The following is a 72,089-nucleotide window of genomic DNA, read 5'->3' on the forward strand; positions in this document are numbered from 1 at the left end:
GGGACATTTCTTTTTCTGGGGATGTCACCTGGTTGTACCACTCTTTTTCTTCTTGGAACGTCTTTGTGGGCAGACTTTTTTCTTAGAGATAACTGATGAGACATTTGAATCCCATTTAAGTGGGAACGAATTCTGACACCGCCTATAGAGCCAGTACCTCGAGGTTTCAAAATGATTTGAGTATAAATTTTGAGATCTGCGAGTTGCGACAAAGCCACTTTATGTTCGTCAAAAAGGCGTTTGACTTGAGGAAGGGTATGAATGATGCATGGGAGTAGTTGAGGTGCTGTGACCGTAACCCATCGTAAAACTTATTTAAGGCTGTCTTCCAAGACACCCGCATGCACTTGTGGGATTTTCTTCCCGACCGATTTCGTACTGGGTTAGTTGCAAAGAAAATTTGGAGTATTTTTCCTTGAATCAAGGGATGGGGGTGAATACCTGAAACAATAACCCCCATCCGTTGATTCAAGGACGGATATTCCAATTTTTCTTTGTAACGAACCCCTGTGTTCCGTAGGACACGAATCAGCTTGGCTGGAAGATAGGCCTGAAAGGAACTCATGATGACGATGGTTAGACAGACAACACGTGTCAGAGGTTCTAATAGTTTTTTGTTAAGTCCACGGGGACGTGTAAACGACTGGCCATCCGTCTTGGCACTAGTCGTGAAACAAATGGTATGAAAATGCAAATAATCGAGTGTGGTAGGTTTTAAATTGTCGACTAGATACGCATAAGATATCTGAGTGCATCGCTTACGCATAAGTCAGCCAAGGAGATCCTAAATGTTTGGCTAACACTTGCACTTGAGATCTATTTCTCGAACTTTTTAATAAAAACAATGTAATGAGAATTGAAACTGATGGTGCGATGTGCTTTACTTTGTTGAAATAAATTTTGGGTAATGTAACTGATACTGACAGTGCGATGATACTCTTTGCCCTCAAACCAATGTTTAATTTCTTCTTCGACTTCTCCTAGCATGTCGTCCAAGATGACTAGATGTGTTTGATCTTCGCTAGGAATGCCTTCCAAAGACACTGGAATCTCCATAACTTTATTAAAGGAGACTGTGAGCCTATTGCCACTCTTTGTAACACCACATGATGCGTTGGGGTGGACGATCAATCAAATGGGTTTTGTGCTCGGTAAAGCGTTTGACAAATTCGGTTTTGCCTGAACCATTTGGTCTAGCAATAAACATGTTAAAGGGATGGCGAAGATACTGTGCATTTCATCTTGGACGATCTGACCATTCGTCAATGACTTTGAAAAGGGAGAGATAGAGGTAGAAAATGTAGCCATAGTGTAGGTGTTTAGAAATATGGAAATATCATAGACAAGACACCTAATTTGATACTTTTCAGGACACGTTTATTCAGCTGAAACTTGGTGTGAATTACAAAAAACACATAAGAGGCAAATGGTTAAGTACGTGGCTACCATAAACAAGTCAATGTACAATATTCTCGATTCAAGTGTGGTACCCTAAAATTTCCAGGGACATGATAACATGGTTTTTTTTTAGTCTCTACAATGTTGACAGTCGCTAACATTTCCTCCTAGAATGGCTTTCATTCGTGTCAATGTCGACAACTGTACTACTGTACTGAACATGGTTTTCCTTTGCGTTTGATTTTTCTGTCACTGTGGCTAACATGGGTTTAGATGTCACATTTTTTTACTTGACGTTTTAAGTCCACTTTTTTTCTGGAATCAATTACAAATGGCTTTGGCATAGACAACAACTTCTTGCGTCCAAGCATCGAAACCACACTTTTCCAGTCACACACATCTTCGTAAGCGTCCCAAGCTGATAAAGCGTCACTAATCTTTTCTTCACACAGAGTTTGTTTGAGAAGAGTCGGTATGAAAGCGCAACGCTTTACACACAGTGAGTCTCTCGTGCACATTTAAAGAAACAGCCATGATGTCTCCAAATAGCGCACAATGAATCTGCTGGCAATCTAAATTCCCAAAAGAAGTCACTAGCACGTACACCAAATAGCGTCCCAAATTCATTGGAAACAGTTCTTGTAAAAGCTTTTGGTACTTTTATAAGGTCTGGATATTGTTTTAGACTTTCTTTCAAGGAAAATGTTGTCTCACTACTGGTAAAAGTCGTGGCACCTCAGCAAGCTTTTATACCCTTGTCTATATTTGTGACTGACCTAGTATTCTCCAAGAATCAGTCTTCATTTACTTTGGAAAATAATTTTACAAAGAAATGGTTGAATGAGTTTGCGTTTGCGATTTACTTATAATTTGACAAACTCTTTGTAAATCCGTACTCTCATCTCCAGAGGTTGAATCTGAATATGTTTTCCTAAACTAGTCATTCACGGCAATGTCTGTCTTGTAGAGGCAATTGGTGTACTTCAGTGTTGAACTGAAATGTTTTAGTCACCAACGCACACACAACACGTTATAGTGCGGAGGCCAGTCAATCGTGGTGCAGGTAAGCCATGAAGCGAAATAGCGCAACTGAAGTGCTTTACTTATCTCCATCTCCCAAGCAGATAAACTGGATAATCCTCCCAGGTATCTAGACCAATTTCCTTAAAACGTTTGGAGTCGGTCGACTTTCCGAGTTTGCAGTAACCAGACAGAGCCACGGGCAATGTGAATTCTTCTTTGACGGGTGCATGCCATTGAGGTGGTGGTGACGTTCCTAGTTGTTTGCACAACCATGGATGAGATCATTAGAGTCGTAGACGAACGGTTAAACGTTGACCTCAAAAACAATTTTTGAGTCATATCACTACGATATCTGCAGTGTGGCAGTTTATAGTGATGTGTAGCACTGGGGTATCATGCTACAGACATGTAGCATGATGTCCCACCCAGTCACATAATCCTGACACAGGCCGACCAGTCATAACACTATCCTTTTAATGATGTGCGCCAAGCGAGGTAGCTGTTAGTACCATTTGATAAGTCTTTGGCATGACTCGGCCGGGTTTGAAACCGTGACCTCCCGCATCCGAGGCGGATGCTCTAACCATTAGGCCACCGGAGCAGTCCAGTAAAGAGGCAAGGTGTACATTAATGAATGGCAACGCTTTCGCATCCGCAGGGTTTTATACGCACATCTTCACTTTCTACAGCAGTCATAGTGGTAGTAGGAGAGAAGTTCTCGTGTTGTGCTGAATCGATGATGTCGCAGACATTACCCCCAGAGGAGCGACTTCATGTCACTGCACAAGGGCCCTTGTGTGCACAACAGCCAACGGATTGTCCACCTTCATGCTTGGCTCATCACAAATGATATCATCACAAGGACAAATTTTCAGACAAGTTGCCAAGTGCATCATTCAGTCCAGGGGATGATCTTTTTCAGAAGTCTATTCTGTAGCAATCTTTGTTTTTGTTCTATATGGAATATCAACTTCAACTGCATTACCTTGAACCAAAAAGCGTAAAATGGCAATATAACAATAATCCTGATATTAAGGAGAATCAGAGTGAGAGTCTTGCGCTGTAAAGGGGAATCAGATTGAGGGCTGCACTGTCAGATTAGATGGCTGTAAACTGACTGGGGTGATTTTCAGCATGCAGCTCATTATGCATGCATATCTGTGTGGCACATGTATCATGCATGCATAATATCAGCATGGCACATGTATTATGCATGCATATTATCATGGTGACACATAAATCATGCATATCAGCATGGTAAATGTACCATGCATACATAATATCAGTATGGCACATGTATCATGCATGGATAATATCAGCATGACACATAAGCAGATGCACCCTTCTTAAAATTAACTTTACTATTGTCAAAACAAAGTGTAAAGCATGCACTGTCACCATCCTGGTGTTTCTGTCAGTTGATTTATGACTAACCTAAAACCTGATCTTCATTAAAATGTGTATTATAGACACAGTCGACAACTAGAACAATCACATTATGATAATGCATGTCTGCAATGTTTGGCAAGTGATAATTGTTTTAGATCAATACATCACTGAGTATAATTAGCACCTCATTCAGACCACTATACAGGGATTATCCATGAATTTAAACATGTAAGGAATATGCGGAAGACATTCTAGATGGCTGTTTGTGGTAAGACAGTCATTCAAAACAGTGATGAGCCACCAAACGAACACACTAGATATATTAGAGTAATATTGATTATTGGGGAAATACAGCTTTTAACTGCATTATCAATATTTAGCTGCTAATGACGTGCTTAGTGTTTGTTCTTTTAATGCAGATTACGGTAGTATTTCTTGATTAGTATTTTGTTTGCTTAGTTATTTACCACATAGTATTTGTTGATTCGATGCTAGCTAGAGCAAACAGAGAAATCTAATTTAAAATAAATATCACATATAAATGTAAGTAGTTAGTCAATATTTTAGACTTCATTGTGATTTGTTTGTGTTATAATATATCGAAATCTTCCAAATTGGTGATGGCTCCTGCATGTCAGTTGGGAACAGGCTTTGTTGCATCATATGTCTTGCACTGTTTGTTCACACTGACCCAGCTCAGACTCGATGTACTGAATCAAGATAAATCAGAGCTCATTCTCTCTCATTAGATTTCATTTAAAATTCAGAGTCTTTTGAGGACTCCATAAGCCATGACTTTGTCTGCCTAGCTGTGTCAGACCTGGTACCCATAGGAAGACCTTATGTACACCATTTGCAGCTTCTCCTGCTGGTGATCTGGAAACCACTTAAAGATCATCTGTCAGTGCTGGTGATCTGGAAACCACTTAAAGACCATCTATGGTAGGCATTTCAGGACCAACATACGAATACAATACAGTTGTGTTCCATAAAACAAGACTTGAGAAAAAACATTTAGAACCTCCAAAACTTAAAACAAATATCAGTAGCTACAGAGAGTTTTTATTCTGACAAAAGTGTGACAGATACTACACATGCAAAAAATATTACAAATATAACGATGCGAACATATTACTAAAATTTTATCCAATAGCACAGTAACCTGCTTAATATTATGTGGATATCAACATTGCAAGGGGATAGTTGTCTTCCACAAAATGTGAGAAAAATGGGAAATATATGTGAAGCTAATCAAGAATTTTCAATATTATGAAGAAAATGAATCTCCATGAAATGAAGAAAGAATATCCATAATGTTTGTTCCAAAACACCACATGTACTGTATTATACCCAGCAACAGAGCGATACTAATATAGGGAAATTGACTATTACTCATATGATGTAAAGCTGTATAATATACCCAAAAATAGTGTGATACCGCTAAAAAGATAACTGAACAACACATTCATACTAAAGGACAGCTGAATAGCATACCTATATTTGATGTAATATCTCAAAAGACAGTGATACCTCTACTGGGGCAAGTGAATAGAACTTAGGGCAATGTTGCTCAACAAATATTTATGTTATCTGTACTTGAAGTTCACACCAGTTGCCTAGAGCCCAATTTAAAATTTTAAAAAGTCTTGTTTTCCTCACCTAGGTTTTATGTTCTCAAGCCTGGGTGTAAATTAGATTAAGAATCAGTTTAATAATAATTTTCCTGTATTTTGTTATAGTACCTTTATATGGTTAGAGTTGTGTGTGATCAATAAAATTAATAAAAACATAAATTTACAGTGAGTTTAACCTGGTCACAATAAAATGCTGCCACAGTCAAATATACAAGAACCTGTTATCTGACTGAATTATTGCATTATTGATGTTGTTCTCCGCTGTACAATGCCTGATGATATGTTAGTACATTATGATCCAGTTTATACAGGATATGGATCGAAAGTATAAATAAAACACTTAAAATAATCCTATTTTGTATCAAGTTTAATAGTTTTAAAAATTTCACTCTTTGATCATGACTCACTGCTGCTGAAAATTCATGTGAAGTAAGGTCTTATATTTCTAATGCCACCATGCATACATATTCTATCAAATATATACATAATGAAAAATAGTCTTGCTATTAAATCTTCACTTTTACACATCAAAGTCTGGAGCAGGTTGAGTCATCTCAACTAATTATGAATGCAGTGCAATAATTTACTGAATATATAAAAATGATATATGACGGTTATGTTGAGCATGAAATTCATTTTTATGCAAACCTGCTGATTGTTCTTTGGAGGATGGTTTGATGTCTTTGCTACAGAACTGCTGAAGGCAGCACTGAAAATTGAAAATATCTTACTAAGGATGTACTCATTTTTCATCTGTAAAACCCAACCATGAAATGCCAAACATTGAATATATAAAAATGATATCTGATGGTGTGTTGAGCATGAATCATGGATTCAAGAAGAATTAAGAGATAACATCAAGGTGAGGGAAGTACATTATCAACTACTTCTCACCTGGAAAAGATGTCATGGAATGTCAAATTCTGAGATTAAGGAGGTACTTACACAGTCATGACAAAAAGGAGACTGTAGCACAATTAGAGCAGACGTTTAGTCAGTATTTTTGTTAATAGTGAAAGTAAATAAAAAAAATATTAACCATACTGCTTTACGAAAATAACCAATGCATACGTTTCACTTGACCCGATGTGGGCTTAATGTGTCCTGCAACAACGGATGACCAAAATCATGCAGGTTTAAAAACTGGATCAGCTAGAGTCAGCTGCTGTTATGCTTTACTCCAGTTGCTTTGATGCAGACTTGTGCATGGCACTTTACTCCAGTTGCTGTGATGCAGACATGTGCATGGCACTTAACTCCAGTTGCTGTGATGCAGACTTGTGCATGGCACTTTACTCCAGTTGCTGTGATGCGAAGTTGTGCATGGCACTTAACTCCAGTTGCTGTGATGCAGACTTGTGCATGGCACTTTACTCCAGTTGCTGTGATGCAGACTTGTGCATGGCACTTAACTCCAGTTGCTGTGATGCAGACTTGTGCATGGCACTTTACTCCAGTTGCTGTGATGCAGACATGTGCATGGCACTTTACTACAGTTGCTGTGATGCAGACTTGTGCATGGCACTTTACTACAGTTGCTGTGATGCAGACTTGTGCATGGCACTTTACTCCAGTTGCTGTGATGCGAAGTTGTGCATGGCACTTAACTCCAGTTGCTGTGATGCAGACTTGTGCATGGCACTTTACTCCAGTTGCTGTGATGCAGACTTGTGCATGGCACTTAACTCCAGTTGCTGTGATGCAGACATGTGCATGGCACTTTACTACAGTTGCTGTGATGCAGACTTGTGCATGGCACTTTACTACAGTTGCTGTGATGCAGACTTGTGCATGGCACTTTACTCCAGTTGCTGTGATGCGAAGTTGTGCATGGCACTTAACTCCAGTTGCTGTGATGCAGACATGTGCATGGCACTTTACTACAGTTGCTGTGATGCAGACTTGTGCATGGCACTTTACTACAGTTGCTGTGATGCAGACTTGTGCATGGCACTTTACTCCAGTTGCTGTGATGCAGACATGTGCATGGCACTTTACTACAGTTGCTGTGATGCAGACTTGTGCATGGCACTTTACTACAGTTGCTGTGATGCAGACTTGTGCATGGCACTTTACTCCAGTTGCTGTGATGCGAAGTTGTGCATGGCACTTAACTCCAGTTGCTGTGATGCAGACTTGTGCATGGCACTTTACTCCAGTTGCTGTGATGCAGACATGTGCATGGCACTTTACTACAGTTGCTGTGATGCAGACTTGTGCATGGCACTTTACTACAGTTGCTGTGATGCAGACTTGTGCATGGCACTTTACTACAGTTGCTGTGATGCAGACTTGTGCATGGCACTTTACTCCAGTTGCTGTGATGCAGACATGTGCATGGCACTTTACTACAGTTGCTGTGATGCAGACTTGTGCATGGCACTTTACTACAGTTGCTGTGATGCAGACTTGTGCATGGCACTTAACTCCAGTTGCTGTGATGCAGACTTGTGCATGGCACTTTACTCCAGTTGCTGTGATGCGAAGTTGTGCATGGCACTTAACTCCAGTTGCTGTGATGTCGACTTGTGCATGGCACTTAACTCCAGTTGCTGTGATGCAGACTTGTGCATGGCACTTTACTCCAGTTGCTGTGATGCAGACATGTGCATGGCACTTTACTACAGTTGCTGTGATGCAGACTTGTGCATGGTACTTTACTCCAGTTGCTGTGATGCAGACTTGTGCATGGCACTTTACTCCAGTTGCTTTGATGCAAACTTGTGCATGACACATTACTCCAGTTGCTGCAATGCAGACTTGTGCATGGTACTTTAGTCCAGTTGCTGGTGCTGGACCATAGAAAAGAAAACCTAACAAATCTGTTGACAGAATGGATATTTTACAAACAATAACCATTTTTTATTTGATTGCATAATTCATATAGAAGTCAGTTAAATTTCTTTTTAAATAATATTCTTTAAATAAAATGATAATCACATATCAGGACACTAAAATATTCAACTAAGATTTTCTATACCTGAAACTTTAATCAATGCTCATTGCACAACCTACCTGTTCATCCAGAAACAAATGTGTATTTATATACTCAGTACTGTCAAATAATGAGTCAGTTTGATGGCAGCAATAAGCAAATACAAGCCACTATGCTATGTCAGGTGCTTGGCATTAGGATCAAGGTAACTATAGGGTTGCAGCAAAACCTGTTATTTTCTATCAATAATGTCAGCTTATAATATTGACTCTTACTTTTTGATCAACAACAGAGATATTTATGAAACTTCACGTGCTTGACATGTATAGACAGTCTTTGACATAACATACTAAAGTGCTTTGTATAAAGGTCAAGGTCAAAACAAATTAAAAATTGTGCATTTTCCTAAATTTTATAAATCGGCCTCAGTAATCATAGAGATTTTAGGAATATTTCAATAATATCAACACTATTTTCCTGTGCTCAGCAATTTAATAAATTGACCAAGTGCATTTAATTTGTTACTATGGCTAATAAGTGATTGAGTTATAAGAATGGTCAGCCTCTCAGTGGATATCTCATGTCAGAGTACAAAAAGTTCACTGATTACAATAGTGTGTAGCATAAACGACCATGCAAATGAGTCTGGTCACATTAGGCAATGAGCAAGGAATCGACAGCATTGACTTGATAGACTTGAGCTGCAGGCAAGAAGTACCGGAAGGCACTTTTTCTCATTAGTTAATTTGGTGCAAACTTCAAATATATATATATAATTTGAAGTTTGCACCAAATTAACAATCTTTATCTCTTTATATATATATATATATATATATATATATAGAGAGAGAGAGAGGGAGAGAGAGAGAGAGATGGAATTATTTCATAGCTGAGTCTGAAGGTGATAAACTACTTTCCAATAGAAAGTAAAGCAAAATGAGCCCTTGTAATAAATTAGGCTGTAGCCAAGATGCAGGAAAATTCAGGTAGAAAAATATTTTGAGTTCCTATTCCCCCAAATAAAACTTAAGGTAATGACTGGAGACCTAAATATTGGATGAGTTGTAAATTGGTACGATTGCTGAAAGTAAGCTTGAGAAACCAACTGACCCAAAACAACTTTATGGAACTACTACCTTACATCTAAAATGGGTACAAAAACTGAGAATGAGAACATTAAGAGAAAGTGGATACTCCTGTGTAAGTTTAATTAGCATAATCATGAATGATTGTCATTTATTTTACAAAGAACTGGTATTAATTACGATACTTATGCTCGCCTACAAGACCTTCTACATTTTTATATTTTAAATTTGAATATTTTCTTTACAGTTAAAAAAATAATTAAGTACTTATCTCAGTCAGGTTGTCTCAGTCATGGTGTCTCAGTCATGGTGTCTATGTGCTAGAATCTACTTTTCAAGGGAAGAAACCCTTGCTGTCTTCTGGTGTTCCTGATGGAGTTGTTCTAAGATCAAACAACATCAACAGATATATAAAACAACACAGACCAACTTAAGGTCTCACCAGCTTTAAGAATACACCATATAAAACATTGTGAGAGACACATACACACTTATACACACACAAATTAGAGCTATTTGATATTAAGATAGAAACCATAGTTTGTTCCTCACAGCATGATGAATTTTATTCTGTCTATAGGCCTAACTCAGTAAACTTTCAGGTTAGTGGCATTCAATGTTTCTAAAATTACCGAATTAGTTTTAAACTGTGAAATTCTTTTAGATACTGTTAGCTACATTTATTTACACACTGACCTGAAAATTTACTGAGAAACAGATAGGATAAAATTTGTGATGCTGTGTGGAATAAACAATCACATAAAACACTGTCCCCAAGCCCACAGGCTATACACATCAATGACTACAAAAAATAAAATTTCCAGACTATCTCAAGAGCTTCTGCAAAATTTAAACAAATGAAACTTCATGCTCTTAGCAACCAGAGTGGTTCATTCATCAGTCCATGCACTATTCCACAATTTTTTTTATATGTAGTTTATAGCAACACATATCATATTTCCATGAAAGAAAATATTAATTTCCAAGATGAATTAGACATCCTCTATGAGGGGAACATAATATCAGATGGTTTCTAGTTTTTCATGTGTAGAACTTGTTTAATTAGTGTCAATCATTTGCCCCATTGCCCTCATTAACATATTCATATAAATTACTATATTATGAACAACAATAGCTCATGGCTCAAGGCACACATTGTTACTCGATACTTGCAACACCTAATAATTATAACATTTTTCTTTGGGTTTTTTTTCTCCCTATTCTAAGAACAGCATATATAGCTATGTGTGGCACATATAGCTAGATTCTACTTAGATAGTTATTCAGGATTTCATGAAAGATTACAAAACATAATGACCTTTATATAAAGTGAGAAGCAATAATAATACCTGATGAATAATACTGAGCTTTGAATATGTTAACTAAATTACAAAAGTGCAGGGTTATTTTGATTTAATTGGAAATATTTAGGTGAGAAAAATAATTGTATGTTGGTGTTTGTACCAAGACAAGGAAATCCCTGTCATCGGGTTACATTGTCTCCTTACTCGGCATAACCTTGTGGGGAGACAAATAATGCAACCTTTTGATTGGGATTTGCTTGTCTCAGTTTAAACCCTAACATAGTTTTTTTTTAGTCTCAGTACCTTAGTTGTTACATGCTTAGGCTCTAATAAACAGTAACAAAAGAAAGAAAGAGTGAAAACAACAAGCTTTGAAAAATTTAACAAATAATTTAGTTCCCTGGAAAAACACTGAAAAAATGAAAAAAATAAGCAAGTATTGTCAGTCTCATTGACAATTTAGAGGAGACTTACTGCAAGTTTTGAATATATATTCATTTAGAGATACACTTTTGTTGGTTTCTTTCTTAAAATGCAGCTTTCTGTTTTGTAAATAAATGAATATCAAGTTAACAGCCCCCTCCCCTAGAACAGACGCTTATAGTTTTTAGCTCACAAAACTATAAAGCCAAGTTAGCTAGTTGGTATCGCCCTTTGTCAGCCATCTATTCACTATTTATATCTTCTCAAAACATGCTTAATATAATTTGAACAAATTGAATACACAGATCCTGACATGTAGCTATTTCAAATTTATGGTTTTGATCTGCCTTCAAATACAGAAAAATTATAAAAAATATGTAATGACTTTTCAAAACCAAATTTGACTGAAGACATTCTAAACTTTTGCACAAAAGATTTTGTATAATTTTGCATGTTTGCATATTGATCTGCCATCATTTCTGGATGACAGTATGAACACAGAAAACATTTAAATGACTTTTTGTCAAAATATGCCTAGTTGGATGTTTCTACATTTGATAAAAAAAAGTATCTTTTATATGTAGTTTCCCTGCTAAAGCAAGAAAATATTTATATAATTGAAATGCATAATCGAAAAGTTTTATTATCAATATGAGGTCAAAATACGAAAATACAATGATAACATGGTGAAAATATATGAGAGTTCCTGATCAACAGGCAATGTAAGTGTTCATTTTAAAGGGTAAGTTAATAAGAAAAGATAAGTTTTATATAATTATATAAAGCAAGGGAAATTAGCTTAGATGAGAATCACAGTTCTAGTATTGATCAGAATTTTCACCCTTGGAGAAAACTAAATATAAAATATCACTGACAACATTATTTTGAATGTAGGATGCATAAATGTTAGTAAAATAAGATGTATAAATTAGAAGATGGTACAATGTAATGATTGAACAATATGCAATATAAATCTGCAGAAAAATTATAAAACAAATACTGTATATGGATTGCTGTAATAAACTATGGATTTGATGAGTTCAGAAAAAACTGGAGGGTTTGCAGTCTTGTGAATGAATTTGCTGTTTGCATTCTTTGACTTTACTCTCATGGTCCTAAATGGTTATTTTCCTACTAAAGTCCTCATGGTCCTAAATGGTTATTTTCCTACTAAAGTCCTCATGGTCCTAAATGGTTATTTTCCTACTCTAAAGTCCTCATGGTCCTAAATGGTTATTTTCCTACTAAAGTCATCATGGTCCTAAATGGTTATTTTCATACTAAAGTACCTAAAATAATTATTTTCATACTAAAGTACCTATAATAATTATTTTCATACTAAAGTACCTATAATTATTTTCATACTAAAGTACCTATAATAATTATTTTCATACTAAAGTACCTATAATAATTATTTTCATACTAAAGTTCCTAAAGTAATTATTGCTTGTATGTTACTGCATCATTATATCATATTTCATATATTCATTGTGTTAAGCCCAAAAAGCCCAAACTTAGCTTGAAATTTGTATTTTGTATTCGCAGCTTTTAATAAATGAAAACTCAGTAGGCTTTGTTTATGAAACACTTTCAGATTTGAATTACTAAGAATAAAGAAACCTATTGTCCACTGTTTTAATCACTGAGCCACCATGGCTACCCTGGGTAGAAATTACATGGTTTTTAAATATTGACCCCACTGATGAAAGGACAGACCCAGGAATCAGAATACATAAATTAGCTCACCATATAGTGCAAAGTGTATGTATAGTAGAAATTCATCATCGATCTTTAGAACCAATAACATACAGTTGAAACCAATGTTTATTTATATGGATTAATCTGCCATAGACGTATCATAGTTTGACATACCAGTAGTATAGGTATATCTAATTGCTTTATACGAATATATATTCCTTCGTAAGCGCATTTATATATCAAATTCCTGCTGTTTTCACGGATACTAACATGTAAGATTTATCCATGAATGTTACAGGCCCACATGGTTAAGTCAGTTAAAGATGGAAAATGGGAAATGGTCTGGGACAGATGGATTTACCGCAGATCAGTAAATTATGGATACTTCGTATAAAAACTTTCAGATTTTTAGACTCAAGGAGTCATCACATGTCTGCCAAATTATGCAACAGATGGAAGATATTTTGAGTAGTGGAGATTCAAATTACTCCTAAATATTGACTTTAAAATGTTTTCGAGAGCTATTGCAGCTAGCATTAAAAAAGTTATTCCGTCTATTATTAGCGATACTCAGAAAGGATTAATGAAGGATAAATTCAGTGGAGAAAATACGAATTTATTAAATGATATCATAGATCAAATAGAAAATGAAAATATATATGATTTATTTGTGTAAATAACTTTTGTAATAACTCTAATAGTAATGTTATAAACAATGGAAATATGTAATCATTGTTAGACTTGAAAGAGAAAGTCGTGAAGGAGATCCTATTGCGCTTTATTTGTTTATTTAGTTGAAATTTTAGCTGTAACTTTAAAGTAAAACGTGGATGTTCATAGACTGATTGTTGATGTCAGTAAGTAAAACGTGGATGTACATAGACTGATTGTTGATGTCAGTAAGTAAAACGTGGATGTACATAGACTGATTGTTGATGTCAGTAAGTAAAACGTGGATGTACATAGACTGATTGTTGATGTCAGTAAGTAAAACGTGGATGTACATAAACTGATCCTTGATGTCAGTAAGTAAAACGTGGATGTACATAGACTGATCCTTGACGTTAGTAAGTAAACCGTGGATTTAGATAGACTGATCCTTGATATCAGTAAGTATAAACTGGGTAAGTAAGCCGATGACTTTTATTCTTCTCGATGGATCTAAACTGTCTCTAAAAGCAACTAAGAATATCGTAAAGAAACAGAACAAGAACAAAGGCTCCTAGGATTGGAAACAAATAATCATCCAATGAAAGAGTATATTTCCATATGGCCCTTACTGGTCATCCAAATTACACTCCTTGGCATGGAGTTTTATCCACACTTTAAACAAATGGTGAAAATTAATTATGGGACGAGAGTAATGAAGACAAAAAGAACGACGGAAAGCTGGAATCAGAGATATCTTTCAGTAAGTAGTAGGTAAAGTAATTATGTAAAAGCTCTTGTTCTGCCCATATTAATTTATCTTTTTCAGCATTCACAAATCCATCAGCAAGTATTGAGACAGAACTAAATCGTACCTTATTTAAGTTTGTATGGATGGTATAGTGGAGAGAATTATCTGTGGTGTACTAGTATACTCAGAGAATGATGGAGGATTAAATCTGATACACGTTTATTCATTCGTTACGTACAATAAAATGAGACCGGTAAAATGATTACTGGAAAATAAGGATAGAGAGTGGCAAAATTTAGCTAGTCCAACTATATTCAGAGAAACAAAAGATATATGGCATTTAGGAAAATGAAATTAGAATAATTTGGTATGCTCATTAAAAACACTTTTGGGATAGATGTAAGTTTGGCAATATCGAATTGGAAGGAGGAACCACAAAGTCCAAATGAGTATTTATCCTTGCGGTTTAAAAAAAAAACAACATTTGTTCCACCTAGATTATTCTATCAATACAAATCCTGGAATGAAGCAGACATTGAAATTCATAACGGTTATTCTATGTTCACGGTAGCATAATACCGTTGAAATGATAAAACGAAAAACTGGATGCGACGAGATCTTTTTAAATACTTCTCCTTAATAACTAGAATTTCAGACTAATAGAAAGATGCAATCGAGAAACATATGGCTCATAATAAGTTTGATAATCAGGAGGATACTATAATGAACTTGCAAAAAATCCATTAAAGTTTCTTTGCAAAGGTTTTTTTTAATTATTATATAGCAACGAGGAAACATGCTGCAAAGCAAGAAACTTGGATGCAAGTATGACATAAAAATATAAGTAATGAGGAGTGTTCTAAATTGTATAGCAGGGTGAAACTTTGTAATAAGGATGCAAAGTTGAGCTCTGTTAACTCTAAATTAATTCATGTAATATTTGTCACCAATAATTGTTTTGAAACGAACTAACATATTAGCCGAAGACCAATACACTTTTTGTAGGTGTGAAAACGAGAGTACTGGACGTCTGTTCTATGATTACAATATATTTTTTATTTTTCGAAGCTTTTTTACATAAGACAGATGATCCAAACCTCTTTAATGCAATACATATTTTTCCTGCATATAGTGTCATAGTAATGTTTTTTCACTTTTAAATCAAAGACAACGAAAAAAGAATAAAAACAGACTTTTCAGATTATATCAAAGTGTTCTGGTGTTAAGAAGGCTGAATCCTCTTTCCCATTCTGTTCCTCGTCACCATCAACAGAATAATGCGTCAAGCTACAAATGATAATGCCAGAGGAATTCAGTGAATTCAGTGGACACTCTTCTCACACCTTGAAGATCTGGACGTTGCTGATGAACTGGCTGTAATTTACTCCAAGCACTATACTCTTCAATAGAAACATGACAGATTCAGCAAGTACGCTAAACAGACTGGCCTGCAACACAATACCCACCCACCCCAAAAAAAACAAAACAAGTGATGTGCATAAATGCCAAAGATACTCATCAAATAACCATTGATGGTGAGGCATTTGAGTTTGTAAAGGACTGGTAGCCTAATTAACAACGATAACGGTTACAAAAAGGACATCAAGGGCAGGCTAAATAACGCTAGCGGTGCTTTCAGCAGACTCCGTCATATATAGAAATGAAACCAACAAGTCCTCAAGACATAGATCAGACATTACAGCAGCAACGTAAAGTCGGTACTGTTGTATGGCTCCGAGTGTTGGAGAATAGTGAATACATATATGAGCAGAGTAAATTTATTTCACAATAGCAACCTCCGTAAAGTCTGGACAATATAATGTCCACAATAGATCTCCAATGTGAACCTATATGAAAAAGCGGGTTGTAACAATATTTCCCTGGAAATCGAGATGGGCAGGATCAAATGGCTTTGGCACGTAATGAGGATGCCCCAAGAACGGATACCCAAGTTAGCCCTCAGATGGACACCAGCTGGTAAGCGCAAATGCGGACTGCCAAAGATAATCTGGCGAAGGAGAGTGATGACCGAGCTGGAAGAGATGGGGCTTTCCTGGGGCGAGGCACAATCATTGCACAAAGCCGACCTTGATGGTGGAAGATAGTTGCAGCCTTATGTCCCAGATGGGATGAAGAGGACTAACTAACTAACTAACTAGTATTGTTGTTATTTATATTTTTAAAAGTATATTTCTGATACTGGATCTTGAACTAAGTTAAAGTCCGCACATATAATAGTAGATTCATTTTCATATTCATGGATAATAGCATTTATATCAATGTAAAATTCTGGACCATCATTATATTTCCCAAATACATTACTTAAACGGAAGTTCTTTTCACAAATTTGAATATTTAATGCAATAAGATAACCAACAGGATCCATTTTACATGTTTTTATGTCATACTCAAAGTTGTTTTAAAAATAGAATGCAAACTCCTCGAGAGTTTGACTTGTAAAACTTTGTAATATTACGTTAAAGTTTTGGTATCGTTGTGCTAAGCATTTTGCACGTTGTTGCCCAAATATTGTACATTTGTGTGTGTGTGTGTATATATATATATATATATATATATATATATATATATATATATATATATATATATATGAAGTGAACAACTAAACATGTTGTACAATTTGTTGATTATTTCAGATAAATATTATATTTATATTTGCATAAACGCAAAAGCCTTCCATTTATTAAGCAAATTGTTGAAATGCATAAGAACATTGCAAAATACACTGCTAAGTTAAATAAAGATGAGGACAAATTCTTGAAAAATGGGAAACATGTAACTTGTGTATTTCGTTATATTTATTTGTGTCCGATGTAATGCTAAACAGGAACCAATACTGTAACAGCACAAAGTATACGTCACCTAAACGCTGTATACTAGTGTGTCTAATGAGATTGCATGTTATACGTATGTGTGCATGCGTGCGTGTTTTATTTTCTTTTTTCGTGCATAATAATTATTGTCCCATTATTGTCTACGAACCAGAAACGTTTAATTGTAAGGTGGCTTTGGAATGGTGTTCCTGAACCCAGAGTTCAACCTTTTACGGGGCATACTAATAAAAAAAAGATGATGCAATGTATTTCATTATGTTAAGTCAAGTCTTCGTGTGATTCGAAATATCACATAAAAATACAATTTCAGCATCACCCTAGTTAATTATTCTTCCTAATATCCCTTAGAAGTAAGCCAATGTTATCAACCTTTTATGTCAAGGTCATCCATCATTTAATTCCATTTATTAATTACCTGGTCTGCCATTCTGTATTCTCATTCAAACTATATTGGCCAGAACACAGTCTATAAATATGATGCATCCCAGTCACCCACCACTTTCTTTCATTGTATCAATATCATGCAATACCCTATCCCAGTCATCCAATACTTTGTCTCAGTCTATAAATGTGACGCAATATTTTACACCAGTCACCCAGCGCCTTCAATCTACCCGCCATGTCGGCCAATTCTGCGCGTCGGGTAATTCTGCGCAACGACACGTCATTTCTGTAAACATTGGATCACGTGCTATTTTGGGTCAAAAATCCATTTTGTATCCAGAAAAAAACAAAAACAATCGTACATTAATTAAGAAAAGTGATATGCATAAAGTGTACAAGAATATCCCACATTTAGACTCGAAATGCACATAAAAATGTGATTTCTAAATGAGGAGTGGAGAGAGGTCAGGGAACCAGACTATGAACGCCTTATGACAGATCCGAAAGACGAGTGACGCGATCGTGTGTTTGTCTGTGTGTTATAAACATTCATTGTTTATATGAGTAAATAAAAACATAAATGTAATGATACAACATTGTTTCACTATCACTGAATCTTCCGCATGATGGCCTTTCCATTGATAAACGTTCAATATACTTGAAAAGCAATATCTTTGTCAGGTAAGTACATACATGTACAGTTAACAACGGTTACATTTTCGGAACTTAGCTGGAACTTGGCCAAAACTGAGTTGAGTGGGTAGGTCCGTACATAGCGTAGTTACCAAAACACTCTAAAAATAGACTTTGGTTTGGGATTTTACGAACTATTTTTAAATGGGATTCGGACCTATGGTATCTATCCCAAACCAGAACCATTACTGATCATTCATAGCAGAGACATCCTATCTAAGGCATCGTACAGACGACTGACGTTTGGAAATTACAATGATCCGCATACGAACCAAGGTACGGTAGGACTACTAACATTAGTACTAACAACCCGTGAGGGGCCCCGAGTGGCCGAGTGGTCTAAAGCGCTCTTCGTTACGGATCACTGCCATCTCACCTCTGTCTGCGGCGGTTCGAGTCTAAGATTCAGCCAATGTGGGCATGTGAGAAAGCCTGCCAGTAGCTTCTCGTGGGTCGGTGGTTCTTTCCGGGGTTTTCCGGGTTCTTCCTCCACCATTAATACTGGCCGCCATGTATAGCCTATCGTGCTGAAAAATGGCGTTAAACCCCACAACAACAACAACAACAACAACAACCCGTGAGCTACAAGTAACGTTGTTGAAAACGATATTTTACAAACCTTGTGATACATAACAGGAATCCAGACAAAACTACATGGAAAAGATGATTCCTCAATCCTATGTGCTGCTTCTACCTATTTTTTTCCCCTGGAATTTCATTTATCTTGACATTTTATTTCTTAACAGCTGATACATTTAAGGATATTGGTGCAAAATTAGTATTTTCACTCTGTACAAACATGGAGAGTTAATGGCCGATTGCGGTTGCTTATTTACTTCAAGATAATTAATTGTTGTCAATGGGAATTAATTGTAAGATGAGTTATTTTTCTTTCTATCAATCAAATAAAGATTTTTTTTTTCTCAAGCTATTTTATGAGCCGGAATTATTTCTCCAAAAATTCCGCCACTCCCACCCCAACCAACGGGATTTAAAAATCAATGGTCGGTCCCTTATCGTTTCTGGGCAACGGGTTCATGTGGCATTGTGGGTGGATTCGAAAGAAACAATGATATAAAGACAGAGTCATTCAAGCATTAAATGTATGTGATTATTTCAGATACAGGCTGAAGTAAATATTCATACCTTATCATCCTCTGCCAATATTCCGCACGTGAGGCACCTCTACCTGGATTGGTCGATTGAAAACTTGAAACATTAATGTGACCTTGCGGTGTGGTATGCGATACATCTTTTAGTCAAAAAAGTACACACGGTGTCATTTATTTACATGTCACCATTAGGCCTATACAGTTTTTATAGATACGAACCAAGGGAAACTCTAAATATAAATTTGTGACCTTGACCTTTAAGATAGCATACGAGATACGGTACACCATGCACGTCCGTTAATTTTTTTTAAGCTGTACCAATTTTGTCATCTTCAGTTTAAAAAGATTAAAAGATCAGTTCATTTTAGATGGCATAAGTCGATAAGTGTTCTCAATCCATTTCTCTGGCGAAGAAATGTCATACTGTTCTCATTTAGATTGAGCACCTGTTGTGAGAGCATACGGTGAATGATCAGGGATTATGCAGGAAATCGTCATCAAATTATCCCTTTATTTTCAAAGTGTACAGGAGAAGACGAAAATGTAGATTTTAGGGTCCAAAATAAAAGCTACAGCTTTCACAACTTCGAGATCTTTCCTGTCGCCAATCCATGTGAATAGTAGTCTGGTTCTCTGCATGGTATACCATGACGGGAACCAGACTAAATGATCTCGGTCACTTTAGTTTGTGTGTGATTTGGAGTTTTAACGTAGGTTTAACAATTTTTTAGTCATATTGCTACGATGTCTGCAGTGTGGCAGTTTATAGTGATGTTTACCGGGGGGGGGGGGGGGGGGGGGCTCATGCCGCAGACATGTAGTATGATGTCCCACCCAGCAACATTATCCTGACAACAGGCCGACCAGTCCTAACACTAACCTCTTAATGCTGAGCGCCAAGCGAGGCAGCTCTTAGTACCATGTCTGTAAGTCTTTGTTATGACTTGGCCGGGGATTGAACCCACGACCTCCCGCATCTGAAACGGACGCTCTAACCACTAGGCCACCGGAGCGGTCTCTGTCACTTTAGTAGGTGGTTTAGTAATATCTGCAATAAATACATAAATAAATTTGTTGATAGGTTATAATAGGTCATAGGAAATTTGTTGATAGGTTATAATAGGTCAGAACTATTTGTTAATCAGTAGCTGGAGGTTATATATATATATATATACATATATATATATATATATATATATATATATATATATATATATATATATATGCACACACAGACACATCATAAAAAATAATGTAAACTGGTTAAATGTGCTTGCATGACGATATTTTTAAATCGTGAAAGTAATAAAACACTTGTGAGTGTCTCTGTTTTAATACCATTGTTTTACTGAGCCATGCAATACATTAGCCTCCACTTAGCATCTGTTAGTATTGTGTTTCACAGTGCAAAAAAACAATGTAAAATGCAATGCACTCAAGAAAAGTCCATAACTGTGTAATATATAAAAAGGAGTCATTAATGATACAAAGTGTCTTGAAGTAGTTTCCTCTAACAAATGTCATGAATAGCTTGCACTTTGGGTACGGAAGACACCTATTGGTTCTGGGGGGAAAAGGTCATCGTTCAAAGTAATGGTAAGTCTGATAAGAAAATAATGGTTTTTGCACAGGAAGTTTAGCTCAGGACTGCATACCTTGACCATTGTCCAGGTCAGTAAGACCCATTGGTCAGTAATCTCCCATTGGTCAGTAATCTCCAGAGTCAGCTGTGCCATTCTCAAGTCTACATAGAGGACTAATAAGAATGAGTCAGGCATACATTGTACCATTCATGACACTCTCGCTAGGAATTTGTTTTAGGATGTTCAGTTTGATTTTGTTTTAGTTTTATTTCTTTTGTTTCAGCTTCACCCAAATGTGAGAAAGATATTTATGATTCTTGAAGTTCTACATCTGATAGCTTTCATGGTACAGGTGACGGAACAATCAGGTTGGTAATCAACAATCAGGTTGGTAATCAACATTCAGGTTGGTAATCAGCAATCAGGTTGGCAATCTTAAGCAACCAGTTTCATTTGATCATATATTAATGATAGGTATGCTTATAAGATACTAGATCTATCTAACCCAGGGGTCTCAAACACATGGCCTATGGGCTGCATGTGGCCCGCCAAGCAGTATCCTGTGGTCTGTAAAATGTTCGCATAACAAAGTGGTGCCACCCTTGGGCCATCAGAAATGCCCTCTTGCGGCCCGCAGGGTATTTGAGTTTGAGAATTCTGATCTAACATTACCCAAAAAAATAATATATTCAATATAATACCCAACTCTTCATTAAATAAATTCTGATATGAGCAAACTTCATCAGGTTAAACCTCATCATACCTGAATAGGTTGTTGTTATGGGGTTTAATGCCATTTCTCAGCTCAAGATAGTATACCTGACAATGATGTAAACATTAGAAGAGTTAGCTCCCATGATCTATTTTTCCTCCGAAAATGCATGTTATGAGAACCTAAACAATTGAGAGGTGAATGATATGCATTATTGGAGAAATGTAATAAATGAAGGTGATTGTAAAAGAAATTTGTATGGAGAAATTTTTTTTTTTATATTCATAATTGTTTATAGCAAATTACAAGCTATTTTTAGATTTTCCTAAGAGGCTTTCGGAATAGTTTATGATTTCATCAATCATTAGATTTTCAGTAATGGGACTGTAGAATGCATGTATTGAAGATTCATTCGAATTAAAATAACTGACATTAATAAACATTTCCATAATATTGTTATGTTTGAATTTTCCTAAAAAGCTTTAACATAGATGAAAACTATTGTACTACTTCTGTAATATGTTGATGTATATATGTATGGCCTTGCTGCATCTTGACAATTGTTTTTTCCTTGGTCTTAGAAAAGAGTTTGGAGTGGGTCTGATAGTAGATAGCCCCTTGGATAGCTTTTGTTGCATTTAGCTCAACGCACTCACCCTTACAGATCACTAACAACTGACCTCTGACTCCACATGTGTTCAAGTCTCTCCACCAAATATTCTGACCACCATGTATAGCCAATCATGTGCTGGAAAACCCCACAAAACCAAAACCAGACTGAAATAGCATTCCACTTCTGTATTTTCAGTTCTGTGAATAAACTTTAAACAGTATGGAAGCTAATATCAGCAACATCTGCACAGTCATATTAATTAATGTTCTTATGTTAGTAATTATTACCAGGCCAATTGTTATTTCTTTCTCTAACCCATCAAGATGCTGATTATTTTTAATTCTTTTAAATATTTTTTTTTTTAATAAAAACATAAAAATTCATTATTTCTGTGAGAAATAGTCTTTCAGACATAATTATATTTACCAGTACTGCCTACTCAAATATGCCCATGTCATATTTGTGTGTATGTGAAACTATACACACATTTATTTGTATGAGAGGTTTACCTTTTTATCTGATTGTTAATAATACTAAAATGTTTGATTCCTTTTCATTTTCAGACTGTGGGACATACAGAGCAGAAAATGGCAAGACTTGCCATATGTGTAACCCAGGCAATTACAAAATTGGTGATTGCATGGAAGATGGCATGCCAGCTAGATGTTTACCATGTCCAGATGGGACTTATCAAACAACCTGTAACCAGGCATTGTCATGTGCACTTTGTGCACCATATTGTCCCTATTATTATTCAACGAAAGTCTCGGAATGTAGCAAGACGTCAGATATCAAATGCCAGTGTAACCCAGGCTTTCACTTTGAAGGTGGTGTTGATGGGAAATGCTTCAAGCACAAACCTTGTCCCCCCAGCCAGGGAGTAAAAATGCAGGGTAATGTTTCAACCATATAATTGTTACTTGAGAAAATCTTTGAAGTCTTTTGCTCTAAATGATGTGTGCTTGAAAATTTCCCACTGCTGCTATGTGAGACTCCTGCACACAACAGACAGTTGTGTGTGTGTGTGTGTGTGTACATACTATATATATACACAGGTGACACTCATTATACACTGACACATCATGCTATCCTGACACATCACTCTATACTGACACATCATGCTATCCTGACACATCACTCTATACTGACACATCATGCTATACTGACACATCACTCTATACTGACACATCATGCTATCCTGACACATCACTCTATACTGACACATCATGCTATCCTGACACATCACTCTATACTGACACATCACTCTATACTGACACATCATGCTATACTGACACATCACTCTATACTGACACATCATGCTATACTGACACATCATGCTATCCTGACACATCACTCTATACTGACACATCACTCTATACTGACACATCATGCTATCCTGACACATCACTCTATACTGACACATCACTCTATACTGACACATCATGCTATACTGACACATTATGCTATACTGATACATCACGACTGATTCTAGTTCAGAAGCATGTGTTGTAGATGACTGATGTAATGTCTAGTACAGACCCTTGGAATCATTCAGTTCTATTTTTTTAAATTATAAATTTAGGAGATAAGCTAATTTCAAGCTTCTTTCCTGCTGTGCTTTGTGGCTATAGAGAAGAAAATTATGGCAAATACAACCAGCATCTCTATAATATCAAAATATCAGAAATTGTAATCTTCAGGAGTTATTTGTAACTCTAATGGTCATAGAATAGAAGAGCTTATGGCATGGCCTACTGTCGATCATTCTTTGCCCGTAGGTCAGTGTACACAATTATTTTTGGTTGGTAGGGCAGGTCACTCTTGAGTGGCCTTATTTTTCATTCAAATTCACAATGAATGAATCTTCCAAAAAACAGAGTCAGTTATGTTATATAAAGGAAAGAAAGTGCAGATCTTCCATTATTTTCTCTGAACATATTATATAAACTCGATTTTCAAAGTCATGGCTACTTCTGACATTAGTTACCAATGAACACCTCCCAAAAATTAATTTGACGAGGGTCAAACATTCTAATTTTGGTGAGGTTTACTAAAAGCATCATTTAAAGGTGAAAGTTGAAGAAAAAAGCCCACATCAATTTATGCAATAGTCATTTGGATTAGATGCATCAGAAATGAAAGTCTTCCCAGCATATTAGCCATGAGCCAGAACAGTTTATTGAATGGCCTGTTGGTTGTCCATGAACTGCCATCTATCCATCCATCTATTCATTGTCTTCCCATCCATTAACAAAGTTGTTATCATTACTCCTCATACACTACTGGAGGATTGCCATGAAACTTTACACAACACACACACACACACATTCATACCAGGTCTAGGTGGATATAAATGAAAATTGTGTCACCAGGAAATCTAATGTGGCTGCCACTGAAGCCATCTTGAAAATCTTATTGCTTTTGCTGAAAGATGGTCAGATCAGAATGTGATTTTCAGTAAAAGACTTTTTGTAATGTCATGTTCATCCTAAACTAAACCAGTCAAATGCTGTGTTCATGTGGCTACCATGTAAGGCAGTTTTATCACAATGGAAATTCATATGAAAATTTGTTTTGACATGTAAACTTCACTTGATGTGTATTTGGTTATGATTGAAAATGGTACCAATATAATATCCAGTATGGCCACTATGGCAGTCATTTTGAAAATTCTGTTATTGTTAAATCCAGGGGCCCAGAGTGGCCGAGTGGTCAAAAGCGCTCACTGTTATGGATCACTGCCATCTCACCTCTGTCTGCATGGGTTTGAGTCTCGGGTTTGGCCTATGTGGGTATGTGAGAAAGCTTGCCAGTAGCTTATTGTGGGTCGGTGGATCTTTCCGGGGTTTTCCCGGGTTCTTCCTCCACCATTAATACTGGCCGCCATGTATAGCCTATCTTGTGCTGAGAAATGGAGTTAAACCCCACAACAACAACAACAACATTGTTAAATCCTCTAGGATGGATGGTCATATTCAAATCTGATTTTTGGCAAAAGAATTCTATTGTACAGTTGGTCTTTAATGAAAATGGTGCTGATCTGCTGTACAATATACTGGGAGTCACCATGGCCACAGCTATCTTGGAATTCTTGCTGTTGCTACTTCTTGTAAACAGAAAGTCATATTGACATAACTTTTTAGTGTTTTGTTGGTCCTAAATGAAAGTTTTGTCAACCTTACATTCAACATGGCTGCCAGGTGGCTGTCATAAAAATATTGTTTTTGCTAAAAAAATAACAAATGGTTTCAGTAAAGAAATAAACAGTCACATACTGTATTGGACTCCTGGATATTTCTTTCAGCCGGATGATCATTAGTTCCATTTAGGGACTACATGCACTATACTGAACATTTTTATAAAATTTGACTATTGTGTTTGTGCCGGCATTGTACCGAAGTGGATTTTTATCATTTTCTTTCTGCAGTGATGCAGACCGTACTAAAGCAATACATATGACTTGTATCTCACAAAATGGAATATCCAAGGTACAGTGTGGTGTTTATATTTTTAGGTACAACAATGTAGCAGTTTTTTTAATGGTATATTGGAGATATGACGTCTGAAGTTTGTGTAAAATACACCTCTAAGAAAGGTAAAATCAGTGGTACAACCCTTGCAAAAGTTTTTATTTTCATTATATTGTCAGTGCATTGCCAGCATCTGTCAGATACAGTCATCTTCATGTCACTGTGTTGTTGGTGTATTGTAAGTTTCATACCTGCATATTGTTAGGTAAAATATTTACAGTGAATAACAACATCGAAAATAATACAGAAAGATGTATTTAGCCATTCCTTAAAATGGTCAGGTCAGTTGATTTCACTGCATGTTGTTCATTTAAAATTGTCGAGTACAAGAAAATTCAGTCTGACAGTATATACCCAGTGCATGGGAAATAATTTGTTTGTCTCAAAGGAAAAGGACAATACACTGATGACAGTCTAAACATCTAACAAGAGACTGGAATTTGTAGGTTTTCAGTCAGTTGTCTGATATTTTACTGTGTATTACCAGAATATACATTTTCTTGCCATATATGTTACAATTCTATTGTTAGCTACTGCGATTTGAAAAAAAACAAAAAAACCATAACAGCTGGTAATACATTAGTAGCATGAACTGACACTACACTGACAAGGAATGTAGCAACTAATTACACTCTGACAAAACTGTTATTTTTTTGTGTGTTGCCAGTATGTTATCAGATATTGACAACACTGACAAGAAGCCTGTCTAACAACAAAATGACAATACATTTCTAACAGTTTGAACCTTTGACAGTAGATTGAGTTTGCTAAGATTTTCAGTCTGTTGTAAGATATATTTATACCAATTTATTGTCCTAAAGACATTTCTTGCCAGTTGCTCCAAGTTCTTTTTTGCCTGTTTGTTATTAGATGTTGCAGGTCTGAAAAATGTCTAGATCTGATTTGTAACTGTACTTTAAGTTTGCTTTTCTGCTGTATGTGTATTGCCATTGTGATGCCAGAATATGAGAGCAAACTGGCACAAATGCCAAAATATATCCAGTGCCGTGGCAGCCAGTTGCCAGCTACATATTTTTAGTGCTAGTGTGTGATTTGCCATTGTATTGTCAGTTGTCATTTAATGTCTGATACCTTGTTTTGTAAGAGTTACCTCTCTTGCTGAATTTTAGGTATGTCCTCATGGGTAATGGGTTCTTCAGAGGTATGCCTCAAGTAATGTAACTCAAGTATACCTTTTGTAAGGTCTGCCTGAAGTGTATATTCTGAGGCAAACATAATATATAATATGCTGACCAGAATTTGACCAAATTTGATACAAACCTTTATGGCTTCAAGGTGATTCAGTTTTTGAGCAGACGATTTAGAACTGCCATACACTGTAGCTACCATTTCAAAAGTAGAAAACTTTTTAAAAACAGGCCTTGTTGAAATCTGCTTAACACAATTTGACCATTTGACAGGATCATTTCCATACAGAAATTATTTCAAATTTGTATGAATGGTAATAAGTCAATATTTATATGGCATCCATTGTTAAAAACACAAGACCTTTGCAGCATTTCTTATCAAAACCACTGCACAGAATTTCACCAGATTTGACAGGAATCGGCCAGACATAAAATCCTTTCAGTTGTGTACAAATGATGACAATCTACCATACAGCATTATCATCAGTACGAAGACCAAAACCTTTTAAATTATCTCTTTTCTGAAGTGGCACAGGAATTTAAAACAATGCATCCTAGTTTTAAGATCTTTACATTTTATATAAATGGTTCTACAATAGGAAACTCCCGACAACACTTTTAATAAATAATCAATAGAATTTGAAGACATTTTGACAGAAGGCCTCCCGCTAGCCCAAATTTCTTGTAATTTATACTAATGGTGCATGCTGTACACTACAATAAAGACCTTGACCTTAAATTATGTAATGACCGTTCTACCAAGGTTTCAATAAAATTACTTGTATGACCTATTTGACCTCAATATTAGGATGTACAGTATTCAGAAGCATTTCCTGTCATTCCTAACACAATCAGAATATCTCAACAATATTATGTGTAACTTCTTTTATATACAACTGTTTATCTCTGAGTACAAGCAGCTTATATACAGTAGTTTATCTCTGTACAAACAGCTTATATACAGTTGTTTATCTCTCTACAAACAGCTTATATACAGTTGTTTATCTCTCTACAAACAGCTTAGTTTAATATCTAAATCATCTATCAATTCTGGTAATTTCATTTTCATTTTTCTTACAATAGGGACTCATGAAAATGGTAATATAATATCTTTATAAATTTATTCTTTGCTTCATTTGATGGTATGCAGTATTGCATATGTAATAGTTCACATTCTAATCAAAATATATATATGTATGTAGTTAAACCTCCACTTTCAACTGCCTTCCGAATTTAACAACCGAGTCATGCATTACCCATACAAGAAACTTGTTAAGTCATATAGTGTTCATTGCATGAATATTTCTGATTTTTTTTTCCTCTTTGAGATTTAAAATAAGAATTGATGATAGACATTTTTATTGATGTTTTTTATTTGGTGTGTCAAATATTTCGGATAAAATTCATGCATGGAATGCTCAGTCCATCTCAAGAGATGATATATATTTGTTGCTTTATCTTTGACAAATAATGGAAATTTGTGCCTGCTATTTATCAGCCTCCTGTACCTCATTTTGTACAACTGCAGAACATCAAATGGATACTATAGGTTTGTTTAAGTCAAACTTTTAAAGATTTCTTTTATCATTTTTGTTTTGTTTTGTTTAGTTTACTGCAAAATATTGAATGCTTGGCAGCAACTTTTAGTTCTAATGGTCAAAGACCAGAAAAACATACAATGACGGCATTAACCTGACATCCTGTTTTTGTTGGCAAGTTTGTTACAGGTACTAATGTCATTAAGGTTGCAGTAAAACTTTGCAAACACATTCATTCCAACATCTCCTTGATCCTAAATAACCAGATGAAAATGCTTTCTATTTTGTGCTTAACAGCACAGCAACACAAGTAGGTTATTCAGTGCCAAGGTAATTGGAGTAACATGTCTTGCCCAAGGACACAACATGATCGGTGACCCAGGCTGGTCCAGTGGTAAGATTCGAACATCCACCCTTTCAGTTGTGAGTCCAGCATACAAACCATTGACCCACCATGGCTCAAAATGATAATGCTGACCCATCAAAATGATAATACTGACCCTTACTAAAGGGGCAGTAGGGCACACAGTGGGGTCAGTGAGATGGGCATTGAGAACAACAGGGTACAGGGTATCCCTCTGTTACTTTCTAGGTGTGTTACTGTATATGCATGCATACATTTACATGTAAACATTCTTGAAATATAAGTGTGTCATAATAGCAAATTATTTGCTCATTCAAACAAAAATCTCTCTTGGAGTTCAAATGTTTTCCATCTTAGACCTTAGAGGGTGAAGTAATTCCTCCCTAAATTTCTGACCTTGCTTGGACTCTATAGATATTCATGTAGTACCTAAGTATTTCTATTTTTTGGATCCCAGATTATTGGAAAAAGTGTTAAATTGCATTGCCTTTTAATCAAAACATTTCCATGTACTTTTCTAACTCATCGTGTGTTTCTACAATGACTGTACTGATGGGTTCTCATCCCCTAGCTTCAGGTGGAGGAGGGGAGACAACACTGGTATAACATTTAAACACTAAGATTTTTTAGTTTTAATGTAGAATATTTTTATCAGTTTAGAATTTATTACATCAAATTTGAATCATGATCTAATGGGAAGAATTAGATTTAACATAGTTGAATTTCTAATTATATTTTTTAATTTTTTAATTTTGACTCTACTTGTGATAGACCAGGAGAGCTTATGTGATGGTCTGTCTTTCATATTATGTGATGGCCTGTCTTTCATATTATGTGATGGTCTGTCTTTCATATTATGTGATGGTCTGTCTTTCGTATTATGTGATGGTCTATCTTTCATATTATGTGATGGTCTGTCTTTGATATTATGTGATGGTCTGTATTTCATATTATGTGATGGTCTGGTCTGTCTTTCATATTATGTGATGTTCTGTCTTTCATATTATGTGATGGTCTGTCTTTGATATTATGTGATGGTCTGTATTTCATATTATGTGATGGCCTGTCTTTCATATTATGTGATGGCCTGTCTTTCATATTATGTGATGGACTGTCTTTCATATTATGTGATGTTCTGTCTTTCATATTATGTGATGGTCTGTATTTGATATTATGTGATGGTCTGTATTTCATATTATGTGATGGCCTGTCTTTCATATTATGTGATGGTCTGTCTTTCATATTATGTGATGTTCTGTCTTTCATATTATACGATGTTCTGTCTTTCGTATTATGTGATGATCTGTCTTTCATATTATGTGATAGTCTGTCTTTCATATTATGTGACGGCCTGTCTTTCATATTATGTGATGGTCTGTCTTTCATATTATGTGATGTTCTGTCTTTCATATTATACGATGTTCTGTCTTTCGTATTATGTGATGATCTGTCTTTCATATTATGTGATAGCGTGTCTTTCATATTATGTGATGGTCTGTCTTTCATATTATGTGATGGTCTGTCTTTCATATTATGTGATGATCTGTCTTTCATATTATACGATGTCCTGTCTTTTGTATTATGTGATGATCTGTCTTTCATATTATGTGATAGACTGTCTTTCATATTATGTGATGGTCAGTCTTTCATATTATTATCTGTAGTTAGGTCTAAAACTGAAGTGTGATGTGATGTGATTTGGATTTTTAACGTAGCTTTAACAATTTTTCAGTCATATCGCTATGATGTCTGCAATGTGGCAGTTTATAGTGATGTCTAGCACTGGGGCATCATGCGCAGACATGTAGCATGATGTCCCACCCAGTCACATTATCCTGACACCGGGCCAACCAGTCCTAACACTAACCTCTTAATGCTGAGCGCCAAGCGAGGCAGCTGTTAGTACCATTTTTGTAAGTCTTTGGTATGACTTGGCAGGGGATCAAACCCACAACCTCCCGCATCCGAGGTGGACGCTCTAACCACTAGGCCACTGGAGCGGTGTATCTAAAACTGAAAGGTAATTAATAGTTTTTTATGCTGTAATAGTTACTGATAGGTTGAATTTAATGATTCATGTTTTATCTTATAGAATATTAATTCTGTAGCAGTCGTTTTATTCTAAATGAAATATCACCTTAAAGCTGCATTACCTTGCAAAAAATACAAATGTATATATGGCAATTGGACCTGAAATAAAGGGTGAATCAGGGTGAAGGCCTGCACTGTACTATAAATAAAGGGCAGTCAGTGAAGGACTGCAATATGCTAGAAATAAAGGGTGAACCAGGGTGAGGGCCTGCACTGTACCTGAAATAAAGGCCATACAGAGTGAGGGCCTTTACTGCACTAGAAATAATGAGTGAATCAGGGTGAGGGCATAGCAGTGCACTGTACCTGAAATAAAGGCAATCAGAGTGAAGGCCTGCACTGTACTAGAAATAAAGAGTGAATCAGAGTGTGGGTCTGCACTGTACCTGAAATAAAGGGCAATCAGAGTGAGGGCCTTTACTGCACTAGAAATAAAGAGTGAATCAGGGTGAGGGCCTAGCAGTGCACTGTACCTGAAATAAATGGCAATCACAGTGAAGGCCTACACTGTACTAGAAATAAAGAGTGAATCAGAGTGAGGGCCTGCACTGTACCTGAAATAAAGGGCAATCAGAGTGAGGGCCTGCACTGTACTAGAAATAAAGGGGAATCAGAGTGAGGGCCTTTACTGCACTAGAAATAAAGGGTGATTCATGGTGAGAGCCTAGCAGTGCACTGTACCTGAAATAAGGGGCAATCAGAGTGAAGGCCTGCACTGTACTAGAAATAAAGGGGAATCAGAGTGAGGGCCTGCATTGTGCCTGAAATTAAGGGGAATCAGAGTGAGGGTCTGACTGTACCTAAAATAAAAGAATAAGACTGTATCTGAAATTAAGGGGAATCAGAGTGAGGGCCTGTACTGTCAGGTAGATGGGATGCCATGTATATCGACTGGATGATTATCAATATCTTACTCATCATGCATGCATAATATCAGCATGGCACATGTATCATGCATGCATAATATCAGCATGGCACATGTATCATAAATGCAAAATATCAGCATGGCACATATAACTGAATGCACTCATCTCAAAATTAACTTTTGTTCTCAAAACAAAGTGTGGAGCATGTGCTGTCACCTTTCAAGTGGTGCTCTCGGATGATTTGTGACAGGCCCAAAAGGTTCTTCCCAGAGTTTTCCCAGTTTCTTCCTCTGCCAAACATAACAGTTGCCATGTATAGCCTGTCATGTGCTGAAAAATGGCATTAAACTCATAACAGCAAGAACATGACCTAGTTCCTGCTCTTCATCAAAATGTGTATTGTAGACACAATCAACAACTAGAACACTCACTTCATGATACTGCATGTCTACAATCTAAGGAGAGTGATAATTGTTTTCAGATCCCTGCATTACTGAGTGTAATCAACACAATTATGTAATAAGCTACAAAAATCATGCTGGCTATACTAGTGTAAAACTGATTATTTGGGTAAGTACAGCTTGTAGGCATTATAAATATTAATGGCTGCCAATGATGTGTTTGTGTGATGTAATTTTAGTAAATGTGTTTGACCATGTAATGTAGATCATGGTAGTATGTCTTGATTAGTATTTTGTATGCTTGCTTATTTAATGCAGAGTAGTATTTGTTGATTGGATTCTAGCTAGAGCAAACAGAAATCTAATTTAAAATAAATATCACATATAAATTTAAGTAGTTTAGTCAATGTTTTACTCTTCATTGTGATTTGTGTATTTATACCTAATTGCATTTGTGTTATAATATGTGTATTTATACTTAATTGCACTAGGCCAACGGAGTAGAGTGAAAGTACATACAATCATAAGAATGAAATCATGAGAACCAAAAAGCCATAAAATAATAGCCAGAAGTTTTATTTGATCATGATATTGTTGAAAAGTACAATCTAAAGTTAGAAACAGTCAAAATGTGTTATGCTAAATTACCAGAATATATTGTTCAAGGACTAGCTCTGTATTACAAAAATCATGAATTCTGCTTAGGTAATTTAGTTTTTTATAATATACATTGAAATAAGCACTTTTACCAGGTGCTATACATATAAAAAGTTAGTACAATAAATTTAAGTCATATTTATTTTCTAATATGATTCTGTCAGTTTAAATTTAAAAAAATGTGTCATATTGTTTGAAGGGACTGTAGTTACCTTTGTGTTGTGTAAAATTGTTTGATTTTAAGGGTTTCGGTGTCATCAGGCTGAAACAAACATATACTGACTGTCTTTCTTATATTTAAGCTGCATTTGTCTTTGTCTGATCATATAGATTTAAAAATTTTCTGATTTGAATTTCAGGAACCCCCATCAGTGATACAGTATGTGAACCCTGCATTCCTGGCAAGACGTTTTCCAATATCTCCACAAGCATACAACAGTGTCAGAACTGCAGTACTTGCATCGGCTTTGTGATATCAGAGTGCACAACTATTAACAACACAGTATGTGCAATCGGTAATAATGCTTATTATATATTTCATAAATAGTCCCATTTGTTTAACATGGTATGCTACAGGTCAATAAACAGCCATATTGACCAGAGTTAAGTAAAAATATTCACCATTTCATTGTATGGTAATTACGTGCCCACGTTTGGAGAACTACTTTTGTCTACATTGAAAAAAAAATAGTAATGAACAATGACTGTGTATAAAATGTTGACGTTTCCAAAGTATTGCTTGAGAGAAGTTCAAAAACGATAGATTTATTTCTTCAACCGTTTGAGGAAGAGATAAAGTGGAGGGTCAGTCTAGGTTGTGGAAATTTTCATTCAAAATCATATAAGGCACAATACCAAAGTGGCAATGAGACGCAAGAAATGTTAGTGACATACTGACACCAGTACCAGAGAATCGGCCGTATGAGACTGATGATGTTTGGTATCACTCTTTATATAATGAAAATAGCTCTCATCCAAAATGGAACTTTTTTAAAAGAAAATATCTACTGTAGTTACCACAAATTAAGTAAAGAACCTGTGAATAGGTCTACATACAAAGACATTAATATTGCAAGAATTATAGAATTACAAACAGAGAGAGAGAGAGAGAACACATCATTCTAGCATTAGATACACTGTATCAATCAGCAGGTTCAAGAACATACAGTTTCACTTGAAGAGTGCACTTTTATTCAATCTGAATAACATAATTTTATCTCATACTTGGAATCTTGTGAAACAGTCAGCAATTTCAAAGTGAATATCAATCCTTCTTTTAAGGTATTACCTTAGAGCAGTGGGACACAATAACCTCAGTGTCATTTGTGAAGGTTGCTGGTGAAATTAATGTGTGACTTTAGAGTAGAATCATGAATCACTCCATCATGACAAAATCAGTTAACCACAGTCTCCAATGCTAGAGACATGCCACCAATAAAATCCTGTGGATCACAGGAAACAAAATACTTCATCAGTCAAGGCGTACAACTTTAAACTAATAGAAGCAGAAGGAATATTCTTAAATCATGACGCACACGACTGTTCCAAATGTACCCCCCTCCCACCAAAGTACTTCTTCAGCATTATCTATAAACGATCATAGCCCACTCAGGAAGTTTTTCTGGCACATCTTGTACAATTATAGCTTCAGTTTCCATTGATATTTTGAACCATATTTTCCTCACATAAATATTTGTTTCTTATATCAATATTACATTGTTTTTCTCTGGCTAACTGTTTTTCTCTTTAGCAAGCTAAGTTTTGTTCTCAGCTGACACACGCTTTCATAGTAGTAAAATAGTGTATATTAATGTGCAGTGACAGGTTTCATTCATAAATTGAAATACAGTGTACATGTAAATTATGAAACAAAACAAAATTGTATCATTTAAGTTCTATAATTCCTTTTACATAAGAAAACAATTGATATGCTTGTTATTAAATATATAATAAAAAAAGGTTATTGACTGAGTATTGAAAAATATTGGGTCACGTTCATCTGTCATTGGATACCCTTGCAAGCTCAGCATCCTTTTCCCCATGTACTTGGGACCAATCATTTTTAATACTCAGTCAATAACCTATACTTTTTATATTGCTGTTTCCACACTGAAAACTTTGCAGAATTTACCAATCTTAACAGAACAAAAGTATTGGTAATGTTGACTGACCAGTCACATTGATATTAAGGATAATGAAAGGGCAGACAAAGCTATCCCTGTGGTTATCCATTTCTGAATGGATAATTTCATGTACTACATCAAGATGTTTTATCAAATCAGCATGTTCTTTCTATTTGGTTAAACATGAGGAATGAAAACTTCACAAACAAGCTTCATAACATCAAACCCAATACTGGAAAATGGCATCCCATGTATAGAACAAATTGCAGAGAAGAGGTTGTATTGTGCCGATTGCACACCTAGATTCATGTTCCTGACTTATGCCTTGCTCCTAAAGGGTGACCCTCCATCAGAGTGCATACCCAAACTGTGTCCACTGACAATATGGAACACGTTCATGTTGAAATCATCAATGTCCATGGGTTTAACAGTCAGCAAGAATCTGTAAGACAGCACAATGGGTAGTTAGACCCTCCTGCTGCTCTGAGACCCTTGCTTTCAGCTTCCAGCTATAAAGTCCATTCCCACACCTGGCCAGTTAAGCCCTGCCCCGCTCCCCTCCCCCAACAGCTTTGCAAAGGGGGGATTTTGTTGGCTTCATTTGGCTGCCTCTCTGAGAAAACATTAGATGCTTTAGATGCTAAGACCAGGTTGCTTGTGACAATAGCTTCACATGTAAACCTGTTCTCTGTATCCTTCAGCCTTTTGATGGAAGAGACTTTATCAGCTGCAGCTTTGGAACAGTTACTGGAAGCAGGTGCTAAGATATCAGGAGATGTATTGTCTATGGCCACAGTATTGTCATCCGAGTTGCTTCACATTCACAGAGATGTCACTTTGAAGACATCAAAAGTATTGTCAGAGAATAGCACACACCTCCTTAGGGCTGTTCCCTTGGGCACACACCTCTTTGAGACTGTTCCCATGGGCACACACCTCCTTAGGGCTGTTCCCATGGGCACACAACTCCTTAAGGCTGTTCCCATGGGCACGCACCTCCTTAAGGCTGTTCCCATGGAAGCAGAGACTTTGTTCAGAGGCCTAGCCCCTCCCATTACCTTTAAAGATGTTTTAGGACCATCAACTTATGTCTTTCACAGAAGGCAATCGCTGCATGGAACTTTTGTTTATACAACTTAATAATATTAATAATATCTTTTAGGAGTTCTACACAAAGTTTTTTTTCTTTCCATGGCATCTGGAGAACTGGTAGAAAATTATTGGCCATTTGAGTATCTTGCCATCTTGAGCCACTTATTGGTTAATTGATACACCTGTGATCTTTTCTGATTATTAGACTGAGGTGTGACAAAAGAAAATGAAAATTTTGTACAGTCTATGGAATTCCACTTTTCATAGATGATCCATGTGCATTGTTTCTAAAAATTACATACAATAAAATTGACATTTTGGTTTATTTTTATTACATGTCAATGAGTTTCAGAGCGTTGACTATGCACAAAGTCATGATAAACATGTTCCTTATTTTATTCTTGCAACATGTTTGCTAAAACAAGCAAGTTTAATAAAGCACAATTTAATACATGTGAAGTGTGGTCTTTATTACTAGGAAAATAATATCTTAGCTTGAGAAATGTATTATTCTGTGAGAAATTATCTCAAGAGACAAGACTGAGATGTTTAAAAATTTGGAGCCATTTTTCTCCACACTGAGTTATTATAAATATGAATATTTAATTTCCGTCACCATATTGCAGCTCCTGTTGACAAGGGATATGATATTGGATCTCATGCTATAGCTATTGGCCTTGGTGTGGGCATCCCAGGTTTTTTTCTCTGCATAGGATTGGTGCTATTCTGCCTTTACAGATGGAGAGCAGAAAGGTCAGCTTATGTGTCTTTTTGTTGTCTTTACTTTATACAAGTACACCACTCCCTCAATAACACGTGCACAACGGGGTCCAAAAACATAGATCACACTATAAGCAAGGGCACAAGTAATTGAGGGACCTCCATAACATGAAATGATGCCATCCTCTCTGGACATTGACAAAACCACCCAGAGGGGGACCAAATGGTCTGTTTAATGACTGAATGCTTGTTTTAGAATTGCATTGGGAATAATTCTCGACCATGGGGAAATCTCTGAGTGCCAGTTTAAGAATTACAAGTTAACTACAAACTCAGAAACTAGCTTATCTTTAATTAAACATATATGTGAACCACGATTTTATTTCATCAAGTATTCAATTTGCTTGGTTGTCTTTCTATCTTTGATCACAGTTGTGAATGATTATGCTAATTTAAGGTAGATTGATTATATTACATTCACAAAAGAACTATAAGTGTTCGATTGATCACTTGAAATAAGTTGACTGACACACTAATGAGGCATGCTAGCATTACACAGGTAGGATTTGCATGAATTTTAACTTTTCATGTATTCTGCCTGCTTTATTTGATACAAAAGATGTAATTAATGTGGTAATTCATTGCAATACAACAAATATTTGCGCAATCAGGTATCAGAGCAAGGTCGGCATTTAATTAGGTTCTCAGAGAAATGCTCATGGAGTCATGATAGATTGGCATATTTCATGTTTGAATACAACTGGGCACATGGTATTTACAATCACTACACTTAAACTGAACTAAATGTTAGAACTAATACTCAAATTTCAGTTGATAAAAAACCACTTGTTTATTTATAAAATTGCTGTCTCAAGTAGGCGTAAGTGATCATTGATCAAAATTTCATTGCATACTGTTATTTACACTGTACCAAGAATGTTGTTTGGAAAGAAATGTTAACAAAATACATGACTTTTTATTAAAAGTTGATAATTTGATAATTTTGATTCATATTTCCAGGTTATATCCACTGTTTTTGATGATAGAACGAGTGATATATCAAGGTTTCAGTTACCAGTTTTTATCACGATTTTTTCATTTTCAACAAACAGGATTCAATGTTTTGGTCCATTCTAGTAAAAAAAAAGTGATCATGACTGTCTCCAGATTATAAGCAGGTTTGCGAGTTATCAGGGCACAAGTTATCAAAGGAATGGTGTATGATCAATTATGATAATAAAAGTGCAGTTAAATTGTATGTATAGTTAATAGTTTTCAAATTTCATCCTGTTTTGTTTGTGCTCTTTTTATTGTTTTTTTTGGTTCCATTATAAAATTGAATTCTTTGATGAACATGTCATATATTTCTGATGAAAATAGCTAATTTCTAAGATAATGGACCCTGGATCATTCTGAACATTGCTTGGAATGTGAAGGATGAGGGGTTCTCTGAAAACCAGACAAATGGCATTTCATTTCAGACACAATGCACATGTTGCTGACAAGATAATGAAAGAAAGTCATCTTTTTTCTTACCACTATAAAGCCCAGTGATGCATTTGCCACATACTCTATTCAAAGAAAAAGATGTTTGGCTGGGTAGCAAATCAACTATATGCCATGAGTATTTAAAAAGCATGGGAATTTAAGCCATCCAGCTGTGTATGGTATTCAAAAGAATGTATGTCATCCATCACATGGCATGTAATGTTCAAATGAATTTCTTTCCCATGCCATCAAAGCTGTTCAGGATTCTATTGGCATATTTTTATTAAATGGATCCTGGTATTTTGACAGTCACCGGAAAGGTAGATGTTTTTTAGCTTGCTAATGGTTCTACAAGAAAATGTATTAAATGTATTAGCAGAATATCAGTTGGCAGTATTTAAGGTCACCCCAAGGTTATAAGCTTTAAATGTTGAGGCACTCCTGCTAGAGTGTTGCTCTGAATTGCTTAGTAACAATTCTAGCAATTGCTAAAGTGTATTTCAGCCATCCTGTTAATGTGTTTCTTCATACACATTTGAATGAAACAACATCCTGCTTTGACTTCCTTTTTTCAATTGTATTACAGTCTTTGCACCAAAATTTTTAAATATTACTTAAATATGGCTTTTTACAAATTATAAAGCCACTTTTAAATTCATTCAGACTGCATAATTTTGGAAAGTATATTAGATCATAAAAATGTATAAAGGTTGTATACTTTATTTGCTTGACAGTTTTATGTTTCAAAAATTAATTTAGCTTGGTTTCTTCTCTCTTTATTTCAGTTGTAGCCATTATTGTGGTACGTATGATGCATAGTATATATATATATATATATATATATATATATATATATATATATATATATATATATATATATATATTCTGACTGTATTTTGACTTGCACTGGAGTCCACATCAGCTTTTTACATAGTTTGGACTCCAATCTATCTCCTAAAATTAGCATAGATTTAACATCACACTCACTGTTGATGATGTTATTTTTCCAGATTACAAAAATTTGCATAGATTGAAATTCCACAAGATATGAAAATATGGAATAATTCTTAGCTGGATTGTAATTGTGCCTTGTAAATATTTTCATAGATTGAGGATGGGGTATGATTTGTTCCAACATAAACATTGTGAGCGTATAGTGTGCCATTCAAGCTTCTCTTGTTAGTGTCTGATAATGATCTCATGAAATTTGGATCAGAAATAGTTATGTTTGACAGTATTCAGTTTAATATAGACAGTGCAAGTATTGGACATAAACTCCTACCTGAAGAACCTGTTCAACAAGTATAAATCTCATGATGCTAGTGATAAAGATTGGCATAAACAGAAAGCTGAAATTCAGTGTGCAGATCAGTAGGCAAGAACAGAAACTTAGACAACTTGTATTGGCAGCTTCCACAACAGTGTCATGTTATTTCTTACAAAATAAGTGTCTAATCACATGATATATTCAGCTTTGTTCTTCATTTGGGCAATAAAATTATCCTTTCTGCAAAGTGAATTAGCGGCATTTTTAATTGGATTTGAAAACAAGTACAAATATTCTGTACTTGAGGAGAGCTAAGTATTTACTTTAGTGTTTGTCATTTCACAAGAAACTTATTCTCAGGTTAGTGAGCAACCTCCACTCATGTCAAGTTCTTGGCATTAGTTTTTAACTCTGTAATTAGTGTTATGTGTGGCATTTGTAATAGGTTGCCTATTCAAAATGGCACGAAAATTGTACAGTGAGAGGTTCATGAGTGGTTCATCGCTGTAAATCATCTCAGTATAACACAGACTGATATAACATAGATATGGTCATGAATCTTGTTAAAAAGCACCTCAGTTTAACATGTCACTGATAAAATGGGTACTGTCATGGATTTCACAGTAAAACAACTCATTATAAAACTCCATAGTAAAACATAGGTATAGTCAGGGATCTCACAATAAAATACCTCAATATAATACATCCCCTGATCTAACATTGGTACAGTCATGGATCTCACAATAAAATACCTCAATTTAAAACAGTCCCTAATCTAACACTGGTACAGTCATGGATCTCACAATAAAATTCCTCAATATAGCAACCCCTGATATATCACTGGTATAGTCATAGATGTTTCTTTAAAGCAACTCAACACTTTTCATGATATACCGGTGGTATGATCATCAATCTCCCTATAACAAAACTCAGTATAATGCAGACCATGATATAACACTGCTACAATAATGGATGCCATTGTACTAGTTGATTTCTATTTTTGATTTAATTTACCACAGTATAAAGCAAAGATTACTACAATATGTCATTCATTGATGGCTCTTATGAACAGAGATAGTGTATTGTACAACTTGTTGTTTGACTCATGGGTATAAAAAGGTTGTTTTTAACAGCACTCTCATCTTTTGCTTTGGCTATATCATGCTGAGGAAATGGAACTTTTGTGTCTTTTCCAAAGAAACCGTCAGTCTCCCCATAACGTATCTCAAACAGTCAGTCTCCCTATAACATATCTCAAACAGTCAGTCTCCCTATAAAATATCTCAAACAGTCTCCCTATAACATATCTCAAACAGTTAGTCTCCCTAAAACATATCTCAAACATTCAGTCTCCCTATAACATATCTCAAACATTCAGTCTCCCTATAACATATCTCAAGTCAACACAGTCCATGGTATAAGACTGGTCAAGTCATGGACCTGATTGTTCTAATTGATTTCTATTTTTGTGCGTAAGATACCACACTATGCAGAGATGCTGCCAGACCATGGCATTGTGGTTTTCTTGCAAAAATGATAGAGTCAATCACCTTGTAAAGCCCAAATGGGGGGAAGATCATGCAAGTTATCTGTGGTTCACGCAATTTCTGATACCCAATGCATGAATTTAAATTTAGTTTTCAATTTGCTTGATCAGATCATTGTCTTATTTGCCTTGTCTCTGTGTCATGTTGAAACAAAAGATAACAGATTTTTTTTAAGAATGTCATCAAGATGGTGCAAAGATTGTTAAGTACAAAATATTGGATGGTTTGCTGCTAACTGGGTATGGCACAGAAAGTGTTGATACAGAAATAACTGGCATTAAGCTCATTCAGTATGGTATAGGCCTTACAGAAAATCTTACACATCACTAAAAATATCCATGGAATGACATGTATGAATTGTGAAATGTTCCTGAAAGTGAGTTCCTGAATCTATTCATACTAGCTATAATTGCAGCAATGCTGATAGTGAAAGGGGATTTAGTTCTCAAAGCTAAATTCAACCTCAGACCTTTGAAACTCTGTCATTTGCATGAAAAGATTTCCTTTTGTTGTTTTTCTAAGACTTCTTATTACAGTGATAGAGTTTCAAAAGTTTGTGGGCTGTAAATATGACTTCTTACTACAGTGATAGAGTTTCAAAGGCTTGTGGGCTGTAAATATGACTTCTTATTACAGTGATAGAGTTTCAAAGGCTTGTGGGCTGTAAATATGACTTCTTATTACAGTGATAGAGTTTCAAAGGCTTGTGGGCTGTAAATATGACTTCTTATTACAGTGATAGAGTTTCAAAGGCTTGTGGACTGTAAATATGACTTCTTATTACAGTGATAGCATTTCAGTGGCGAAGTGTGAGCTGTAAATATGACTTCTTATTACAGTGATAGAGTTTCAAAGGCTTGTGGACTGTAAATATGACTTCTTATTACAGTGATAGAGTTTCAAAGGCTTTGGGCTGTAAAAATGACTTCTTATTACAGTGATAGCGTTTCAATGGCTTGTGGGCTGTAAATATGACTTCTTATTACAGTGATAGCGTTTCAGTGGCTTGTGGACTGTAAATATGATTTCTTATTTACACAGTGATAGAGTTTCAAAAGCTTGTGGAGTGTAAATATGACTTCTTATTACAGTGATAGAGTTTCAAAGGCTTGTGGGCTGTAAATATGACTTCTTATTACAGTGATAGCATTTCAATGGCTTGTGGGCTGTAAATATGACTTTTTATTACAGTGATAGCATTTGAATGCCTAAGTGTGGGCTGTAAATATGACTTCTTATTACAGTGATAGCATTTCAATCGCATGTGGGCTGTAAATATGACTTCTTATTACAGTGATAGCGTTTCAATGGCTAAGTGTGGGCTGTAAATATGACTTCTTACTACAGTGATAGCATTTCAGTCGCATGTGGGCTGTAAATATGACTTCTTATTACAGTGATAGCGTTTCAATGGCTAAGTGTGGGCTGTAAATATGACTTCTTATTACAGTGATAGAGTTTCAAAGGCTTGTGGGCTGTAAATATGACTTCTTATTACAGTGATAGCGTTTCAATGGCTAAGTGTGGGCTGTAAATATGACTTCTTATTGCAGTGATAGCGTTTCAATGGCTAAGTGTGGGCTGTAAATATGACTTCTTATTACAGTGATAGCGTTTCAATGGCTAAGTGTGGGCTGTAAATATGACTTCTTATTACAGTGATAGCGTTTCAATGGCTAAGTGTGGGCTGTAAATATGACTTCTTATTACAGTGATAGCGTTTCAATGGCTAAGTGTGGGCTGTAAATATGACTTCTTATTACAGTGATAGAGTTTCAGTGGCTAAGTGTGGGCTGTAAATATGACTTCTTATTACAGTGATAACGTTTCATTGGCTAAGTGTGGGCTGTAAATATGACTTCTTCTTACAGTAATAGCGTTTCAGTGGCTAAGTGTGGGCTGTAAATATGACTTCTTCTTACAGTGATAGCATTTCAGTGGCTAAGTGTGGGCTGTAAATATGACTTCTTCTTACAGTGATAGCGTTTCAGTGGCTAAGTGTGGGCTGTAAATATGACTTCTTCTTACAGTGATAGCGTTTCAGTGGCTAAGTTTGGGCTGTAAATATGACTTCTTACAGTGATAGCGTTTCAATGGCTTAGTGTGGGCTGTAAATATGACTTCTTATTACAGGGATAGCGTTTCAGTGGCTAAGTGTAGGCTGTAAAAATGACTTCTTATTACAGTGATAGCGTTTCAATGGCTTGTGGGCTGTAAATATGACTTCTTATTACAGTGATAGCGTTTCAGTGGCTTGTGGACTGTAAATATGATTTCTTATTTACACAGTGATAGAGTTTCAAAAGCTTGTGGAGTGTAAATATGACTTCTTCTTACAGTGGTAGAGTTTCAAAGGCTTGTGGGCTGTAAATATGACTTCTTATTACAGTGATAGCGTTTCAATCGCTAAGTGTGGGCTGTAAATATGACTTCTTATTGCAGTGATAGCGTTTCAATGGCTAAGTTTGGGCTGTAAATATGACTTCTTATTACAGTGATAGCATTTCATTCGCATGTGGGCTGTAAATATGACTTCTTATTACAGTGATAGCATTTCAGTGGCTAAGTGTGGGCTGTAAATATGACTTCTTATTACAGTGATAGAGTTTCAAAGGCTTGTGGGCTGTAAATATGACTTCTTATTACAGTGATAGCGTTTCAATGGCTAAGTGTGGGCTGTAAATATGACTTCTTATTACAGTGATAGCATTTCAATGGCTAAGTGTGGGCTGTAAATATGACTTCTTATTACAGTGATAGCGTTTCAATGGCTAAGTGTGGGCTGTAAATATGACTTCTTATTACAGTGATAGAGTTTCAGTGGCTAAGTGTGGGCTGTAAATATGACTTCTTATTACAGTGATAACGTTTCATTGGCTAAGTGTGGGCTGTAAATATGACTTCTTCTTACAGTAATAGCGTTTCAGTGGCTAAGTGTGGGCTGTAAATATGACTTCTTCTTACAGTGATAGCATTTCAGTGGCTAAGTGTGGGCTGTAAATATGACTTCTTATTACAGTGATAGTGTTTCAATGGCTAAGTGTGGGCTGTAAATATGACTTCTTATTACAGGGATAGCGTTTCAGTGGCTAAGTGTAGGCTGTAAAAATGACTTCTTATTACAGTGATAGCGTTTCAATGGCTTGTGGGCTGTAAATATGACTTCTTATTACAGTGTTAGCGTTTCAGTGGCTTGTGGACTGTAAATATGATTTCTTATTTACACAGTGATAGAGTTTCAAAAGCTTGTGGAGTGTAAATATGACTTCTTATTACAGTGGTAGAGTTTCAAGGGCTTGTGGACTGTAAATATGACTTCTTATTACAGTGATAGTGTTTCAATGGCTTGTGGGCTGTAAATATGACTTCTTATTACAGTGATAGCTTTTCAATGGCTTGTGGGCTGTAAATAAGACTTCTTATTACAGTGATAGAGTTTCAATGGCTTGTGGGCTGTAAATATGACTTCTTATTACAGTGATAGCGTTTCATTGGCTAAGTGTGGGCTGTAAATATGACTTCTTATTGCAGTGATAGCGTTTCAATGGCTAAGTGTGGGCTGTAAATATGACTTCTTATTACAGTGATAGCGTTTCAATGGCTAAGTGTGGGCTGTAAATATGACTTCTTATTACAGTGATAGCGTTTCAATGGCTAAGTGTGGGCTGTAAATATGACTTCTTATTACAGTGATAGCGTTTCAATGGCTAAGTGTGGGCTGTAAATATGACTTATTACAGTGATAGAGTTTCAGTGGCTAAGTGTGGGCTGTAAATATGTCTTCTTATTACAGTGATAATGTTTCATTGGCTAAGTGTGGGCTGTAAATATGACTTTTTATTACAGTGATAGCATTTCATTGGCTAAGTGTGGGCTGTAAATATGACTTCTTCTTACAGTGATAGCGTTTCAGTGGCTAAGTGTGGGCTGTAAATATGACTTCTTACAGTGATAGCATTTCAGTGGCTAAGTGTGGGCTGTAAATATGACTTCTTCTTACAGTGATAGTGTTTCAATGGCTAAGTGTGGGTTGTAAATATGACTTCTTATTACAGGGATAGCGTTTCAGTGGCTAAGTGTAGGCTGTAAATATGACTTCTTATTACAGTGATAGCGTTTCATTGGCTAAGTGTGGGCTGTAAATATGACTTCTTCTTACAGTGATAGCGTTTCAGTGGCTTGTGGACTGTAAATATGATTTCTTATTTACACAGTGATAGAGTTTCAAAAGCTTGTGGAGTGTAAATATGACTTCTTATTACAGTGGTAGAGTTTCAAAGGCTTGTGGGCTGTAAATATGACTTCTTATTACAGTGATAGCTTTTCAATGGCTTGTGGGCTGTAAATATGACTTCTTATTACAGTGATAGCGTTTCAATGGCTTGTGGGCTGTAAATATGACTTCTTACAGTGATAGCATTTCAGTGGCTAAGTGTGGGCAGTGATAGCATTTCAATGGCTAAGTGTGGGCTGTAAATATGACTTCTTATTACAGTGATAGCGTTTCAATGGCAAAGTGTGGGCTGTAAATATGACTTCTTATCACAGTGATAGCGTTTCAATGGCTAAGTGTGGGCTGTAAAAATGACTTCTTATTACAGTGATAGCGTTTCAATGGCTAAGTGTGGGCTGTAAATATGACTTCTTATTACAGTGATAGCATTTCAATGGCTAAGTGTGGGCTGTAAATATGACTTCTTATTACAGTGATAGCATTTCAGTGGCTAAGTGTGGGCTGTAAATATGACTTCTTATTACAGTGATAGAGTTTCAGTGGCTAAGTGTGGGCTGTAAATATGACTTCTTATTACAGTGATAGCGTTTCAGTGGCTAAGTGTGGGCTGTAAATATGACTTCTTACAGTGATAGCGTTTCAGTGGCTAAGTGTGGGCTGTAAATATGACTTCTTCTTACAGTGATAGCGTTTCAGTGGCTAAGTGTGGGCTGTAAATATGACTTCTTCTTACAGTGATAGCGTTTCAATGGCTAAGTGTGGGCTGTAAATATGACTTCTTATTACAGGGATAGCGTTTCAGTGGCTAAGTGTGGCTAAGTGTGGGCTGTAAATATGACTTCTTCTTACAGTGATAGCATTTCAATGGCTAAGTTTGGGCTGTAAATATGACTTCTTCTTACAGTGATAGCGTTTCAGTGGCTAAGTGTGGGCTGTAAATATGACTTCTTACAGTGATAGCGTTTCAGTGGCTAGGTGTGGGCTGTAAATATGACTTCTTATTACAGTGATAACGTTTAAATGGCTAAGTGTGGGCTGTATATATGACTTCTTATTACAGTGATAGCGTTTCAGTGGCTAAGTGTGGGCTGTAAATATGACTTATTACAGTGATAGCGTTTCAATGGCTAAGTGTGGGCTGTAAATATGACTTCTTATTACAGTGATAGCGTTTCAATGGCTAAGTGTGGGCTAACATTTGAAACTGTAAATAGACTGCTCATTAGATAGATTTTTGTGGTTCAGTAAATTAGTTTCAGCTTGCCATGGTATTTCTGAAGGACAGTGATAAGATACAGAATATCTGCCAGCTGATCAACAATTAAGTGTGCAGATACATTACACATGAAGCTATATAAATAACTTGCAGAATGATTCATAGCTGGCCAAAATTTAAAATGTGACAATTAATGAAATTATGTTAAAGTGAGTATATATTCTTCTCTTCTCATGCTGTTATTTTATATCACACATGCTGTGTTTATATCTGATACTCAACTGTACTTGTTTTACTTGCATTGCATAGTGTCATCTTCTTACCCTTTTATAGTAGTATCATAGGCCAGTTGGTAAAACGTTCTTGGTAATGGTGATTATGTTTCTGTATTATCTCCCTTGAGTCTTCAAGCTCATCTAGCTGCTCAACTCAGTCCAATTTTGCATTTTATTTTTACAAATAGTTCAAGCTTGATTGATCCTGATGATAAATAGGAATGTTTAGTAATTATAATGCAAACTACTTAAGTCATGAGAACATTGAATAACCTGTGGATTATGATGACCTCAGCATTGTTGATGTTAATTAATTAATCTTACTTCTTTTGCAAATATTCATGTCACGAAGATCCTCGTTTCTTTACTAATTACATCAATGTGAAACAGTGAATTTTTTTCCTCTCAAGCAGCAATGTACCTCAAGCAGTGTAGCAAGAACTATTATTGTTAAAATGGTAGTCTATCTTTTCTTTCAAATTCGTCTTCCTTTGTTATTTTAATCTGTCCAATAAAGATGTTAAATATAGAATTTTATGACTAGGCTAGATGCAATATTCCCATAATTCATTTAACAAATTGATTCTTCTTTGTTTCTAGGGCTACTTAACATTTTAGTCCATCAACAGATATCTAAAGCTGATGAGGAAAAATCTGTGAAGATCATTGGTGAATCAGTGTCAAGCCCTCCCATTACACTGAAGAGAACAGGTAAACAGATACAAATTTAGTAAATTGTACTTCTACATATCAATGGAATAGTGTCTCAGTTACTCAGCAATCTTATGGTCTGATTGGAAGTTTAATCCTTCTGATTTCCAGTAAAAGTTGATTCTATATACTTAGATATTGCTTTCTAATAGAAAATATTACTGACAAATACTTAAAATTTGATTTTAAATTGCTCACAAGTTGTTAATTGCTGAGTAAGGACTTGTTCATTGTAAAAGTTACTGTAAAATTTGCCTTCAGTTCCTCAGTAAGTACTATGAATTAATTATTCAACAGTGTTTAGCAATTGCATTGATGAGCTGGTAATATTTTTGTTAAAATTCCAATACCAGTTTGTAATATCAGGTATTATATTGAGAGTAATATGAAAATCTTAACAAATAAATAAATTACTAACAATATTAATTTCTCCATAGTAATGCAGCAGTTGATGATTGCAAGAATAGTCTGTTTTCCCTCAAATTGTTTTAGATAATAGGATAAGGAGGAATAAAGAACCAAAAATATCAATTTCAACAAAACTTTTCTATTGACAATACATGTAAAACTTACATAACTGTACATTCACATGAATAAAAAACTTGTAGTAACCGTAGAAATATAATTTTCTCCATGTACACACATATAGCTACATGTACTTCAGTTTCACTTTACTAATTAGTAGAGAAGTCTGGAAGATAATGTATCATTGCACTTGTACTACGGGTGAAGATAAATTTGTTTTAATATTAGAGGAATGGTAAAGAGTTAACTGAGATAAACAGTCTCAGTGTCGGATCATATTCTCAAAAATTGATGACCTACTACAAATCAAAAATGGTTTCAGTTGAATAGCTTTGGATTAATCTATAATCAGTTGATTATCAGCTCTTATCATTGTTCCTCCATGGGTCTGGAATTCTGGAAAAGGTTTAAAATTTGAAAATTGCTTTTCCAGATCTTGAAAATATCTGGAAAATTTTTAAAAAATGACTAAGTCTTGAAATAATCTTGAAGTTTCAGTATTACAAAAATCTTAGATAGAATCTAGTAATGTAACTGCTCTTTTGTGTTTGGGAGAAGTTTTAGTTTACTGATTCAGAGCCCTTCTCGAGGTTTGGAAAATGTTATACTTTAGTCTGAAAAGAAACGGAAAAGGTCTATAATCTTTGTTTAAATTTGTGGTAGGAACCTTGTCTTATATCTTTACCAGATGTGATGTGTGAATGTAATATTAGTAAAATAAACAAATACCTCTCACAGCACAAAAAAATAGATTTATGTAAAGCTTTCTTACTAAATGAAAAGGATGCCATCTATACTTTCTTGCAAGTCAAGTCCAACTGTAAAATGGACAGACACAGATCTGCTGTCACATAATGAAGCAGCAGGTCTGGGTCTATACAGTTTATCAGGAGTGATCAAACAGCATAGATCCATATCTGCTGGCATATTATGTAGCAGCTGGTCTGAGCCAGTGCAGTTTATCAGGAGTGATCAGACAGCATAGATCTGTATCTGCTGGCATATTATGTAGCAGCAGGTCTGGGTCTATGCAGTTTATCAGGAGTGATATAGGGTATACATATTTTTGAAGTAATGTGATAATAACCTGAGTGGTTTCATCCCATGAATTTTGTGGCATTATTATAATATTTTTTGGAGTATTATCCATTTTTACTTAGGCTCTACTCTACAAGTTCATACTGTGCATAGGGTTTGATGTTTAAAGAAAATGAATTCATCAGGTTTTCCTCACTGGTTATGTTGGTTATTTAGAAAAAGACCTTGTATGGCTTAGGTTTTGTTAAAAGAACCTTTAATTCCCTATATTTTGATGTATGATTGATGGGTGTAATTTGGATTATAGCATTTACAGCATGGCCTTACTTCAAGTGTGCACCTATCAAAAGACTTAGCCCCACTTGGTAATTTTTACTTACTAAAAATCAAAACCAATACAATAATACTAAATCCATGTTTGTCTTATTTTGTGTAATTTGTTTTTTTCAGTTTTGTTTATTACCTTCACATTTTTACTAAGTAGTAGAGTTAGACATGTGCTACCTTCAATTTAATTAACAAAATGGCAGGACAAGGACAGTTAAAAAATGTTGATTATACAGTATACAAGCTATTAAGTGCTTTTGATTTTCTTTATTATTCTATTGCATTCCCAGTTGTGATTTTATTTAATGTTTAAATACTTGTAAACACAATTTCTAAAGTTTCAACCTTTTCAGTAATGAGCAATTACATGAAGGAAATAATTTTCTAATTATTTGTGAATACAGGTATTCACACCTCAGTATAGTCATGGTTTTATATAAAATTATTAAAGGTGTGTGGCTGGCAAATTATGATGGCTAAACAATTCATCAAATACTACAGTAATAAAGTAAAAATTGTATTAATCCGATAATGCTTTGCTAATTACATCAGCAAACGAGATCATCAAGATTTTTTATTGAGGTTCAAAATATATGAAATATATTTATTCTATGCTGCTTGTAGTTTGTATTTTAAATTTTATACCAGTTCTGGTAAATGGTCTTTTATAACTACCGATAGATGGATACTGTTCAAATGATGTACAAATGGTAAATTATAGTGGATCGTGGTAAGTCTGGTAACTGGGTTGATTCTGCTATTTTACACTTGTTTGTAGAAGATTGTGGTAGAATGTGATATTTGCATAGTTGATTGTCGTATGATCTTTACCTTTTTACCATTATCACTTTTACCAATGATTTGCTGAACAAAATGATTAACATAATTAGACACGTTATTAATTAACAATAGTTGTCTATTTGGGAATTGTAATTCAAAGTGCAGTCTTTATGCAATTGACCTCTTTACTTGCCTGCTAAGTGACCATGATGACTAATTTAGTCCACAATAATTTTCCAACACATGTACTGCATATATTTTTCTGGTTAAATGAAATTGATTGTCCTTTGGAAATGAAGTTGGTTTTACATTGTTTGGGTTTTAATATTTATATATTAGTTTTTCCAGTATTAGGAAAATGCTTGATCTTATGTAAACTTCTCACTTGTATCATTTGTAAATTGATTTAACATACAAGCAATTTGATTGGCTGGTTGGGTTATCTGGGTTACGTCAGATTCTACTTTCGCAGCCTGATCTTATTCATTTATATAGGTCTCCAACTGAATAAGAAAGGTTTACAGTTCAAGTATAGACATCAACAATTGTAAATAGAAGGTAATCATTCAATTAGAGAGATCCCTAATTGATATATGTAGAGCTCTCTAATTCAGTTTGCTTTACAATTTATCTTAGAGCTCTCTAAAAATCAGAGAGCTCTATATTTATAAGAATACATGTTAAAATGGCCCCCATAGAAGCGAGATGTTTAGGAGAAATAATTAAATACATTGCCTCTGGCACGATTCTTGATTTCAAGGTTTTGATATTTTGAAAATCACAAATAAATATAATGACCTTTTGAATGGTGTTGATATAAATAAATATAATGACCTTTTGAATGGTGTTGATATAAATAAATATAATGACCTTTTAAATGGTGTTGATATAAATAAATATAATGACCTTTTAAATGGTGTTGATATAAATAAATATAATGACCTTTTAAATGGTGTTGATATAAATAAATATAATGACCTTTTAAATGGTGTTGATATAAATAAATATAATGACCTTTTGAATGGTGTTGATATAAATAAATATAATGACCTTTTAAATGGTGTTGATATTTTTAATATTTTTGAGCTTACTTCAGGGAATGTATCTATCAAACTATTTACATCGTAAGATAATTCTTTGTGTTCTGATATTTATCTGGCATATATAAAGGATTCAAGCATTTTTATAGATATGTTTCCATTTATCATAATCGACTGTCTAATGGATACAATTTAGAAACAATGTAGTCATCATTGCCACCATACTGAAGTATGTAAAATTTGTGGTCTGTTCATGGAATAGGGTTGCCCATGTTTTCATGGCAACTGTGATTTGGTTTCTCTTTTTTACCAGCCCAGTTTTCTGGCCAAGAATAAGCTACCTCATTACCCCCTGAACCAACTGATATCTCCAAACTTAATTGCATCTATTGTGAGGATGGACAAAATTGACTTTTTTGCCTGGTTAGAGCCTTGTGTTTCTTTTGTTGTAAATCAGATGATTGAATAAATGGCCAGAAATGTAATTTTCTCCTTCAGAGATACCCTCGCCCCATATTTTAGCAGCAATCTTTTCTAGCAGGATTTTTTATGACTTCAGTTTATCCATCTCTCACTGAGATGGATATTTTGTTAATGAGAATCAATGCCCATGAGGTTGGGGCTATTTCAGCATCTTTATTCCTTCTTGATCATTCCTAATTGGATGATATAAAAGTTATCTTTTGACAGTCTCAATCCACCTTCTCTTTGTTCTAGCAAGCCACAGTGGCAGAGTGGTTGGTGTGAGACTTGTAGGTAAATGGTTGAAAGTTTGAAGTTTGACCATCAGATCAGCCTGGGTTATCTACCATGGTAACTTTAGGCAAGACACTTCACTTGTTTGCCTTAACACTAAGTGACCTATGTCACTTTAGTTGCAGTGCCATAAAACACTAAACCATATCCAAACCAGGTCTTCATTCTACTTTTTTGTTCAAAGTCACAACAGAGTGAACCAGTGACAGTTGGTGGACATACTGCATGCATCATTTGTGTGATATTGAATACAGTATAACCTGTTTTGAGAGACAATTGCTATGAAAGACCACCTGTCATAAGAGACCAGATTTTCCCTGCACATATTTATTGATAATATAGTGTTATGACCTTTCATGATGGTCCACCAGTCTTATGAGACCTTATTTTTTGGCAGAAGTGTGGTCTTTCATGACAGATTTTACTGTATTATTTTAATAAAACAATATTTAATTCTAAGCCAGATAATTTGACCAATGCTTGTAGAAGGCTTGTATGTAAAGATATATAAGATACCTACTGATTTTGGGATCAGAATATCAAAGGTCAAGGTAATAGTGAATCAAAGAGAACCAGGGTTTGCAGAATCAGAGTAAATATTCTTCTAGAGTAAATTCCTTGGTGTCGTAGTAAAGAAATCTATCCATTCTGAAGTCTAGAGGTTAAAGGTCCCAGTTAACTCCAATAAGAAAATAACGATTTATGCATACTAAGTTTAGTGCAAGATTGCATACAATGACCAAAGATCTGGTTCATTGAGACCAGCTGGTCAGGAATCAGCCATGTTCTACTGATGCCTCAAAGAGGACTCTTTATTAGAACACTCCTCTGCAATGAAACTTTTATATGGCTTTGCAGAAGGGTTGACCTCTAGTGAGCAGGAAAATTGCAGGATACAGTGACCTTCACTGTTGAGAGGGGCTATATTAAAAGGGGGACCACTGTATATTTTGATATGTAATGAATATGACCAACATTTATATGTTAATATTTGCAGTTGCATCAGTTGATAAATGTAGGAAAGATTTCCATTGGTCAGAACATAACCATGTGATCACACCCAGTTGCATTTATTTCTGTATAAACAGCACGGAGAACTACTTTATATGTCTATAAAAAGAGTCACATGTGCAAAGTAAGTAAACACTGAATCAGAAGGCATATGCACTACATGCCAATAAAACTTTACCTTCACCTTCATAACTGTCATGGTTGATGTCCTGCACTGTTTGACTATTGGGCCCTCATGACTATAACCATTTATCAAAAGTCTTAATTTCATTTATAAGTAGTCCCTGTAGGTAGCTAAAACTGTTAATGAACACAAAAATAGATTTAGAGAAACAAAATTTGGTTGCTGACATGTCTAGACAATAAAAATGCGGCCAAGTCACAATGAGCTCATGAGAGCATCAAATCCAAAAGTCATTCGTATGAAAAAAAGAATACAACAATACATCCTTTGCTTTGAATATTAAACTTCTACTCAGATCACATATGCCAATGTTGATAAAAGATTAAGACCATAATATTCAAACCCATAGATTGCCCATCATTGGTAGAATTATTTGTTTGATGTTGATATAGCTGTTATGTTGCAGAAGGAGAATCCCTTGTTCTGTAAATAGCTACCGGTACATAGCAGACACCATCACCAATAATTCATATGCTTAAATAAACCTTTAAAACTGTTATGAAATATCTTAATTAGAGTTCAGTGGGTTTTTTCTGAGATTATCATGGTATAAACTGTCAGTTACCAACTCACACAGCTTACATAACACCCATTGGGCATTATTTGCTGTGTGCTTTGGCAACTGGCAGTTTATACCATAATAAACTCAGAAAAAAACAACATTAAATTCTTAATTTGCTTCATCATTAATGTCCTTAATTCACAAGCATGCCAAAATGAGATCTAACAAATTTAGTTTGATGTTCCAGAATTTATGCAAATAGCAGTAGGATATATGGTGTCTTTGACAGGAGATGGCCATGACATAGAGATGGATGTGGAACCAATTGACCAGAATGATATAGACCTGCATCAAAATCATGTGCATGCTGTTGCTGATCACCATGGCAGTGATAATGCTGGGTTTCCAGATATGTCTTTCCAATATACAGAGAGCAGAGACCGGACCCACCCCAAAGAATACATTTCAGCATCAGAGCAGACTATGAGAATACAGAAAGATAATACTGCATTCAGAGAAGAACAGGAAGTTTTTCCTAAAGAACCATGCAGAATACCAACAAGTAATTTCACAAAGACTTCAGAAATAACTTCTGATATCTAAATCAGATCTTCATTAATTTCAACACATTATTATTTTACCAGAAAAAGGTGGGGTTTATGTTATCCTAACATGGATGCACATATGAGTAATGTCACACTACTCTACTCTTCAGGTCCAACAGATCAAACTTCAAATATAGGATTATATGATTAAGATCACACAATGACTAAAATGCATGGAATCAACACCGTTATAATTAAGATGATCTTTCATGTTATTGGGTTATTTGTATTCCTGAGCCAGCTGTGATCAAACATAGTAAGCTTAAATCATTAAGCTCTTGCATATTAATGAAGTGATTTTTAAATCTGATTTCATGAGCTTATCAACACTTCAGGAACTCTTTTTCTGGTTATATTTAGTATCAAACCTGTTAAATAGGCTTATCCCATCAAGAGATATCACATTTGGTTATATTTAGTATCAGACCTGGAAAATAGGCTTATCTCATCAAGAGATATCACATTTGGTTATATTTAGTATCAGACCTGGTAAATATGGTTATCTCATCAAGAGATATCACATTGGTTATATTTAGTATCAGACCTGGTAAATATGGTTATCTCATCAAGAGATATCACATTTGGTTATATTTAGTATCAGACCTGGTAAATATGCTTATCTCGTCAAGAGATATCACATTTGGTTATATTTAGTATCAGACCTGGTAAATATGCTTATCTCATCAAGAGACATCACATTTGGTTATATTTAGTATCAGACCTGGTAAATATGCTTATCTCATCAAGAGATATCACTTTTGGTTTATTTGGTATCAGACCTGGTAAATATGCTTATCTCATCAAGAGATATCACATTTGGTTATATTTAGTATCAGACCTGGTAAATATGCTTATCTCATCAAGAGATATCACATTTGGTTTATTTAGTATCAGACTTGGAAAATAGGCTTATCTCATCAAGAGATATCACATTTGGTTATATTTAGTATCAGACCTGGAAAATAGGCTTATCTCATTAAGAGATATCATATTTGGTTATATTTAGTATCAGACCTGAAAAATAGGCTTATCTCATCAAGAGATATCACATTTGGTTATATTTAGTATCAGACCTGGTAAATATGCTTATCTCATCAAGAGATATCACTTTTGGTCAGCTGAGCTTCTTACCACTTGAGAGATTTTATTCTGATCTGATTGTAATCAGATTTTATAAATAGGCTAATATCATCAAGGTGTTGGATGACTTATTTTATGAGCAAGATCTACTGTTATGCATATTTAAATGATATTGGATATGATAGAGATTTTTGTTACCACTCTAGATTTATTTTTCATAGAATTTTTATCAAGCTTAGTAAATAGGTATATATTATTAAAATCTTGAGTGAGTATAATTACATGTGAAATTTGTGTAAATCATGGGTGCCTGTACATAGGGGTGCGATGGGGTGAATTTCAACTCTAAATGTGTATTGGCCTATATCTGTAAAACTTAACAGCTGACCACAACACATTTGCCCCCCCCCCCCATAAAATTCTGTGGGCATCCCAGTGCAAATTAATGATAAGTAATGCATCTAATTAGTAAAACTTGTCAACATTCCAATAACTATATTTCTGCTAAGATACTGATCAAACTTATATATATATATATATATATATATATATATATATATATATATATATATATATATATATATATATATATATATATATATATATATATATATATCTTGCAGAAGTTTGATTATAAGTAAGATCCATGGATAATCTTGTATCTTATTACTCTACTGAGACTAAATTTGAGATGAATCTTGCTTCACCATAAGCTTATGTTGTCATAGGTTCTATAATAAGCGAGATCAGTGCATATTGAGTTTCTATAATAAGCGAGATCGGTGCATATTGAGTTTCTATAATAAGTGAGATCTGTGCATATTGAGTTTCTATAATAAGTGAGATCAGTGCATATTGAGTTTCTATAATATTTAGTGAGATCTGTGCATATTGAGTTGCCTTGCATTGCATCTGATTGGCGAGCTTGTTAGCTCTTTGGATCTATATTTCTCATCTCGTTTCTAAAATGAGTTTATATCCTCAAGATCTTGAATGTCAGTGATTATGAGCAAGAAACTATGCATACTAATTATACTTTTCAATGGAATTCTTATCAAGATATAAAAAGTAGGTAAATTTAACATGATATAAAGCTTGGTAGATAGTTTACTTGTGTTCCTACAATGCTAGTGCTTAAGCGAAATGATCAGCTTTTATGTAGGCCAAGTGAGTAACATTGGGCCAACTTGGACCACATGTGCATATGTGCAAGGGAATTTTGACCAAACCTTGTATTTAGTTTCATTCCAATAAACACATAGGTATTCAGCATTGATTTTAAAGTTCAAAGGTCTTGACCCCAGATTTGACCTTTATTGCCTATGAGCATGATAGAATAAATAAGTATGAATGGATTTTTTTATCAACAACAGCTTTTGAATATATCAAAAGAATATCTTGGATCATGCCACTTTAATAACTTAATTTTTCCCCATAATTATTGATTAAAAATTTAACAAAAATTACCACGTTGCTATATCTTGACATTGTCTGAGAAAAGTTGTTATTTTAAATCCATAATATCAGGTTCTAGATCAAAGACCATGATAAAAAATAATTATAGAGCACTTTCAGAACAGTTTAATTCAAACATATTTCCTTACTAAATGTGATAAATTGGAATTCCTAGGGAATGTCAGAGATTGTTTCAATACCCAGCAGTTAAAATAGTGTGTGTCTGTCTGTGTGTTTGTGTGTGTGTGTGTGCGATTTGGATGTTTAATGTAGCTTTAACAATTTTTCAGTCATATTGCTATGATGTCTGCATTGTGGCAGTTTATAGTGATGTCTAGCACTGGGGCATCATGCCACAGACATGAAACATTATGTCCCACCCAGTCACATTATCCTGACACAAGGTCAGCCAGTCCTAACAGTAACCTCTTAATGCTAAGCACCTAGCAAGGCAGCTGCTTGTACCATTTTTATAAGTCTTTGATATGACTCGGCTGGGGTTTGAACCCATGACCTAATAAAATTACAGAAACATATTTTCTTGAATTCCTGGAAATTATTTTTAGCCAGAGAAGTATTGGTCACTATGAGGATTTTGTGGGGGTTTTTTTACCACAATTTTCTCTGTTGCTCAAAATATCTGCTTTGTTCATGCATCAGTTCTATTTGCATGCCTTCTTGTTATACTTAATTGTTTCATTCCAGCAGTGAGACTCTCTAACTTTACAAAATGCAAAAAACTAACTAGCAATGATTGCAGTTCCTTATGTCTGAGCAGGCAGATAGATGTACAAGTTTGAATTTGCAAATTTGAAAATATTTTTTAATAAAGTTTCAAAGATAAACATGAGGGAATAACTCTGCAGAAAAGGACAATTCATTGCAGATATCCAACTGGGAAACTGGTAAACAGTAGCTAATACACTGGGAATAAGAACTTGAATAAAACAAGTTATTCAGTTTTATTGTTACCAATGTATTGTTGGTTTGTGCTAATAGTATAAAACATTTTTTTAAGGAACAGTGTATCCTGAATTGCGCTGTTCAAGAATGTGAGTACTGATATCCTAAGGGCATATACTTTCATGCAGATGTCCTAACTGAATTGCAGGATTGGTTCCAGTCACACTTGACACTTAAAATTGTGCTTCAATTTTTGTTCTTCTGTTTCAGCTGTAGAAGTACACTCAATATTGGATATTCTGTCTAAAGAAATAGTCAAGAATTTTCGTCCATTTTTCCGATTTCTTGTTCTTCTTTGTAAGTATGTCCTTTATTGCACATTGATATTTGTATATGGTATTTTAACTATACTATAACTATAAACCATAATTAATTATGAAGATTCTGATTTTTGTTTACAAAAATCATGCAGTTAATTTCAAAATTCTAAGCCATTTCGCATTCTGCTGAGTTGGGCATGTAGAATAGGCCTAAAATGCATGTCAAAAGAGCTGACAAAGTTGAGGCAACCTGTTTACTCTGGGTTGTGTCCCATGTCGTTGGAGGAGAGGGTCCTAGTAGTTGAGGAGAGACTGATTGTTGTCACTTGTTTGCTACATAAACTTTGACCACAACTTCAACAAAATGGGTGGTCAGAAAAGCTTGATATGATGGAGTTTTCAACAGAAGACTTTTTATGATGTCTGGGTGAATTTGCAAATGAAAATTGTGTTGCTCCGACTTACTTCACATCCACCACGATGGCCTTCTTGAAAATCTTGTTATCATTCTCGATGTATCGTCATGTGAACATGGTGTTCTTACCTAAAGAGTTTTATGACATCTAATTCATTGTAAATGAAAATGGTGCCAATCTGACAGCCAGTATATTTTTAAAATCTTGTTATTGCTACTCTTCCTGAACAGAAAGTCACCTTGATGAGCCATGAGAAGACTTCTATTGGTGTTGAATGGGTCCTAAATGAAAATAGTTCTGATCTGGCATACAGTATATCTGTGATGGTGGCTATGCTATTGCTTTGAATACTTCTCATTAATAAGGCAACAATTTGACATGGGGTTTTCATTTGTGATGTCTAGTTGGTCCTAAATGTAAACGGTAAGATCTGAAATCCAAGTATGTCCTGAGATCTGTTGACCATGCTTAGTCAACTTGATAATCTTGTTATTGCTGATTCTCCTGAATGGATTGATATAATATAAAGTGTTCATTAGAAGACTTCTTATAATGTTATTATGTCTTGTTAGTCCTCAATAAAATTTGTGCCCCTTGTACATCCAATATGGCCACAGTATCGTATATTCTATCAAATATACCTCTGCATAATGACAAATAAGGGTAGTATTGACTCTTCGTGCTTTAATTGATCATCATAATTATTTTAACTCTCTACAAGTTGCTTGAATCAGCATAAACTACTAATGTTTATACTCATAAGTTGAGGCAAATTGCAAAAAATATAGATCCTGATCTGCCATATCATAATGCGCCTGCAGACCAGGATCTATATTGTTTGTTCCACTGATTACTCCTCTGAAACTGCACAGACCCAGATCTGCCAGCACATTTTGTGATAACTGATCTGGGTCTGGGCATCTTGCAGTTGGATTTGACTTATAAGTGAGTACATATGGTATTAATACAGTGTAGTAAATTTTTGAAAGGTAAGATGGTACCAGATGCTGCATTGAGCACCAATTATGTCAGACTGATGATCATTGTACCATATTTTTTCTGTTTTGTTGTGTGCTCTTCCCAATGAAAGTAAGCATTCAGAGAATATCTGACCAAGATTTGCATTCATTTTGTAGCAGCACAGCGTGACAAAGAAATGCCAAATGTTGAGGCATGGATTGAACAAGAATATGAAAATTGGAACACAAACACAAAGGAAGCACATTATCAGCTTCTTGGCAAATGGAAAGGCCAGCGTGGAGGAATAGACAAAAAGTTCTGCGAAAACATCAAGAAGGCACTTGAACAGTCTGGAGAAAATATGGTTCTTGCAAAGTTAGAACATATGTTTAAGGAATGTTTTTCTTCTTCATAATGATTAATCTTTGGAAAAGACATTGGACTGAAAAAGGCTTTGAAAACAATATACCCTAATGTATACTTTCTAGCCCCCCCTTGCAGGTTCAAGGATGTTCAGTATGCCACAGACATATTATAAGAGGCAAATAATTATGTCAAGAGCTATGGTGGTTAGTGTGCAGGCTTTGTGACCAAAAGTATGTAGGTACAAATCTTAGTTTGATCGCCCCAAGTGCATCCATGTCCAAGACACTTAATTCTGTTTGCCTTGGCACTAAATAACCTTGTTCTGTTGTCGTGCTTAAAACACCAACCCAAAATAATCAATTTAAAGAATATAGAAAATCAGCAGATTTTGTGTTATAATATACCAATCAGCCTTTTCAGTTTGTTCGGATACAAAGTTAATGACACAAAAAGTACAATAAAATATTTCAATTGTTGTGACATCATTTACTTTTATGGGTCTCAGTTTTCACGATTTTGTCATAAAAAACATTTTAATAGGTATTTAAATGCGTGGTTTGCCTCTCAAAGTTTACATATTTATTGGTATTTAATTTCATGGATTAACAAATCCACAAATACCCAAAATAAAGAATACAAAAGAACAAAACTATACAAACAAACAAAATTGGTAACTCAAGTGGTTAAAACAATACTATCACCTGTATAACACAAATCAAACACTTGTCAAGATCAGTCATGTACACTTAGCATCAAATGGGGCTGATGCAGCCAACAGTGCAGAGCTAATCAGTTTTTGAAGTACACCTGTATGATCTCTTCCATAAAACATTGCCTATAAAGTTGCACCATCGTCGTTCTGATAACTATGATATTAACAAGTGACTAAAGAGTCTGTGTGTGTGTGATTTGGAATTTTAACATAACTTTAACAATTTTTCAGTCATTTTGCTACGATGTCTGCAGTGTAACAGTTTATAGTGATGCCTCCCACTGGGTCATCATGCCGCAGCCATATAGCATCATGTCCCATGCAGTCACATTATCCTGACACCAGGCCGACCAGTTCTAACACTAACCTCTTAATGCTGAGTGCCAAGCGAGGCAGCTGTTAGTACCTTTTTGTAAGTCTTTGGTATGACTCGGTCGGTGTTTGGACCCACAACTTCCCGCATCTGAGGCAGACACTCTAACCACTAGGCCACCGGAGAGGTCTAAAGAGTCGAAATTTCAACAGAGATCCCTGTTGGTTTGAATAATGTCATCATTTCACTTGTGAGCTAAATGTGAGACCATCAGACCCTTGCTAAAATGCAGTTAGAAAGCAGTGTTCATTGTTTGAAAGGTCAGAGCCCATCAAAGTACAAAGATACTAACTAAATTTAAATACAATGGAATCACTCTTTTTGTTTGAGTCGGCATTAAGTATGAAACAAGCTCAACCACCAGACTTTAAAATAAATAAAGATGATAAAAATAATTAAATCACATTTACCCAATTGGTATACTAAACAGGAAAAAGGAAGACAGTGGACATGAAGGTCAGTTAAACCTCATTTAATCAAGCTGATTCAGGCTGAATGGACAAAATCCAGTTTACATGAAAATGTGTGAAAGATTGGACCTAATTATCTGTGGATTTGGGAAAGCTTAATTAATTAGGCTTGTATAATAGAAAAGTTTAAGGATTATGTACCTGAATAAAGATGTAAAATGTTTAGAAAAGTCACCTGGGTTCTTGTTAAACCTAATGATCTGTTACCCTGGTACCCAATTGAAGGGAAATTATTTAAAATGGGAACCTGAACTGCTCTGTTGTAAGTTCATATATGTAAATTCCCTGTTGTAAGTTCATATATGTAAATTCCCTGAGAGGTATAATCATAATTATTACTAACATGAGTGGGAAAAATTCACAGTTTGAGCTTAAATTGAGTAATCTATATGTTATATGCCATAATTAAAGAAAACATTATTGAAAACGTACAATTATTTTTGCTACTTACCTGGATCTCCAGTTAGTTTTAAAAAAACTTGTCACAAATCTGCTAAATCCATATGGATTAGTATAAGAAAACATACACAAAACAAAATGATGAATTATTTATAAACAACATTCACTTTAACTAGTCTACAGGGGCCCCGAGTGGCCGAGTGGTCTAAAGTGCTCTCCGTTACAGATCACTGCCATCTCACCTCTGTCTGCGTGGGTTCGAGTCTAGGATTCGGCCAATGTGGGTAAGTGAGAAAGCTTGCCAGTAGCTTCTCGTGGATCGATGGTTCTTACCGGGGTTTTCCCGGGTTCTTCCTCTACCATTAATACTGGCTGCTATACATAGCCTATGATGTGCTGAAAAATGGCGTTAAACCCAACAACAACAACAACAAATAGTCTACATCATGTTTCACTTTCACTGAAAGGTCATAAAGTCAAGTCTACAAATTCTGAAAGCTGCATTACATCACTGTCGAATTCCTCATTCAAAATTTGCAATATGCTATTGATCTGTCCTTTTTCTGATGCAACAGGAAATCCCTCTCCTCTAACATTTTTTAGTCATATAATATCTGCATGTTACATCGATAAAGCCCGTTTCAATTAATATTTTGGTACAATCTTTTTTTTCTCAACATAGACTGGTCTGCTGCCTAAGTGTATATCAAATTATAATGAATATTTGGCTCATGGTTTCAAATTTAAGCAAGCCATCTGTTTGTTTGGAAACATGTTTAGTTATAAATAAATAAAAAGGAATCTTTTCAATGTACATAGCCAAATGGTTGCACACGTCGACAAATTAAGATCAGTAGACAGAGATCTAAGATGGATCAATGTCATATGATACTAGCTTCAAACTGTACTCATTATTCTGTGTCTCACTCACTCTAGACATGGCAAGATATAATCTTTGATCTGAACTTGGAAACTTTTTTTTTTCTTCATTTATTTTGTTTTTCCTTACATGGATGTTACCTATAGCTGTGTACCCTATAGCTAATTTTATAACCCAGGTAATTATGAACGGGCAGGTACCCGAGTATCCAGGTACCCATTGACACCTTTATACCTGAAAAACATTTATATGTATCAGCAGACTTGACTGACTGACAGTGTTGATTCAGTTATTTTATTTGAATATCAGTGATGAGTGAGTTTCAGTATGTCACTGCAATTTGTGTATGTCCATGTTAATTCATTTCATGGGTAACAACGCAAAGAAAATGAGAACATGACTATGAGTAAGTGGGACACCTGTGTAAGCTTAATTAGCTAATAATTTAAGCAGTGGTTGTAATAATTTTACAAAGAATCCACAATGATTTTTTGTACCAGCTGTGACGTTTTTTTTTAAAGTTTAAAAGCATAAATGGTAATTTATTCCCCATAGCCCATTTCATGCAGACTTTGGTGAACTTCGTAATTTGCTCAGAAATTTGATCACGTGGCGGGTGGTCAGCTGACCATAATAGGCACTCAATAGGTGGTGGGCAAAATATGGCGGACGCTTCAGCATCAGCATCAACTTCTGTAACTACTTCAGCATCAGTTATCAAGTTGAAAAATGCATATTCAACAGCGATGCTGCCGCAGATATTGACGAAATTTAATATTGGAACCATCCTGTCTTATTTTCTGAAAACCAGGGCGGATTTCAAACCCATACAAGAGAGTAGCTTTGAGCTGTTTGCATCTGGACATGTACAGTACATGTAAGTAAGGAAACGGTATCGAAATAAACAAATTTGCAGGCAAAGAGCAAGTTGTTCAAACTATTTCTGTGCATCTGAAACATCTCTATAATAAAATGCGTTTCATATGAGTTTATCAGATTTGTTTTTGAAAGTCTGTGGATAATTTACATATAAATTTCAATCATTTAATTAATTTTATTTCTGAAATATTTCTAAACAACAATGGATGCCATTTTGTTATGTACATGTGCCCACCAGCATTTGATTGGCTGGAGTATAAAGTAACTCTGGAGGTTATTCGGATAATTACGGAGCAACTCTGTTAAATTCGGTATGAAATGGGCTATTTTGTTTACTTTTGTCTCATTTAGTCCAATTTTTCAGATGGAAAGTGATCTAAACTTGTGGCCTGTGATAAGCACTTACTGTGATAAGCCATTTCTGTAATATTATGTCATTTTATTGTTATTGTTCTTAATTGATATACTTCACATTTTGAAATATTTGCACTTGGTTATTAAAACACACTGCAAGTACTTTAGTCTCAATGATAATATAGAGTTGCCACATGTTTTGAATATTAATTTATTCCTTTAGTGATACACAGTTTTCTGTTTTGTATCTATCAATATAACATCCCCCTCTCCATAACGTAAGCATTCAGCTTTCAGCTCACCTGACCACAAGGCCGAATGCCCTTATTGGTACCGTCCTTCATCTGCCGTACAGTCACAGTTAGTCTTTATATCTTCTTCTCAAAACCTGCTTAACATTATTAAATATATAATTAAAACAAAATCCTGGCATGAAGCTCTTTTAAATTTATGCAGTTGATGCTGATCTACCATCAGATATAGCTCTCATATTAAAATAGAAACATTATTTAATTATTAAATTATTTTCCAAAAGCTGCTCAGTAGAATTTTACCAAACTTGACTTAAAACATCCTGGCATAAAGACATTTAATTTTTTTGCATAAAATGTTGATTTGCCCATCCAATACAGATACCATTACGAAAATAGAAAACCTTGATATGACTTTTTGCACATAAGTGCTGAATGGAAAACTTGAATGCACTTGATAGAAGCATCCTGTTGATGCCATTTTGCATTTAAATCAAGGGAAATAACTGTTGATGATAATCACATAATTGGTGTCATGCAAAGTTCTCATCCTTGCAGAAAAACAATAAAGGTTTTAAAAAATTGTTTGGATTATAAGATACATTCATGTCCATGAAACTAGTTGTATTAATAAGGAAAATTGTATACATGAGTGATTGAACAATATGTAATTTAATCTGAAAAAAACCCAATATAAAACAAATAGAAGTAATGCTGTAATTACTGGTTTATAAACTTTGGATATGATGAGTTTAGAAAAAATGGATTCTTGTGAATGAATTTGCCGTCCTTTGACTTTACTCTCATGGTCCAACAGAAAGCACCTTAAAATGGTATTGACATATTAAAGTGCCTAAAATAATTGTTGTTTTTATGTTAGATTACATAATTTTATGACATATCTTTTATTCAGTGTCAGAAGTCAAACATTATTTTGAAATTTATATTTTGTATATTCAGCTTTTAATAAATGATAAACATTGTTAATGAAACAATTGCAGATTTGAATTACTAAGAACAAAGGAAACTATAGTCCACTGCCTGAATCACTGAGCCACCATGGCTACCCTGGGTGTAAATTTTATGTTTTTTAAGCTCAGGAATCCAGTCTGAGTTCACAAATCAGGAATCCAGTCTGAGTTCACAAATCAGCTCTGACATCTTATAGTGCAAATTAAAATACACTTTAATCATGGGGTTATGAACAGGTAGGCTCTCAAGGGGTAGAGAGAGATCCATGACCCAATGTTTGATGCATAAAGGACAGCATTTTCATGCCAAGAAAGTGCATGTTATATTTTCTGCAACAAATAAATAATTTTTTCTAACTGAAAATATACATAAATATTATATTCAGTGTGAAAATCCAAGCCCTGGCAACCAATCCAACACAAACAATATTAGTCTGTGCCATACATCACTATACATGTACATTAATGAATGAAAACTATATGAACTCCCATGATGCATCTATTTGTTTTCAGATCACAAAATGCAAGCATATTATACAGTGCAACTTCTAATGTGAAGCAAAAGAATTTGCCATTTATTAAATCACACACGTATGTATCTATATATATATATATATACATCCCTCATTACAGCAGCTACCATTATAGTTTGGCTCCTGTCAGAGGAACTATTTCTTGCTAGAAAACAAAGCAACCCTCTAAATTTAAGATCAGTTTCAGTTAATCAATTTTAAGAATTGAGAAAGGTTGTCAATGTACCAATTTGGAACATACATACACCATATTAAATTTTATGTCTACTATATCAATATGTAAATGTAACTTATTATCAATGTTATGTGTGTGTGTAAATATTGTATGTAAATATGCATATAATATAGGGCCACAAGAAGGATTTGTTCCATATAGCCAGTTGGGTCACTCTTTTTAAATAAGTCATTATTAGTATTAGTATTATTATTGATGATAGTAATACATGATGCATGACTCAGATAATGTTTTCAGACATGCATACGGCAACTGGCTTTTAAAATAAATCACTGGTTCTGAATCATAAAGCACTTGCTCAACACGGTCATGATTTTTTGTATTATTGTTGAGACTGTCATACTTTGAATAAAACTTTTAAAATGCTTTAAATCGGCTGATTTTATGTGTCATAGTGTACTTGTCTACTGAAATTTTAACAATTAGCAATGTATTCTTCTGTTATACTGTAAACCAGTGCTTGGTAGTTTGGGGGCGGGTAACACTGCAAAAATCTCTACTTTAATATCAGTAATATAAAACCTGTTGCAATTGCGTAGCTTGGACTTTTCCAGGTGATGAGAATTCGACTTCCATTATGGTTGGTTTCTGTAGATGCAAGGTTAAACTTTTGTTCAGAGTCTTCATCTGGCATAATGGTTAATGGATGGGTGGACATAATGAAAGTGGATACTGGCTTCAGTTGCAGGATCTCCCATATTTATTTATCTTCCCCATTTTCTTCCGTCAATTGAATCTTATGCGATTAAAGGAAGAGCTAAATTCAATTTCTTAGAAGGATGCCATAGATAGGTTGTTCAGTCCATTTAAAGTCACTAAGCATCCCGATCCACCAGTTTAGATGATTGGTAGATCCACAATGACCAGTGAGATGCCTGTCTACTGTTGGTCCATAGTGACCAGGCTGGTTATTTTACCCAACCTAGAGAAATCTGAGCTGACTCCAGAACCAGATTTCAATTACATGGGGATGAATGTCTTCACAAACATGATTAGACTGTGTCCCACAGGACAGAGTTGTCAGGATCCTGAACTAGTTGAGGCACTTAGACCAGTGGCCAAGTGGTCGGCTAGTCCTTCTCTCTCTCTTTCATGTCAAATTCATCCTGTTTCTCTTAGCTAGAGCTTGAATGACTGATTTAGAGTTTGTGTTCTGAGAAGAATCTGTCCTCAGCATCAACACTTGGGGGAAAACAAGGCAATGTTCTTAGCGATTTAGAGAAAAATGAAATAAGAGTTCGCTGCATAATGGTCTTCTCATTTGACACATTGGTGATAGCGTACCTCAGGAGACTTGGCTCTGCATGGAAGTTTAAAGCTTCATTTGCAGGGAAAAGATTACCCTCAAGGACCGGAAATATTCTCCACAGAATGGTCTACACCAATCCATAGCTGATTTCCTGTCCCAACATCGGGGTACACCATTAGTAGCCCTATTTAAAGGCTGAGTGACGAGCTACCTTTTGTCGTTTCCCCAATCCCCTGCCAGAGAACTTGGGCAGTGGATGCTTTCAGCTGATGCGCTTTCCCACAACAACCTACAAATTCTCCATCTTTTTGCCTGGCGCATCTCAAACAATAATCTCCCCACCAGGACCAGTTTTCAAACAAGTTCATTATTCAGTCCAGGAGATGGTCTAATGTTCATGGTGTTAAATGGAGAATCCTTGGGGATTGGTGAAGTAGGGAAAGTGGCAATTCTAGCTGTCTGTCTATGAGCACAGTGTGCAGATTTTCTTTTCTTCTGTTTTGAAAAAGAAATAATGCTAGTAGATTATAGACTGCTATTCCCATATTAATTTCACATAAATTATCATCACCTGGAAGCAGAACACTTTGGAATATTTTCCACATTTTAAAGTCAGTAAACATTTATTTTATGTTAAATTCTTGTAGACCTCTATAAAACATTGGTTTGTGATCAAAATGCGGGTGATGGATTGTATATGTGGTGTGTTTGGATTGTAATCAAAAGGTGGATTTGGGATTTTAATTTTAAAAAATGGGTGCTATATTGTATATGTGATGTATTGAATTGTAATCAAAAAGTAGGTGCTGGATTGTAGTCAAAATCAGGTGCTAAGTGTATATGTGCATGTGTGTGTTGTGTAATAGCTAAAAATGTTATTACAACTACCTTACAACCCCATACATTTTTCAACATAGAAACAGAATATAGCAATCACAAAGTTGACATTTACCCTTGCCTCTATAATCACTTTTGTCCCCATAAACGTTTTTGATCCGATAAACTTTTTGACAAGTAAATACATTTGACCCTTTAATATCATTCACATGTTAAACCTAATGGCCCATTTAATGTAAAATTTCCTGTTAACCCCATTAACACTTTTAACCCTATAAACACTTTTGACACAAATGTGCCACTCCCATGTTGAATCTATAAACCAATTAAACCTACAGGGTTCCCACACTTCCAGAAAATCATGTTGGGTTCTGTAGTTCACATCTGCGATAGAAACCAAATTATCTTTGCTCAGAACCACTTAACATCTGTACTGGAAACCACTGGCCATACCTAAAACGCGCATCGAAGCAATATTGAGTCCAGGACATATGACATTGTTCCAGATAATACTCATTATTATTATTATTATTATTATTATTATTATTATTGTTATTATTATTATTATTATTATTGTTGTTCATTAATAACTGCTGATTAAAGTTAAAAATATTATCATTGCCCAATTATTGATATAGCAAAACTATTGGGAGCTTGTTATTGATGTAGGCCCTTTAATCATATTTAAAGTTATACATTTTTAATATGTAAGTAAATAAATTTTATTTGTTTACTGATTTGCCTTAATGACATTGAAAATTTTCCAATTAACTTACATAGGTTCAACTGCAACTAGTTCAAAATTTAGGTAAAACTGATGGCAAATCTTCTACTAATTACCTGAATGGGAAGTGAATATATAATTTAATTCATACTGACTACAACAATTTAGATTTATATTGTTTTCATTTTGCATTACTTTTAAATTTACAATATATTTCATTTTCTTGCTTTTCACAATATAGCAGAATGTCATCATCATCAGTAGTATTAATAGGGACAATGGAAATCCCAGTCAAAAAGGTCATGGAACCTTTTGGGGACAGTGGCACTTACCAATAATATAGGGACAATAGGAATGGAACATGTGAGGTGATGTCACGTTACTGAAGACTGGTAACAATGTTGCAAATGACTGACCTCAATGATGAACATTGATCTATCATGCAAACAACTATACAACTGATTAGAAATAAATTAGGCAAGAAAGCAAATCTTTTCAAGGTATATGACATATGAATGGCCTTTGGGTTGTTTTTTAACATGATTCTGGGCATCACATAAGTCTTCTTCTCTTCCTCAAACGTCTTCTGAATTCTGGACTGTTGATGATGACTCTCTTCAAACATCCTTGTTTCTCCACATAAATTCTTTTCCAAACGCTTGTATCAGTGATCTGGATAATTGTCCATGATGACTTCACAAACACGGGTAAGTCCGTGCAGAACAGCATCGACGATATGAGGGTGCTGATTCTGTGTTTGTCCACATCTTGTGACAAGAACAGGTGAAGGGAACGTAGTGAACTGTGGTTATTTATAGTGGAAGAGTGGACTGAAACGGATTTAGTTTTTTAACCAATCCTAATACGTTTACAAAATTCAGTCACAGTACTGATTCTGTCTTCCAATCCGAAGACAGCTGTCTGTGACGTCACATTCCCTATATAAATTCGGTAGCGTTTGTGCACAGTGAATCCATGTAACAGAGTTTTCAAACATGACGGAAACTAATTAGACGATAAATTGGGGTTGCTGTGGAAAATTTCGAGAATTATTCATGAAACACAGGAATCGATCCTTTGAAAGAACCCTGCACCATCGCCAAAGCGTGTTCCTTAGTATACCGCCAACGATTCATGCCCGAAAACACCCTGGCTGTCATCAGCCCTCAAATGAACGACTTTGTCAAATGTCGATAATCTGTCAGAGCCCTACACTGGCTACATTACTTGTGTGACGAGGAAGACAAATGGATCCAACATGTCCGCAACGGAGGAGGCGAAAAGACCAACGGAACGTATTCGGTGGATGGCTGCGACTTAGAAAACCCCAAGATCATGTATGAGTTTACCAGTTGCTTATTTCACAGATGTCCACTCAACGTGACACTAAAAATTAGTTTTTACAACAGTCAATGGAAGACTTGTACGAGACCAATTTTCAGCGGTGATTGAAGTTAGAACAGCAAGGATACCAAGTGGTGGAAATGTGGAAACACGAGTACAATCACCAATTGAAAAATTGTCCCGAGTTTAAACGCATCGTGGAAAATTACAAGTTGGTGGACCCACTGAACCCACGGAACAGTTTATACGGAGGACGAACGAATGCCACCTGTTTGTTGTACCAAGCCGATAAGGAAAAAGGAGAAGAAATCGAATACTTGAACGTGTATTCGATTATCATTACCTGTGCAAATATTGTCACTTTCCTGCAGGCCACCCACAATTGCTGACGGAACACATCGACGTGGACAACACTCGACAATACGAAGGATTGATTAAGTGCAAAGTCTTGCCTTATACCATCCTGTTTTACCCCACCATTGCCAACGAAAACTGATGTTTCCCTTGTGCCGTACTTGTGCCGAAATGTGCAACCAAGACCGACCTTGCTAGCACACCCAGGAAGAACGTGCCTTGATAGGAACGTGGGTCACCGTGGAATTGTTTAAAGCTTCAGACCTGGGATACCAACTGTTAGAAGCATAAGAAATTTATCACTTTTCCAAGACAGAACAGTACCACAAGGGCAACGAGACTCAGAAAGGCATTTTCGCAGACTACGTGGATGCCTTTTTGAAACTGAAACAAGAAGCCACCGGATATCCTTCCTGGTGCCACACTCCCTACGACCAAAAAAAAATTCTAAGAGAAATAATGGGAGCAGGCAGGCATCACTTTAGACCACATCGAGAAAAACGAAGGAAGAAGATCGTTTGCCAAAGTGATGTTGAACTGCTTGTGGGGCAGAATGGCACAACGACCGTGTTTACCCAAGATGGAGTATTTGACAGAACCTTCTCGCTACTTCCAGATGATTCACGACAAGGCCAAATACATGAAACACGTGGACGTCGTTCGTGAGGACTTGATCTTAATCAATTACAAAGAAAAAATGGACTTTGTAGAAGCCGACGAATTTGGAAATGTCATCCTTGCTGCTTACGTGACAGCCCATGCTCGCTTAAAATTGTACGAAGCTTTAGAACTGTTAGGATATCGTGTCCTGTACTTTGACACGGAGATTTGCATCTACATCGATTGCCTGGGTTAACGTCACCTTGACATCAAAGGAGACCGTTTAGGAGCCTGGACGGACAAGCACCCCGACGACGAGATTCTAAGTTTTGCTAGTGGTGGTCCTAAAAATTACGGCTACGAATACCGGGACAAACAAGAAGAGCACACTGAGTGTAAAGTGAAAGAATTGACTCTCAATTATCGCACCAGTCGAGTGGTGAACTTTGGCGTGCTAAAAGAAGCGTTGCTGTCTGGACAGGATAAAACTTTAAAGTGACCACCTACGAGCGCACAAGATTGTACGTTTACCCACAGACCAAATCGTCAGTCGGCCTTTGTAAAAAGTCTATCGAATCGTGTACCACATGAGAGTTCGGCTTCCCAACCGCTTCACTTTGCCGTACAGACATGTCGATATTGGTCAGCATATAAAAGGGACAACATCCAAGACCGATGCTTAATTGTAACTACCAAGACCAAGCGAGAAAGATTAATACTTTTAAACTGACACTATTCAATTTCGGAGATTCTCAAGTGGAGTACGATGCTGTGCCTTGCGATGAGAGCGATGCCGTACGTGTGACCGCAGGGATTCAGTACCACATCATGGGAACTTTGCTATGACTACTACTCCTACACCTACCTTGGAAAGTGATGTGGGTGTCAAACCTGACGGATGCGAAAGCGATGCCACTCGTTACAGAGGGTAACAGGCTGATTCGGACCAGGCTTATTCGGTCCAAATTTCTGGCTGATTCGGACCATGTGAAATATCAATAAGTTTCATCGGAAATTTAAATGTGACACTTACATTTGTTTAAAACACGATGTTTCTCATTATTTCCCAGGTACGTTGAGCAGTTCAAATATGCATTTAAGGAATCGATCATTAAATTGTATGCAGATTGTTGAGGACAAAAATCTCTAAA

General features: G+C 35.4%; 1 protein-coding gene across 1 annotated transcript; it reads left to right on the plus strand.

Moving 5' to 3' along the window:
- Positions 1-9,527: 9,527 nt before the first annotated feature.
- On the plus strand, positions 9,528-54,271 carry LOC149781289 (uncharacterized). Its single transcript, XM_089934690.1, has 9 exons — positions 9,528-9,579; positions 14,367-14,434; positions 21,196-21,280; positions 22,801-23,130; positions 33,192-33,347; positions 36,674-36,800; positions 39,041-39,057; positions 47,395-47,505; positions 53,958-54,271. The coding sequence occupies exons 1-9, from the start codon at positions 9,528-9,530 to the stop codon at positions 54,269-54,271; spliced, it is 1,260 nt and encodes a 419-aa protein (XP_089790816.1).
- The last annotated feature ends 17,818 nt before the right edge of the window (positions 54,272-72,089 follow it).

The sequence above is a fragment of the Sinohyriopsis cumingii genome, chromosome 15 (genome assembly GCF_028554795.1).
Source record: "Sinohyriopsis cumingii isolate HCF-2022 chromosome 15, ASM2855479v2, whole genome shotgun sequence".
Classification (NCBI taxonomy): domain Eukaryota; kingdom Metazoa; phylum Mollusca; class Bivalvia; order Unionida; family Unionidae; genus Sinohyriopsis; species Sinohyriopsis cumingii.

Excerpts from the sequence above, each read along its gene's own strand:
- LOC149781289 (XM_089934690.1), top strand. The coding sequence starts at position 9,528 with ATGGGTACAAAAACTGAGAATGAGAACATTAAGAGAAAGTGGATACTC. Across the intron at positions 21,281-22,800 it reads ACAGGTGACGGAACAATCAG|ACTGTGGGACATACAGAGCA; the intron begins GTTGGTAATCAA and ends TTTCATTTTCAG. Across the intron at positions 23,131-33,191 it reads CCAGGGAGTAAAAATGCAGG|GAACCCCCATCAGTGATACA; the intron begins GTAATGTTTCAA and ends TTTGAATTTCAG.